This window comes from Pinus tabuliformis, chromosome 9, assembly GCF_031772625.1.
Source record: "Pinus tabuliformis cultivar Carrire ecotype Pingquan chromosome 9, CPIR1, whole genome shotgun sequence".
In the NCBI taxonomy this organism is placed as follows: Eukaryota; Viridiplantae; Streptophyta; class Pinopsida; order Pinales; family Pinaceae; genus Pinus; species Pinus tabuliformis.
The window spans coordinates 231005896-231077984 of NC_142307.1; the positions used below are offsets into that span (position 1 = coordinate 231005896).

General features: G+C 37.7%; 1 protein-coding gene across 1 annotated transcript; it reads right to left on the bottom strand.

Moving 5' to 3' along the window:
- Positions 1 to 19123: 19123 nt before the first annotated feature.
- LOC149148036 (uncharacterized) lies at positions 19124 to 34106 on the bottom strand. The gene is made up of 2 exons (XM_089442463.1): positions 33750 to 34106; positions 19124 to 20391 (listed from the first exon to the last, which is right to left on the bottom strand). The coding sequence occupies exons 1-2, from the start codon at positions 33990 to 33992 to the stop codon at positions 19243 to 19245; spliced, it is 1392 nt and encodes a 463-aa protein (XP_089298589.1). The 5' UTR covers positions 33993 to 34106; the 3' UTR covers positions 19124 to 19242.
- Positions 34107 to 72089: the final 37983 nt, after the last annotated feature.

Genomic DNA, 72089 nt, shown 5'->3' on the forward strand with positions numbered 1-72089 from the left:
ATTTCTCTTATCCCAAAGGTTGATTCCCCTCACACCTTTGATGAATTTAAACCTATTTCTTTATGAAATAGTATTTATAAAATCATTGGAAATATATTGAAGTCAGTTCTTTCTCAAAATGTTTCAAAGGAGAAATTTGCTTTATTGGAAGGCATGCAGATACTCGAGGCCATTGGGGTTGCATAGGAGGGCCTTCACAATTAAAAAACAAACAAATTAAAAAGTAATGTTGCTCAAAATAAACTTGGTTAAGGCATATGACATTGTCAATTGGATTTATATCATAATGTTAATGACTCACTTAGGTTTTGAGGTAAGATTCATCAATTGGGTCATGTCTTGTATTACATCTGTATCTTTTGTTGTGCTTATAGATAGTTTAGCTTCTTCTTTATTTCAAGATAAGCGAGGACTCTGTCAGGGATGTCCGCTTTTGTCATTATTTTTTCTTCTAGTAGCTGAAGGTTTGAGCAAATTGTTAGCTTAGGCCAAAAGGAAGGGTAATCTAAAAGGTGCTACAGTGGCTAGTGATTTAGCCATTATATGTCTTATGTTCATAGATGATATTTTATTGTTTAGTGATGGATCTAGACAAGACCTTGTATCTATCAAATTGGCCTTGTCACTTTTTGAAAAGGCTACAGGAATGATGACAAATATTCAGAAATCAACACTAACAGAAGTGGGTTGTCCAGAGAGGAGCTTACAAATTCCCAAAATATTTTTCCATTCCATACGTATAGCTTTTATGAAGGGCTTAAATATTTGGGTTTTCATCTGAAACCCAATGATTACAAAAAGGTGGATTAGCAATGGATAGTAGCAAAGATTTAAAAAATAAATAAAGGTATGGAGTTTCAAATGGCTTTCTAGGGTAGGTAGACTAGTGCTCATAAAATATGTTTTAAAAACTATCTTGATATTCTAGATGTCGTTGTCATGGATTCCAAAAGGGGTCCTAAATTTTATTTGTAATAGTTGTTGCAGATTTCTATGGTTGGGCTCAAAGGATGTCAGGGTTTTCACCTGGGTAAAATGGGAAAATTACTCCACCCAAAAATGGGCAGGCTAGGGCCTAAAAAACTTACTTTCCTTCTCAAGGGAATTGGAAGCCAAGGTTGGATGGAGACCAATATCCTCAGCTAGTTTCTGGACTAAATTTGTTTGTAGGAAGTACATTTCCCCCATTTCAATTGAATATCAGATCAAGATCCCAAATAAGCATAAGAAAAATGTTTATGTGGTCTAGAAAGTTGTAATTGATTCCTTCGATGTGATTGATAATGGGCTAGCATGGAAGGTTATCTTTGGTGAAAAATTCAAAATTGGTCAAGAACCATGGGTGGGATGTGGAGAGAATTATATATGGTCATCGAAGATGGTTGATTTCCTTAATGCAAACGGAAGGAACACTCTAAAGCAGGTGGTTGATCTGGACAATACATCAATTTGAGCACAAGGATGGTTGGATGTTAATCATTTGAACTTGTCGAATGTGTGGTTGGGTCAATGGAAGAATTTTACGAGCACCCTCAACATATCTCATGTAAGACGGAGGTATAGGGAAGACACTTTGTGTTGGGTTCACTCCCCTCATGGGGGATACACACCAAATACATGCTATTGTACATCATGGCTGATAAAGAGCCCAGAATTTTAGCTTGGTGGTGGAAGAATTTATGGAAGTTAAGTTGTCCGACAAAAACCAAACTTTTTCAGTAGTGCATGCTATAAAACAAGCTCCCAACTGGTGAAAATGTAAAAAAGAGATGCTTCATTAGGCTCACTATGTAAAAATGACGAGGAAATAATGGACCACTTATTTTTGGTATGTCCTTTTTCCGTTGTTGTTTGGAATATTGTACGTAATTCGTTGTCATTAGATTCAATGTGGTAGGGTATCTCTTGAATCAAACCTTGGAAATCCTTGTGGGAACATGCATCCCAAAAAAATCATAGAAACCTTTTGCCTATCATCAATTGGTGCAAGTGGATAGCACGAAATAATGTTATATTCGAAGAGAAAGCAACAACTTCTTAAAGAGTGGCAGCTTATATCCTAGCCACAGATGATTTGACCCTAGATGTTATCTTTGTTCATAGACCATAGAATATCTCTCTTGAAGAAGTAGATTATTCCCTAGCTTGGGCTTATTTTGATGGAGCCTCCCATGCTGGAGGCAAATGTGGGGGAGGAGCGGTCGTATATTTAAATGAAAATCAGTTCTTCAAACTATAAAGTGGGTTGGGTAGGGGCACAAATAATTACATCGAACGACTTTGTCTTAAGCTTGTGCTACTTCTTGCTACTGAAAAGGGTTGTAGGCAACTACAAATATTTGGGGATTCCTTGGTATTTATAAACTAGTTTAATGAAGTCACCAAATGTCACATGCACACACTGATACCTATTTTGGAGGAGGTCCTGCAGTTGAAAAATGGGTTTCATTAGATTTCTTGTCTTTTGTTTTTCTTTTTTATGAATGGCTATATTTATTCAAAACAACCTATTTTTTAATGCACTCTCGTGCATATACAAAATGTAATTTTCAAATCTCCTAATGAAAAATTATGATTTTTCCTAGGGAATTTTTAATTTTTATTATATATATATATATATATATATATATATATATATATATATTTTTTTATTTATTTCCTATTTCCTATTTCCTATTTCCCATTTCCTATTTATTTATTTTTATTTTTTTTATTTTTTTTTTGGTGTGATGAGTCTAAGTCATTTCCTTAATACATGCATTGATACTAAGTCTCCCATTTTTCGAATTTATAAAAAGCACATGCCTCTACATTTGCAACAATTTCCCATTCTTTTTCTTCTTCTTTAGTATACACCTTAATGATAGGTGAAAATGTATAGGAATGAAAAAATTCACATGATGATGACCAAAAGCAACAACAAAAATGTCAATTGATGAAAGTCTACATTTTCATATTTACTTTCTTGAATCAACCACAACGTCTTGTAACCTTTAGCAACTTAGCCATACTTTTGGAATCATAAATTGAACATTTAACACTCATTTTTTATTATCTATTTTTTAAATACTTTGAGGATTACTCACATTTCCTCTATAATTTTCCTCTCATCATCCTATGTAATATTCTGAAGGGAAAAAAAACCTACACAAATTTACATATACTTTGAAAAGTTTATATTAACTTCAAACATATCATGTTGCAACACATTCTCATTCTTTAGTTTTGCAATCTTTCGCATTATTTCATCTCCATTCATTCATTAATTATTTAGAGTTAACTAAGATTCAATACCACAAATTTAAAATGGCATCCTTATTCATGCTTTAATCTTCACCTTTAATATGATACGCATGACAAAATAGATCATCTTTGTTTACATCTAAATTTGATCTTCACTTTTAGAATAATGTACATCATCTATGGTGTAGTTTTTGTTTTTCAAACAATTTCAACTCTTCATTCTATAAAGTTATAAAAAGAAAGAAATTCTTATTGTTTTTCTTAAACTTAAGTATTAGAGTGTCACAATGTCTTTAGCCTATACGAAATCTTTAAACATATTTAGTAGCTAAGCAATTTCACCTAAATCCACCACCTATATAAAGTATTTTAATGCAACTTTGTGGAAGATGAAATGCTTCACATTATTTCCCATAAACCAAATAACTCAAATTTAAAAAAAAAATCCACCTATATAAAGTATTTTAATGCAACTTTGTGGAAGATGAAATGCTTCACATTATTTCCCATAAACCAAATAACTCAAATTTCAAGAAAATGGTGATAAGACCCTAAAGTAAAATGGTGTGGTATTCATAATCTTATTTTAACTAGTATAAAATCATCTCAACTTAGATTTATAAAAGTGTTTGGAATACAAAACTATTAATACTGAAAGAGCCTTGAGTTGAAATAGATCTACAACATGCCATACACATTCATGTGCACACAACTAAAAAGATTTTAAACATTAAAAGTTTTGTATCTCAATTTTTTTTTATCCCGAGTGATTATTAAGCTAAAAAAATATTATGAACACTATGATATGTGTGTGAAAAATAAAATATATAAATATAAATGTGATATATCTCATTTTTTTTTTTTAAATAATGCATCTCGTCTATAATATTTCGAGTTTTATGTTATTCAAAAACATATATATATATAATTTTTATAAATATTATATTCTATTTATAATATAAAAAAATAATAATAAAATAAAAAATTTAATTATTACATTAAATAAAGTTATACTATATTATAAATTGACCGCAAAGAAATTATAAAATATATCTCAATTCACTCCGCATAATTTATATATCAAAAACTATATATATGCTTTATTTTTAATGATCCCTACCCTTTGGGCTATATCTTTAATGCTCCCCATCCTTTGGGCGGGCGATAGAGAGTATAGCATGTTTGTTTTATTAATTATATATATAAATTAATGATTTTTATTATTTTAATAGAAGGTTTTAAAAAATTTACTTAATTTCTTTTGTTCATATTATATTTTTTAATTTAAATCTTAAATTTGAGATTGTATTTGAATTTGATTTGAATCAGGGCTTTATTTTCTAATAAAATTTGAAAACAGATTATATATCTATATTTTATGATGACATTGATTAATGTTAGAATTGAGGTTAACATTACTTCATAGCATTTTATGTTTTTGTCTTTTTCATAAAAACGTGATTTTTTTATTTTTTATTATTTTAATAGAAGGTTTTAAAAATTTTACTTAATTTCTTTTGTTCATATTATATTTTTTAATTTAAATCTTAAATTTGAGATTGTATTTGAATTTGATTTGAATCAGGGCTTTATTTTCTAATAAAATTTGAAAACAGATTATATATCTATATTTTATGATGACATTGATTAATGTTAGAATTGAGGTAAACATTACTTCATAGCATTTTATGTTTTTGTCTTTTTCATAAAAACGTGATTTTTTTATTTATTTTTTATGGTGCCAATATTACATTTAGCTATTGCAATAATGACAATGTCTAACTATGATTATTGACATGTTGACAATCTACCATAATAAATGCTCAAAACTTGTAACTAAGTTCCAAGTAACAAAGCATTTTACCTCTGTAATTAAGTAAGAGAAGAATATTAGAGAAAAGCTAATACATAAAGTTAAAAATGGCACACAAACTAATACGAGGTAAACTATCATTTCTAATGTTGATTCAATGTATTGAGTGAGAGAAAACCTCAATATGCATTTGTTGTAATAGTTTATGACATTAACAAAATATTGAAAATTATATGGCATAACAAAATATCGCAAGATTTTCAAGAAGTCCACTTGTTACCTAGTAAGTGTTGTAATAGTTCCTTCTTGTGTTGTTGAAGAGAGAGATGGTCGAAGTTGGACTTGATAGAGAGAATGTGCTTTGATGGTTCTTCAAACCAGTGTTCCATGGGGATATGGCCCTCGAGGTGGGGAGCACACTCCCTATGTTATTCATGCACCCAAGACAAGGGGACGCATGGAGAAACATTTCCTCACTTCCCCCTTTTGGGAAAACTCAGGGAAATGTAGGGGGAACGTTTCCCCAATGTGGTGGACATGTTTCTCCAAAAGGTGTGCTTGTGGGTATCTCCCTCAAAAAGGGCTAGGCATCCCCCTTGAATTTTGCTTGAAAACAACAATCTATGAGTGGAAAACCCTAATATTTAACCTTAGGGCCCTCCTAATGCTATGTAATTAATGGTAATATGGGAGTGAAAGTAAAATTAAAAGTAATTATGTAAGTAAAAGTGACATGATTCCTTCTTTATCTTTCATTTTTACACTTTAACTTAAATTTTTAACATTATCATTAATTGACTCTAGATGTTTGAGAGTACCTCATTGGACTTCATATGGAGATAGTAGAATTTTATATCCTACTCAAAATTCAGCAAACTTATAGTTTTCAAGGTTGGGGGGCTTGCAATGTTTCCATTGGATTCTAAGATGTATGAGAGCTTGGAACTAGCATTTAATCAAGAGCGCCAAGCCCTCTATGTACCTTGATGTTGGTGGCATTGATCATTGAACTCCTTTGTCTTGACCCTAATAAAATTGTACCTATCACTCAAAGAAAATATCGACTTGACCAGTTAAGTTGTTTATTGTTAGACACCTAATCCCCGTGATTAAGATTTGGATTAGTGTGTGTTATGAAAATTACTTATTAAGTCCAAGAAAACTTGGAAACCGAATCAACAATTTTCCTAATGTATTTATATGTCACTATGTGCATCGTTCTTATTATCAATAATATATAGTCGAATTCGTTTTAAATTTGTGATTCCAATAGTGGAATTAGAGCATTGGTTCAAGGAATATCAGAGTGAAGGTTAATCTGCTCTATCGAATAGAATGAGCCACTAGTTTTGTGGCCTCTGTCAATTAAGCCACTAATTTTGTGGTCTTCGTGGGTGCTCCTTATATCTCAGACTTTGGTCTGAAAACACATAGCACTTACGTGAATTTGTCGGGCAAAGAATGAGGTTTCGAGTGAATCTTGGAGTCGCAAACGTGGAGCATGTGGCGAAGAATTGTATAGAGCAAGTCGTGATATGTTACTTCTTATAAGTTATTGAGACCTCACAGGACAAGACGACGACTCTCCCTATAGTAGAGCAACAAGACCATACCACAAACTGACCACTCTTGGAGGTCAAGGCATGAGTAAATTTACAAAAGATATGTAAATTACACGCATTGTTGAATCTAAAGATCTTGAAGAACTGGAGTTGTCAAGTTGTAAGTTTAAATGCCAGTGGTCGGTCCTTCCCCTGTCAAAAGTGCCAAAACAATGGGTCAGCATGTTATTTAACCTCTAAGATATAAATCAAAGTTATACTTTGTGATGGCTGTGTGATATTAAATATTTTCCATCATTAGTTATTGTGCTAGTATGTTTTTGTTTGACATATAATCTAAGTTGGGCTCTTGAGATTGTGTTTGAAGAGCATATGAGCAACTTAAAATTCATGTAATAATTGTTTGGATATTAGGCATTTATTGGCTTATGTTAAGCGCCAGAATTTGGTCAATTAATTATAGACCACTCTAACCCTGCATGAATGGAAAAACTAATCTATGTGTTATCATATGGAAAAGTTGAGTCGCTTCTTCCTTCCTTTGTGAACAAATGAAAGAGTGATCGCCACATCAGAGGGTAAATTTATTTATGATGGTCGTCGAAGAAAATGAAAGAGTGATCGCCACAGTAAAGCATAAACTAAATTGTATTTTCCATGCCTTCGCACATTGTTTTTTTGCTATTCGAGTTGTTTCAAGTTAATGCATTGGTCGAGTTCTTTCAAATTAATACAATTGTTTTTTGTGATTTTTCCTCCATTATTTTTCCTTGTTTGAAAGAAGAAATGACTGGACTATTGGATTATGCTTAGAAATAGCGGGATTTCAGTTGTGGTGCCATGCTCCATTATTTAAATCCATAATTGCCTTCAAAATTTTGGATTGAATTCAGTGTCACCTTGTTTATAAAGAAGCCCTTACAAAAGAAATATTGCAGTAGAAGTCGACACTGACACATCTGAGAACCAAGTTAACTTTGACTCGACTTATTTATGAGGATAATTTCAACTTCCACTTACTTATTTTTTGTGACATGCAATCAATGGTATGCTCTCTGCAAAGCGTCGACGGCTGGTTGTGGATAGCAAAGTAAACAACTGGAGGGATTGAACCTTGCACCTTATGGTAGAATTTGTTCTTCACCTCTTCAGATGTGAAATCACTCGACGAGTCTCATTCAGAACAATGATAGCCGAAATACTATCATTGACCAAATAGTTGCTCAAACATATTTTTCAGAAAAAATTTGTGGAACCCACCTAGATGATACTTAGAAGCTTGGTCATGATAGAAAATTAGACCTATCTGAGGTGTTGTACCATTCAAATGTTCGAGTTGGTCGCAGAATTGTGTTGGTCTTAAAGTCTCGCTAAATGGATTATACATAATGTAGTGAATAACAATTGACCTTAACATAAATATAATACCATAGGTATCTAAGAAATCAAGTTTGTTGTGAGGCTTTCTTCATTGTTTGTTTCACAATATACTATTCATTGTGAAGTTGCAACGATCTAGTATTGGGAGTTGGGAGTTGTCCATATGTATTTACTTTTACTTTTTGAATTACATTGTAAACGAGTGCATTTGCAGTTGAAAGCGACACCCTTTTCAAAGTTGATTGTTTTCTAATGGTGAGTTAGAGAAAATGGTGAGAATTAATGATTTGGTAGAGTTATTAAATACTCTAATGATCTCTATTGTTCATAACACAATCCAAATTAACAAGGACACCCTGTCTGACATTAAAAATTGTTTGCAAAATGCACAAGAAAAGATCGAGTTTCTACAACTCGAATCTCAATTCCAGAAAGATGAACTACAACAAAAAAGACATGATTCTAAACTATCTTTTGTTCATAACAACTCCCCGTTTAGGCCTGATCAACAGTCACAGAATGATAAAAATAAGGGAGCCACTTTAGGAGCATATTTGCATAAAAATGTGAAAATTCAACCTACACTACCCAAAACCTTCATTAGACCTTGGGAAGAAATTATGCACAACAAAAATAGAACTGGTGTGGGATATAATAAGGATGTTTCTTTTCAATTTCCTGATTTTTCAAAACCTATACAATTTCATAGTATTGGGTTTTTGGGTGATGTTGTTCCACAACCACAATAAATTATAAGATGTCAACATTGTGATCGAGTTGGACATATGAAAGATCATCGTTTTGATCTTCACCCTTGTGAGCATTGTGGTAAACACACTCATCATTCAGACAGATATTCCAAAAACAAGAAACCTGCAATAAAGAAGATTCATCTTGGATGGATTGCTTCTTGGCAACGGTTGCCAATAGCCAAGAAAATATATTGATCATATCACAGAATTTGTTCACGACTTTTGAATAGTCTTGCAGTGAAGAGTACTTCATCTTCTCACCCTCTATCTGACAAGGGGGGAATTAATGGTCTGCTACCGGTTCAATGATTTATCAAGCGAACCTAAGTCAAAGATAATCAGAGTTCACTGCTACAGCCTAGAGTCTGAGTTTGCAGTCAGATTCAAGTTGTAGTCAAATCAGAGATGAATTTGTGTTCTATGAGATTTTATACTCTATGAGCATGATTGCATGTTTTTGGCATGCTGAGTTTTGGTTGGTGTCTTTTCTCCTTAAAACACCACCTACAAAAATACTTCGGTATCTACGACACCAATTTATGGTGAAGGAGCACTTCCATTAGTAGAAGATGCCATATTAGGAATTGTTCCAAGAATTGCTTTGGCATTTCCAAATTTGGTTTGTTTAGGAATTTCTATGATAGTTCCAGAGTTGGTGGTCATCTTTGAACCATCATTGGTTAAGACCTCGAGTTCTCTCATTTTTTGGTTTGTGGTCATCTTTGAAAACCATTTCTAAGAAACATACAACTCTTGGCTATGATGCATTTTTCGCTCTCATTCTTGGACTTTGATACATCCCTTCAAATTAATTGGGGAATGTTAGACACCTAATCCTCGTCATTAATATTTGGGTTAGTGTGTGTAATAGAGATTAGGTATTAGAGTCCAAGAAAACCTAGAAACCGAATCAACGGTTTTCCTATTGTATTTATATGTACATCATTCTATTTATCATTAATATACAGTTGAATTCATTTCTAATTTGTGATTCCAACATTTATATCTTATTTTAATGCTTAGACGGTGATATTAATGACAAGGAATCCCTATATATATATATATATATATATATATATATATATTGATTTTGATGATATGTAGGTATTTGTTCTAACATGATTTTTTTGGACTATAATGACCATCTAAAGTCTCTTTATTAGTGCAGTTTTGGTTCAAATATGTATTGCACTCAGTGTTATTTTAATCATATACTCCCTTGTTATATATATGAGAAACTTCCCATTTTGTGTAAATGGTTTGGATTCATATGGATGCACATGAATATTCATATATTTTTTGGTTCAGTTTTTTTTCCATTACCTAGGTTTGGGGTCAACCGACACTGATTTTGATAACATTCGTACATTGTCCATTTTTCATTTTTAGTTTTAGCTTTTGAATGATGACATTAGAGTCTTTGATTAATCACATTTTACTATTTTTGAATTTAAATCATTTCAATTTTTAATATCAACTATTTTGATTAGTACTAAAAATGAATAATGAATTTAAATCAATGTCTACAATATTTTACTATTTTTATTTAATTAAATTATTTATGATATATGAATGAATCATTTCATTATTGAAATAAATTATGTTTCCTAGGGCGCTCCAACAAGTCCTTGTTCTCGTGCCCCATCCCAAAAACTTGGTAGAACATTGCTTCAAATTATGTGAGCTGAATGTTGGGCAAAGCATGGTTATGTAAGAGCGTTGAACAAGGCTGTGAAGTTGTCATTGTCTCCAGTACTAATTTTGGTAATCATATCTCTCCTGCGCCATTCTAGTTGTTGCATATTATTGTGCTAAGCTAACTATCTACTTGACACTGGAATAGAGCATTGCCCTATCCTGCTTGTTTCTTGGGAGGCAGTTCTCGGAGCAAAATTGCCAATTCAAATAGATTATGTTTTTATAACCACATAGATTGTTTCTTCCTTCTCCTCTTCCTGGATTTGCAAGGTTGTTTCCACTGAAAAAATAACAATTAACATGGTTATAGCGAGCCTCTGTGCGAGAGTGACTAAACGACTTACTCAATGCAGTGTGAGTCTATCCCTTATGCTCCACCAAAGTTCTCTTGTTCCACCAATTTTGCGCATTGCCTCCTTGCAGAACCTTGGGTTTCCGTTCCACTCACAACCATAGATATAGAAGAGATTCTATTTCATTTTCCCTCCTCTCTGGGCTACTGGAGCACATGGGATCTACTAATTGGATGATTTATATGGTGGAAATTTATTATTCTTGACATTGTTGTCCTCTCTTGTTACTAAATTGCACATCAAGCCACCAGATCGAGTCTAACCCATGTTTCAGGGTCTCATTTGGAATAACAAGGAGAAAGGTTCTTCTCCAAACAACGAGCTTAGGATGTTCAACCAAAGGTTTCTCTCCAAACAATGAACACAGGACGTTCAACAGGGCAAACATTTCCGTAAATGGCTAGCAGCATTTGTTCACTCGTTCTGAACTTGTCTTTTTCTGGTTAATATAACTAAAGCCCAAGGTTTCAACTTTGCTTCACATCCCTATTCTTCCGCCCTTGATTTCTCATTTCCACCAAAGCGCATGCATGTATTTATAGATATGCACCGGTAGGTCAATTGTTAAAATTGGCAACTAGGGCCAAACTCCATGTGGGTCTACTTATTTATGGCAACTAATATTTTTCTTTGATTCCTCTCATTGAGAGGTGTAGGATTAATCTAAAGATCATCTGGTTCCGACATGTATTCATGGATATATGAATTTATTTGTGTTATGTGACAATTCATCAAGTTCGGCCATCAACCAAATTACCCCCATTTATCCTCAACGATGCACTATAAATAAAGGTGGCTTGCAAGTCATTTTAGACACACCTTGTGATCTCTTCCTCTCCACTTGTTTGGGTTGGTAGAAGGAGAAGTCTCTAAAAGAATATGTTTTGGGAGAAGGTCTAACGATGCCCTAGCCCTTAACACAGCGATGGAGGAGAGACCTTAACACTGTCCTGAAGGAGTCATATAGCAACAGTGGAAGAAGACACCTAGCCGCAGTCAAGGAGGGTTATATATACAGCTACAGAAAGATCTTAGCGGCAACATCTAAGGGTGCCCTAGGCCGCAGTTAACGAGGGCTTTTACACAGCAAGAGGAGGATCCATATACGTTGTATAGAGGAGGCCTTAACTAGCCCTAGATGCAGTAAAAAAGAAGACTATTCAAGCATGCCCTAGCTGTAGTCATGGAGGAGTCTTACCATAGGAAAATGATGCCTAATTTGACCTCTGATTTGGACAGGGACAACATCAAGCTTCAAGCAGATAAGTAAGCTATGAAAATCAGTGGGCTTGTATGACGTGGAGAAGAGTGTTGAAGGGTATGTGTTGAAGTCTGTCCAGCAAGGCGTGCTTGGACAGCATATGTTAGGGTTGTGTTGACAATAAATGCAAGGGCATAATTGTTGTATGTTGCAGACCTTGATTTAGAAGCTATGTACAGTCACTTGGATGGAGCAAGGGGTGTGAGATCCTGAACTTGATGAAGGCTATAAACAGTGAATTTTGTGGAAGAGAAATCACTGTGTTGAAGACCTTGGTTGGAAACCCTAAGTACAATGACCTTTGGAGCAGAAAAGGGGACTGTTAGAGGGCAGATTAATATAGGCCTATGTTCAGTGACCATGGTGGAGCTTCATCATTGATAGAAGATAGATCGATGAGCTGATCATGTAAGAGAATATGAAGGTGCGGACTTCCTCGTGAGCAGCAAAGGTTTATGCTGCTACAGGAAAACTCTGTGTTAGGCCAAACGCCATAACACCACAGTCAATATTCCATATGGGTATTTGAGGGCTCAGATCATTAGCATAATACATGGAGTTGTCATACTGTCGAAGCCATTAGAGGGTTGTATGTTGTATGTTGTTGTTGCAATATGAGATGGATAGCGCTATTGTCATGGGTTGGTATTATTGTGTTGAATATTATTCAACTAACAAGGTGCAACATAGTGATGGAATCACCTTGGAGAATCAGTTGAAGAATGAGGATTGATAAGTATGCCTTCCCCTGAGTTTAGAACTGCAATCCTTGTCATCAAATCTACAACCTCATTGTGTCATCTTCATGGTGAAGATCTTTGAAGTCTGATCTCGCATTTTGGCAAGTCAAAGTGTTTACTTCAAATGTATTTGTACTATCTCTCTCTGCTGAACTATTGAAGATCATAAGAAGATTTGATCAAGGGTTTCCCCACATTGGGGTTTGTCCCTGGCTGGCGCCACATCTTGTGTCCTTTTGTCTTGGCTTTGTTTTCTGCGATTTATGTTTATGTTCTATCTGCATTTTACTATCATGCTAAATGTGATTGTTAATCTAGAATTGATATTGAGCTAATATGGAAAATTAAAGTAAATTTGCTCTAAGCATAGAACATACCTAAAATTAACACCAATGCCAAGTTCAAACGATATGGATACTCACTGAACATGTGTTCTTGTTCGATTATCTAGTAATCAACATCTTGGGACTCGGATCAAGGCAATGCAGATCAAAAGCTAAAAATAATAATATTCATAATCAATGCAATGGGCATCTTGCAAAGTTTTTAAACATTTTCAAGATAATAAATTTTAAAAATTTAGCACGACAGATTTAAAAAGAGTAATAATGAACAGTGATAGTCTAATTTTTTATGTTTTTAGTTTTTGGTATATTTTTAGTTAAATTTGCCCAATATTTGGTAAAGATTTGTTGGAATCACAAATTTGAGCAATCAAATCTGCATAATTAAGATTTGTTGAAATCACAAATTTGAGCAACCAAATCTGCATAATTCAACTATTTCAAAAAAATTTAAGACACTAAATCCATTTATACATTCAAAAACACATTTAAAAAAATAAAAAACCACAACTACCATTCCAGTTAGACAAAACATTCTACAATATAAAACATTTTTGCCTCCTAATTGCTTATATGTCATATTTACTAATCAATCAATTTAACACTGTGAAAACATCCAACTCCATGTTTAACACTTGTGAAAGCATGAGTGTGTAACACTTGTGAAATCACGTACAACATGGACAAGATGCAGCAAACTCCATCTCTTCCCTTTCCTCATATTTACTGGTTCTTTAGATAAGTAAGTTTGTTTATTTAATGTGAATCTAGCTTGCACATTGAGCTCTATACACCTGTTTGCCTGTTTATTTAATGCTACTTCATATCACTTAGGTATACTGTTCTCCTACAATTGCTGCCTTTTCTAAGTTCTTAAGGCAAGGACTTGCTGCCTTTGCAGCTCCTCTGGTTTATCTTTTAACCATGATCACCATAGAGTAAGCAGTTGACAATGCATTTTTAACCATGATCACCCTAGAGTAAGCAGTTGACAATGCATATTTATAAAAGGATTTTAAAATTGACAATGCATATTTATAAAAGGATTTTAAAATGTATTGAGTAGTAGGATCCATAATTTAAAAAATGTTGTTCTAATTTAATTTCCACACACAACCATAACCTCAAATTTTCACTAGTTCTTTGCCACCAGTTTATTGTGAAATATTTTAGTTCACTTTGGTGTATAGTATCAGTCGTTTGCTTTTATCTAGGTGATTATCTCCTCTCGGCCTTGTCCCTTGCCTCGGCCATTGGGTAATGACGGATTAGAGTTAAGATAAACCATTTTTGCTAGCAAAATGTTTTATACCTCTATTCAATATTTTTTAATCATGTATTTTAAATTATACTTCTATTCAATATTTTTTAATCATGTATTTTAAATTATACTTCTATTCAATATTTTTTATAATGTACTTTAAAAGTTTTCTCAAGTAAATATCGACCCTTTTTTTAAGTGTTAGTTTAAGGAATAAGTTGATCATATAACAAACTTATTAATTTTTAAAAATTTGACAAAAAGTTAGGAAGTCATCTAAACATATAGCAATCTCTCTTTGCTTTTTAAATTTACTTTTGGATTTTTTTTTACTGGTTTTAAGATTAGGTAAAAGTCTAAAAACATTATTCCATCATACATAAATCTTAAACATATAGCAATCTCTCTTTGCTTTTTAAATTTACTTTTGGATTTTTTTTTACTGGTTTTAAGATTAGGTAAAAGTCTAAAAACATTATTCCATCATACATAAATCTTATCCATTATAAAATTCTGACAAAATCTTATCCATTATAAAATTCTGACAAGATATAGGTAAGAATTTTAAGTATCATCAGAATTTTATTATGAAATATTTATGTATGATGATATAATGTTTTTCAAATTTTGCCCAAATCTTGAAATGACCCAAATCTTCCAAAATTCAAATTTGAATTCTACACCAAAAGAAAACAAGAAAGTTGCTATATCTTCAGATAATGCCCTAATTTTATAAATTCAAATAATACGAATCTTAGTTAGTCGAATAAAGGAAATATACGTGAGAGAAACCAGCCTTCTCTGTAACCTAGGAAGGAAATAGAAATCTATGCAGTGGAGCAAAAGCTTTAGAGCCAAATCAGGTCAAATGGCAAGCCAAACATTAAGTATGTCTCGGACTTCCGAAATGCTTCAACATAAAACTTGCCAATCTAGAAAATCTCAAAAAAATCAGAAATATGTAAATGTCAAAAAACCCTCTCAACAGAAAATCTATGCAGTGGAGCAAAAGCTTTCGATCCAAATCAGGTAAATAGGCCAGTCAAACATTATTTGTCGGACTTCAGAAATGCTCAAGCATAAAACTTGCCAATTTAGAAAATCTCAAAAAAAAAAATGCAGAAATATGTAAATGTCAAAAAGTCCTCTCCTAATGTGTCAGAACAATCAATCTCAATTAAACCCAGTCAAACTTGCCAAGTAACTTGGTCAAGTTCATTGATTCTTGGCAAGCTTGATCCAACTAAGCAGACTTGGCTCATTTAGGAGCTTAGCGGAATAAACTCACTTTGGTATTCAGGAGACACGGTAAGTCGTGTTCCATTTTTCAAAGAAAGTTCAAGGGTATATAAAGAATGCAAGTTTTCAAAAATAAATTTGTAAAAGAAGATGACAAGAAATTGTCCACAAGTAGTCCAACTGGCTAGCTTGAGCATTTGAGTGCTTTGAGCTACCTGCAAGATCTTTTGAGGTCAATTCCCTGGGCTGGCTGCCTTTGTTTTCCTAACCAGATATCCCTACAAAGTCAGGCACCATAATCAGCACCAATGGATTTACAATTTAGACAGGTACTGTTTGTGAAATATGGGTAAGTGCCCACGAGTTTCCCTACAACATTTTTCTTTAAAAAATGAAATGGTCTTAAGTATCTATAACCCTCCCATGTGACCCTAAGCACCATTACGTATTCAATATTGCATGGGAATTCCAACTCTCAAATGGAGAAATAAACAGAGAGCAATTTAACTCACATCCATCACTGCTATCAAAGTAAAAGATGCAAATCCAGTGCCAAACACTCACCATCTATCTCAAAAATTGGAAAAATGACAATAGGAGAAATGCAACACTTTCCAATCACTCACTCTATATCCAGTGTTCCACAGGGGCACGTCCCCATGTTTCCCACGCTCCAGGGACCAGAGGCACCTTGGGAAACTTGGGGAACATTACCCAGTTTGCATTTCCCCAAAAGGGGGCATTTGGGCACCCCCTTTCCTTTAGAAGGAGGACACCTGGCCATCCCCATATTTTTTTGTCCAACAACCCTAAGCTTTACTTGGACTACAAATGAATAAAGCAAAATTTCAAATCTTATTTAGAATTTGGTAGACTTAACAGTTTTCAGGATTCCAGGATTGGTGGGATTACAGCGGTTCCACTAAATTGCACAATGATGAATGAATTTGTATGAGATGAATTGTTATTGTTAGGATTTTAGAATTATTATTTTTATTTTTATAATTTTAGAGATATAGAAGACCCATCTGCTAGGGATTCTAACACACCTCATCCCTCCTGAATTTCCTAAAATTTAAGAGTGCTCCCACACGTCCCTTGTGCATCTCCCCGCTCCTGCACTCCCATCCCGGAAACTTGGCAGAACATAGTATGTATCTTAGAAACATGGAATAATGATGATAGGAGAAACGCACAAATAACCATGCACTATAATCTAAATAAATAAACAAATCAGGTAAGACAATCATTTAATGCTTTATAAAATATGCCAATGGGGTGGGTGTTGGTTCAATGGTGAGGACGAAAAGCTTATTAATCCATTCACCAGAATTCTAATATGGGAGAAACCCCTATCTCTGCGGTGTGGTTGAATCGAGGTACAGGTTGTGGGGAAGTTTGGTAGAATAGTTATTCCAATGCTGTGGCATCTTGGCTAAAAGCAAGTCTAAATCCTTCTTGGTTGTTGAATCTTTATGTTAAAATTGGCGACTAGGGCCAAACTCCATGTGGGTCATCTTATTAATGGCAGTTGATATTTTTATTGGATCCCTCTCATTGAGAGGTGTAGGATTGATCTAAAGATCATCCGATTCCGATAAGTATTTATGAAGATATGAATTTATTTTGATTGTGGACAAATTGTTAAGTCGGCCAGCAACTTATGTAGGATCAGAAGCCCAATAGTCATGTCTATTAAACCTCTACGTTTTAGTATAAATAGAAGAGGACTTGAAGTCATTTGTCTCACACACACTCACTCTTGTGATCTCACTTCATCTTGTTTTGGGTTTGATAAAGATGAGAGATAGAGGGAGTACCCTAGGGTATACGCTGCCCTAGATCTAAATGCAATCATGGGAGAATAAACTCTACGTTGTTCAAAAAACCGGAAAATCTAGAAAAGCCGGAATTGTCGGAAAAGTCGGAATTGCTGGAAAAGTCGGAATTGCTCAAAAAGCCGGAAAAGCCGGAATTGCCGGAAAAGCCGGAATTACCGGAAAAGCCGAAATTGCCGGAAAAGCCAGAAAAGCCGAAATTGCCGGAAAAGCCAGAAAAGCCGGAATTGTCGAAAAAGCTAGAAAAGCCAAAATTGTCAGAAAAGCCGAAACTGTCGAAAAAGCCAAAAAAGCCGGAATTGCCGTAAAAGCCGGAACTGTCAGAACAGCCGGAAAAGCCGGAACTGCCGGAAAAGCCGAAACAGCCAGAACTGCCGGAACAACAGAAGCATCTGTCTCCGAAGGAGAGCAGCATGCAAGGGACAACTAACTAACATTGGGACAGTTGTATGGTACTTAACAGCAAGCTAAGGACAATAAGCATGCTAGGGACAACAAGCAAGCAAGGTGCAGCCAACACATAGGTCAGGATGGCAATATGGTGTAGTAATGGCACATAATGCAGTACAGTGATGGGTACAGTCATAATTAATGAAGTGTGATGAGATGTAGCATAATGATGATGGGTGTAGCATGGTGCAGCGCAGTGAGGTGCAGGATGATGACGAAATGCAACACATTGATAGGTGAAGGAGTCACCTTGGAGAATCAGTGGAAGCAGCATGTCTTCAATTGATCTCATGTATCATCTAATTAGAGATGATCTATGCTCTTATCTAGATAAGTTAAAGTGTTGACTTCTGTTGTAAACGTACTATCTCTCTCTCTCTGTTGAACTATTGAAGAACATATAAGAAGAATTGATCAAGGATTTCCCCACATTGAAGTTTGTCCCTAGCTAGCGCCACATCTTGTGTCCTCTTGTCTTGGCTCGTCTTTTGCAATTTATATTTATGTTCTATCTGCAGTTTACTTTAATGCTGATGTGATTGCTAATCTGGAAAAAATATTGGAAAATTAAAATAAATTGCTCTAGCAGAGAACATACCTAAGCTTAACATGGTGTCCAAGCCTACAAAAACTGACACAACTACAACAAAAAAACAAACATCAGTTGCCAGAAAAAGAAAAACAATGCTTTAGAGAATATACCGTAAATTAGACCATTTCTACAGATAATATTTGCAGAATGTGCATAGAGCATTAAATCTAATTGATTGAATCATCATTGCATTAAAATTCAATCAATCTTACTCCCAATCATAATTCAGAACTTTGGAAATTGGACATATAATTGCCCTCTAGAGAGTTACTCAATCAGCATGGAATTAATCATAAATATAATGAAAATTAAACTCTAATCTGTGCTACAAGAGCTGTTTTTCTTTTTCCATGGGGCCACAGAGTTACTGAATGCTTCATAAACAATATCCAACTCTAATCTGTGCTGCAAGAGCTGTTTTTCTTTTTCCATGGGGCCACAGAGTTACTGAATGCTTCATAAACAATATCCAATGTTGCACCACTATATGATTCTCTACTTAACCAGCAGGAAAGTCAAATTAAGCTTTAACTTGGAATTCCTAGTTTTACTATCCCAGAAGCAGATTGCCTTAAACAAAATGAAAAGAAACAAATCTTACCATGAACCATGGATAGCCAACTAGGCCGTTTAATTTAAGAGTTCCAAACTTCCAATCAATATAAAAGGTAAAATTCACACGTGCAAATGTTCAACAGGCAACACAGATTAAGCAATCATCGCTTCAAATTTGCTTTCATCCTTTCAATAGCCTGCTTCAAAGTATCCTCATCTTTGGCAAAGGTAAATCTCACCAGGTTTTTACCCTCATTTGGGTCTATGTAGAAGACACTTGTCGGTATGGCAACAACACCTACTTTTTCTATAAGATACTCACAAAATGCAATATCATTGTCAAATCCAAATGGAGTGTGATCAACCACTACAAAGTAAGTGCCTGGTGAATCATAGACCTTGAAACCCACAGTTTTCAGACCATCCACCAAAATTTTCTTCTTAGCCCTGTAGTCTTTCAATAGTTCCTCATAATAGGAGTCTGGGGCCTGTAGAGCAGCAACAGATGCCCATTGCATGGGGGTTGATGTTGAAAACGTCAGATATGAATGAGCTTGCCTCACTCCCCACGACAGGTGAGGCGGTGCAATAGCCCAACCAATCTTCCAGCCTGTTACAGAAAATGTCTTTCCCAACGAATTCATTGTGACAGTTCTCTCATACATCCCTGGAAGGGAAGCCATGGAAATGTGCTCTGCCTCAAATGCTAGCTTATCATAGACCTCATCGGTGAAGGCCAAGGCATCATTCTCAATGCAAAGGGAAGCTATAAGTTCTAGCTCCTTTCGAGAAAACATTTTTCCAGTGGGGTTGTGTGGGGTGTTGATGAGAATGGCTCGAGTGTTCTCCGAGAAGACCTCCCTCAGCTCTTTTTCTGGAACAGCAAAGTCGGGTGGCCGTAATGTGACAGTCTTAATTTTTGCATCTGACATAGATAATGTTGCCTGATATGAGTCATAGAAAGGAGAAAACATGATCACTTCATCCCCAGGATTGATTAAACCCAGCATAGTTGCAGCTATGGCTTCTGTGCAGCCAGAAGTGACTGTTACTTCCCTCTCTGGATCAACTGTCAAACCTGTGTCCTTTTTGAATCGCGCAGCCACGGCAGAATTTAGCTGTGGAACACCATAACCCCTTGCATATTGGTTTTTCCCTTCCCTTATTGCCTGAATGGCAGCCTCCTTAACAAATTCAGGGCCATCAAAGTTTGGAAAGCCTTGCCCAAGATTAATAGCCCCATGTTTCAGAGCCAGGATGCTCATCTGTGTAAAGATTGTAGTCTTGAATTTCTCCAAGCGACGGGCAACCTGCAACGAGCATTCACTCTGATAATAAGACAGATTCTCATTGAAAATAATGGATGAATTTTGATTATGCTCCCAACTGGATTGCCAATCTCGCAATACTATGCTACACTTTCAGAAAATCAACAGGGCCTTATCAAAATCACAAAAAGCAAACCCAATCGCTCTTATCAGTTAAAATATTCTCCTGTTTGTTACAAATAAAAATTTTAAAAAATAAGAATTAATGGGAAAAAAACTTATTATCATCCCCACGGCCAACTTGGCTTATTACCTGCTATTCTGAGAAGAGGCTGGCCACAAAAGGATTCTTCTATTGGCCAAAACTTCGGAAAAACAACACACGTGGTACAAGTGGAGAGATTTACACCATGCTCAAAGACTAAGTGGAGCAGAGCTGACAAACCAATCCTTCTAGAATTATGCAAAATGATCCCCAAAAGTTGTTGCTTCAAATTCCATCTTCAGGATTCGGGAATGCATTGGAGGGACTGGAAGTGGAGTAATGGGAAGTTCTTCACCTATCACACAACGAACTTATACAATAGAGCGAGACTCGAGATCCCTATCCTTAAATAAGAAGTGATGGACCGGTGACTTTAGGACCGGTTGCTAAAGAGATGCAAGACTCTCTGGAAGGCCCGGAACCTGTTTAAATACAAAGCTTTGGGCTGGTTGGTGCGCAATCAAGGTTTCTTCAATGTCAAAAAGAAGAAACAAGGGGGCATGTTTTATGGAAGTGTCCAATTGACCCTCTGGGCATGATTTCAAGCAGAATACAGTTACATGCTCACAACCTCCCTAGCTTGGAGAGGACCTCTCCTAGGGGATGCTTGGATGATCCGGGACTCCTGCAAAGAGATATTGAATATGATGCGACTGTCTGCTATTGCTTTCCTTGGGAAAAGGTGGTTCCCAGCAACCTTTCAAAGAAACAATTCCTGAATCCCACCTACAATTGGGATAATTGACTGTTCAAAAATAATCTTGCAATCCATGTCAAAGCAGGAATTGATGTGTTCCCAAAGGAGGTAGACTCCCTCCTGTAGAGAAATAGGAGAGGAGACATCGTTTTCACACACACAATGAACTGTGTTTACATACTCTATTAACATCATTTCAAATAATTCATTCAGCTTTGGTTTAAGATACATGCACTATTTTAGCATACTAACAATCTTTTGAGAAAATATCTCAACCACACAGCAAACTAGAAACCAACTAGTTGGAGACAAACTCTCATATCCAACTAGATCTAACAATCTCCCAAGGCCAAAACATTGAAACCGACTTCTTACGTAGGAAAACCCCTACCTCACAATGGCAAATAATAACAACAATCACAAATATGATCACATCAATGTTGCATGAAGCGGGGATGAGGCAGGTGTGTTTTTGGAAACAAAGTGTCATTTAAAAAAAAACTTGGAAGCGTCCTAGAAGCGTGTATTCATTGCATTTATTTTCACAAAAACATCCAAAATGCCAAATTAGTTGCAGAATATATCAAAGCTAGGTTGCACGAAACGGGGAAACGGGTACGAGTTTCCGAAAGGGGAACCGATACGAAACGCGACCTCCCCAAATTTTGGAAACGGGGAAACGCGAATATATATATATATATATATATATATATATATATATATTAGGACATTTAAGAAATATGTGCAATCATAAAGCATGTATAATACATTCTAATTTATTACATTATGATAAAATTGTCAATTATGAATGCATAAACTATAAGTCTCTAAATTTACATCACATTTACTCATGAATGATCACATAATGAAAATAGAAATATCCAAAATCAGCCACGAGAAATTTCTAATTTCTTGTCTCGTGTTTGATTGGGAGTCTCCTCCTACATAGTTGAACGACCTTAGTGCTCTTGATTAAATACAAGTTTCATACCCTAGTACCCTACATGCTCTTCATTATTGGGAGTCTCCCTTGCATAGAGGGCTTGGTTCTCTTGATTAAATACAAGTTCCATACCCTAGTACATGATAAAATCCAATGGAAACATTGCAATCCCCCCAATCTTGAAATCCTAAAAAACAGATAAGTCCGCTGGATTGTGAGTGAGATCTAAAATTCTACTTTCTCCATATGAAATCCAATGAGGGCAAAACCACTCTCAAACATCCTGAGTCATTTCATGGTAATGTTAAAAATTTAAGTAAAAGGATGAAAATGAAAAATAAAGGAGAATATCACTTTTACTTTAAGAATTTAACATTACCATGAACTACATATCAACACTAGGGCAAAAGTTCACTTTTATAACTTTAGACAGGCATCTAAAAGCAACTAGAAGTCACTAGGATAACCTAAACATAAATTAGAAAACAATTTATTTTTTTTTAACACAAGTAAAAAGTTGAAACGTGAGTCATACGGCCCTGAAACGCGTTTTAGGCCATACTGGCCACGTTTCAGTTTCGTGAAACGTGGCAGTACGGCCTGAAATGCATTCAGGGCTGTACCATATGTGTTTCAGTGTTTCGTACCTGTTTCCGTACGGAAACGCCGCCTTGCCCTATGTTTCCTGCAACATAGTATCAAAGCATGTATATTGTACACAAATCAAGATAGAAATGGCATCCACAGTACATTAATGATTAATTATTCAAGCATCAACCATCTAGAATCTAGATTCTGCTCCTCGTCTAGCCTTTGCCTCTACCTCGATTCTTTAGGGATCTTAGTCAACATTGCCCAATTTTGATCAAACTGCCTAATCCAAGCCTTAAAATATGGTAGAAAAAGCTTAACATCACTGGATCAATGATTTTGACTTGGGTGAAGGGTAAATTTTTGCTAAGGCCATGACAAAGGTGTTCTACAATCAACACCACCAACACTAAGGTACATATAGGGCTTGGTGCTCTTGATTGAATGCCAATCACATACCCTCATCTATGATATAATCTAATGAAGTGCCACAATTCCATTAATCCTGAAATCCTAAAAACTATTAAGTTTGAAGAATTTTGAATAGGATATGAAATTCTATTTTCTCCATATGAACTCTAATGAGGTTGGAACCTCTCTCAAACATCCTGAGTCATTTCAAAATCATGTTAAAAATTTAAGTAAAAGGATGAATTTCATCCTCCTACTTTAATAATTTAACATTATCATTAAAAAGGGTCTAGGGAACATCAAGGAAGCACCTTAGGAGTGTCCTGAAAGCCCCACCTTAACCACAGTTAATGAAAAATAAGAATAAAAAAAAAAATATAAAGTTGAGCCGCAGAACCACGCAGGTCTTTCCTCAAACCTTGCGGGCCAGTCCCAAAACCACTCACAAACTGTGACCGAAGAGTGCCGAAACTTGTAGTTACAAGAGGTTTCTAAACAAGAAAGGAAAATGAAACTGAATACAACCACTCAAGTAAAAACTCAAGATTTACGTGGTAAAACCCTGACAGGTGTCAAGGAAACATCCACGGGGCAAAGGATTGGAATTTCTATTCAATCAATAAATGATTCTCCATTGCAATAGTTTGGGTATTCATCAATTTTATATAAGCCTCCTCAGTTACATAACTGTTGTTTCAGTATAAAACTAACTTGTCAATAACTAATACAATTTTACCCAAATTTACATTAATTAGTTGTCAATTTCCAACAAACTCCACCTTGACAACAATTTTCCTGATCCCTTGCCCATGCCCATTATCATCTCTTCTGCAAGCCAAGAGAAGTTAAACACCATCGCAGCTTCTCTATTGTAACTGGCTTTGTGAATATGTCTGCACAATTCTCTCGTGTATGGACCTTTTGAAGAGGTACTTTTCCGCCATCGATCACATGTCTCAAAAAATGATACCTTACATCAATGTGCTTGGTTCTGTTGTGATAAGCAGGATTTGTAGCCAAGTGAATAGCACTCTGACTGTCACAAAGTACATTCACTTTCTCCTGCGTCCTTCCAATCTCATCAAGTAGACCTTTTAACTAGATTGCTTCTTCACTGGCATTTGAAGCAGCTATATATTCTGCTTCAGTAGTGGACAACGCAACTGTTTCTTGAAGCTTTGACATCCAACTAATTGCTCCACCTGCAAGAGTAAAGACATAACCTGTAGTAGATCTTCTTTTGTCCAAATCACCTGCATAATCAACATCTACATATCCATAGATTGATCCTTCACTACCATTAAAGATGATGCAATGGTCACTTGTGCCTCTTAGATATCGAAGCACCCATTTCACTACTCGCCAATGTTCTTCACCTGGATTTGCCATGAACCTGCTGACAACTCCAACTACATGTGAAATGTCAGGTCTTGTAGATACCATCGCATACATTAAGTTGCCTACAACATTTGCATATGGTACATGAGACATATACTGCTTTTCTTCATCAGTTCTAGGACTCAAAACCGAAGAAAGCTTAAAATGGGAAGCTAATGGAACATTAACAGGTTTCACATTGTTGATACAGAGCTTTTCAAGTACTTTCTCCACATACTTCTGTTGTGATAACCAAAGCTTACCATTTTTCCTGTCTCTGTGTATCTCCATGCCCAAGATATGTTTTGCTGCTCCAAGATCCTTCATATCAAACGTCCTAGAGAGCTGACCCTTTAACCTGTTGATCTCTTCCATGCTTTTGCTTGCAATAAGCATATCGTCAACAGACAAAGCTAAGATAATGAATATGCCATTGAAACTCTTGAAGTATACACAATGATCATACTCGCTTCTAATAAAGTTCTGGCTCACCATGAAGGAGTCAAACTTCTTGTACCATTCTCTGGGAGATTGCCTCAAACCATCCAATGATTTCTTGAGCTTGCAAACTAATCTTCTGCTGCGACCTTGTACAAAACCTTATGGTTGTTACATATATAACTCTTCATTCAAATTACCATGTCGAAAAGTTGTTTTAACATTTAACTGTTCTAACTCAAGGTTAAGTAATGTAGTTAGTGCCAACACAATACGAATAGAAACAAGTTTTACAACTGGTGAAAAAATCTCATGAAAGTCGATACCTTCAACCTAAGAATACCCTTTTGCTACCAGTCTCGCCTTATACCTTTCGATACTTCCATCAACTTTCCGTTTTAGTTTGAAGACCCATTTCCATCCAACAACACTTCTCCCTTCAGGAAGTTCTACAAGATCCCAAGTATTGTTCTTGGCTAAGGAATCCATTTCTTCTTCCATAGCTATTTTCCATTTTTCGCTATCCATATCATCTACTGCTTCATGATAACAAGAAGGTTCCCCATCTTCAGTAATCAAAGCAAAAGATGAAGCAGAATCTTCATACCTTTTGGGAGTTTTTCTTTCCCTTGTAGACCTTCTTGAGTGACTGGTCGTTGAACTGGTTCAGAAACTTCAACAGCTTCCTTTGTATCTTCGACACCTTTTTCTCCAGAAGTCTCTTCTTCCTTTTGACTGTCACTGAAAGGTCTAACCTCGAACTGAATTTGTTGATTTGGCGATACATGTCCCTGTTCAATTCTTTCAACATTTGATTTAAAAAGAGAAGATTCATCAAATGTTACATCTCTACTAATGACTATCTTCCACGATGTAGGATCCCACAACCTGTATCCTTTCACCGCATAGTCATACCCAACAAAGACATAACATTTCGATTTTGGATCTAATTTTGAACGTTGATTTTTAGGAATAAGAGCATAAGCATCATAGCCAAATATCCTTAAATGTGAATAATCACAAGATTGACCTGACCAAACTTCTTCAAGAATTTTACATTTACTTGCCATTAAAGGTGATCTGTTAACTAAATAACAAGCAGTGGATACTGCTTTTGCCCACAACTCCTTTTGCAGGTTAGCATTGCTGATCATGCTTCTGGCTCTTTCCATAAGAGTCTGATTCATACGTTCAGCAACACCATTTTGTTGAGGAGTATAAACAGCAGTTTTGTGTCTAACAATTCCTTCATCCTTACAGTATTGTTCAAATTCTATTGAAGTAAATTCACCACCATTGTCAGTTCTTAAACATTTAATTGATTTGCCTATTCTGTTCTCTACCATTGCTTTAAATTGTTTAAAGATATTGAATACATCAACTTTCTTTTTCAAGAGAAAGACCCAAACTTTACGAGAGAAATCATCAATAAACGTTAAAAGATATAGAATACAACAGGAGATGGTCCCCACAGATCAGAATGAATATAGTCTAAAATATCTTTACTATTATGATTTCCAGTTTTAAATCTCTGTTTACACTATTTTCCATACACACAATGTTTACAGAAATCCAACTTCAAAGATTTCAGATCAGGAAGTGATTTACGTTTCATCAGTACCTAAAGACCTTTCTCGCTCATGTGACCCAATCGTTGATGCCATAGGCGATTACCTTCTTCTTTTTCTGACACAATAGTTGCTTCACTGGCATGAGTACTTCCTTTGAGTCTGTAAAGATTTCCAACCTTTTCCGCTTTCATAACATCTAGGGCGCCTTTAGAGACTTTCAGCACTCCATTCTGACCTGTAAACTTATAACCATCCGAATCCAACACTCCCAAAGAAATCAAATTTTTCTTCAATTCAGGTACATGTCTAACACTAGTTAATGTTCTAATTGTGTTATCATACATTTTAATCCTGATATTTCCCATCCCAATAGTCTGACATGATACATTATTACCCACAAACACAGAACTACCATTTACATATTCATATGAAGTAAACCAATTTCTGTGTGGACACATGTGATGAGAAGCACCAGAGTCTAACAGCCAACTTTCTAAACCCTAAAAGACATTACATACAGGTAAAGTGTCATCTATCATACATAATTCTTCAGCAGATAAAACTTTGTCTGTCATACCTGAATCAACCTGATTTGCTTCCTTCTTCGAGTTATCAGACTCTTTTCGTTTCCAACAGTCTTTCCTAAGGTGTCCAATTTTGTTGCAATGCCAACATTTTGCCTTACACTTCTTTCCCTTTGATTTAGATCTGGAAGACCCCCTTGTTTTTTCTCCTCTTTCCTTTGACCGTCCTCTAGCTATCATGGCTTCTGGTGCAGCTGTTTCAGTACTGGATTTCCTTCGTACTTCTTCAGACAAGAGAGCTCCCACAACTGATTCAAATTTCAAAGAATCAGCGGTGCTCCAACTGATTAAATTTACGAAGTGGTCCCATGACTCGGGCAGAGAACACAACAAGGTTATAGCTTTGTCTTCCTCCTGAATTTTAACTTCCATCTAATAATTGGCATATAAGTGTATTAAAAACATTTAAATGCTCTGCAACTTTTGAACCCTCCTTCATTCGAAGACTGTACAATTGTCTTTTCAAATAAATTTTATTGGTTAACGACTTTGTCATATATAGTTTTTCCAGTTTTTCCCATAAGCCTGAAGCTATACTCTCTTCAACAATGTTGAAGAGAACTTCATCCACCAGGCATAACCTGATGGTACTGAGAGCTCGGGCATCCAAGTCCTCCCAGTCCGAATCTTTCATGCTAGCAAGTTTCTTATTTGCCCCGTCCAAAGCTTTGTGCAACCCTTGTTACACCAGCAAATCCCTAACTTTCAGTTTCCAAAGAGCAAAGTTGTTCTTGCCGGTGAATTTCTCCACCTCGAACTTTGCATTCGTCATCTTGGCCATTTCTTTCCTCCTAGGGTTTCAGTCTTTCAACTAAGGTTTCTTAAAAAAAAAAATTGATTGTCTTCTTCCAAAAAAGGGTTTTCCAATTTTTTTTTTCTACTTCAATTTTTGGAAAAATTTCACAAATTCCCCAACAAAAATTCAAAATTTTACTTTCCCAATTTTTTTTCAAATTGACTTAGAAAACCTACAACATCTTTCTGAAAATTCCTTTTGTTTAATTTCAGTTTCCTGAAAGAAAAAATCTTTGTTCTTCGATTTAAAGAAACCCTTTAACAAACCCTGAATTTATTCAACAAATTTTGCAAAAAAAAATACCCGGCCTTCCAAGATGATCAGGCAGAGGGTCCTCTTCGACGGGTAGTTTTCATGCAGCTTTCACCAGCATCTTCCTTCTTGCAAACTGGTTTACACGCATACGGCACTCTGGCTTCTTCGACCAGCACGCAGAGGCACTCTGAGTCTTCACGCAATCTTCACACCCTCAACCAACATGCAGAGAACAGCTCGACGGGTCTGGTCCAGGCATAGGCAAAGATCAGAGAGCAAGCTCTGGCTTCACACAGGCTACGCTACTTCCTCGACAGATGGCAACGGGCAGCAAATGCTACAGGCACACCAGGCACACACAGAGCAAGATGGTGGTCCACACTGGGCTCCTTGCTCCGGTTCTAGACAGGGCGTTGGTTACACGCAACTCCTCGACGGTTTGCCACATGCAGAAGACAGAAATGGGCCTCCACGTAGGTGTTGGACAGTGGCGTGCAAGAACTGAATAGGGCCTCTTCGCTCCACGCAACGACGGCTCTTCCTCTGGTCCACAACGGGCAGGTTTTCACGCAGTGTCTCAGCAATCAAGCAAAGGGTCCACGCAGTTCTCAGAGGGGCCTCTGGCTTCCTCGACGAATGTTGCTACACGCAGGCCTTGTTGCCACACGCACGCAGTTCTTCTACTCTGGCAGCAGGAGCTTCCTCGACGGATGTGGCAGCTCTGGCTTCACTGCAAACGCTTCCAAAGAAGCCACACGATCACGCAGTTTCTTTCACCACGCCTCCAAAAAAAACCACGCATGGTTTTACGCAGCCTTTTTTTTCACAAGCATTCACCTCCAAACTCAACTCAACCGCTCTGATACCATTTGTAGTTACAAGAGGTTACTAAACAAGAAAGAAAAATGAAACTGAATATAACCACACAAGTAAAAACTCAAGATTTACGTGGTAAAACCCTGACAGGGTGTCAAGGAAACATCCACGGGACAGGGGATTGGAATTTATATTCAATCAATAAATGATTCTCCATTACAATAGTTCGGGTATTCATCAGTTTTATACGAGCCTCCTCAGTTACATAGCTGATGTTTTGGTATAAAACTAACTTGTCAATAAATGATACAATTTTACCCAAATTTACATTAATTAGTTGTCAATTTCCAACAAAACCGTGATTCAGGCCTATGGAACCGTCACAATTCTGATTTTCAAAACCGCGTTTGCCCACCGTTCCACATGGGACGTGAATCCGGCTTCTAAACCGGGGGAGGGGGCCATTCCTACAACACTGTATCACACATAAAACAAGTATAAGTTATAGATTCCAACACCTACCCCTTGGAGTACATGCCCATGTATTAGCCTCCCTAACTTTCATAGGAAGAGGATCTTCATGCAACTCGTATGTCTCTCCATTGTAACTCTTATGTCTTTCTACTGTGAATCTGGAGCATATTTGAAGTAATATAAGTCGCATTTGTGGGGAAAGAAAAAGCATCTTATATTTTTCATTTACTTAAGCAAATAACATTAGTAGAAAATAGCTCTCTACAACAGAAAACAGATAGTGGAAAAAAGATATTTGATATGAGCATTTGTAAGATAGAAATTTATAGCAAAAAGGTATGTGGAATTATAATTCTGATTGAGCCGAGAGGCTTATTCTACAACCCAGTATAATGTGTAAAGAATCAGGACGTCCATCCATCATCAAAGTTGAAATTTTGCTTAAATCGGCCAAATATATAAATATATATATATACAAAACATTTAAATAATATTAGCTCATAAAAAATTTGCATGTGAAAAAATTGGATCCCTCTCAATTCATATTAGATCCATATTTAAATAGATTTATGCTGGTTTAACCTCAACACAATCAATGAGAAACAAATTCCATTACCACTTACAAATAAATACCTCTTTCCACACCTGTCATCAATATGCCTATTGCTCCCATTACAGTATAACTATCCCTTTTCAACACCTAAAAGATAGAATTAGAGATTATTTGGAAGTGCATCTTATAAATAATAACAGTAATTCTAAATCTCTGCCATTTTGACAAGTGCAATATGTCTGGACTCTGGATCCTCCTGATAAGGACAGAAAGAAAGTAATTCTGGCCAAGCATGTCAGTTGAGCTATGTTTTGGATAACAACCATAAATACCAAACATGTGAGATATTTATTTACAATTTGATCAATCAACTAAATCTTTTACCTCCAGTGAATATATTCAGATTATGAGGTCAAAGGAGTGGTTTGGTGAACAATTTGTTTCCCCAGCTGCATGGGTTCAAGTCTCTGGAAAAATGTTATAACTGATATATTTGTGGCATTTATGAAATAGTTGTATCTGGTGTAATAGTGGCAGCCAATCTTTGAAGTTACCAATCTCTCCATAAATTCATGTTCCGGTTTATATATATATAATCTAACTTACAGACGAAACAGAGTTTTTCACCTGAATCCACCAAAATAATTTCAAGAAATAATGCATTTTTTTGTTGTTGTTTAAAGTATATTTTTGAATGCATAAATGGATTCAGCACCCTGAAAAACCCCATGGGGCACTCGAATTCTATAGATTAAGCAACTTAAACTCAACTTTTTAAATTAACCAGGACAATGTCGTAAAAAAAGTCATTTCGTCTATAAATTAACCAAAAAAATGTTGTAAAAAAAGTCTTTTCGTCTATAAATTAAACTACATCTATATATACAGAACAAGTACATTATGTTAAAAAGTGACTATAATGATCACTTTTATAAATTTGAAAATGCATAAACATTAACTAACTGTAGAGTTTGTTTGTTTTAGCCGTGGACTCATTTATTCCATATTCAAAGCTTGATTTTGGGCATCAACTTAGACATGCTTTTGAAGTCAGAAGAGAGTACTCCTAAGAGAGAACAAAAAATGAATATGATATGACGGAATAGTGAGAACTTGTCAAGACTGAAACTCTTCGAAATTAACTTAGAGCAAAAGACACTGGAGATATCAAGGTTGATTTAGAGCCAATTGAATTTTAAGAAAAAAAATTCAAATATGCTGTACTATAATATTTCCAGATTGGAGGAATAATAGAGGTAGGATATTAATAATAACATTGGAATCTTTAACCAAATAATTGATACCGATGACAGATATTGATGCTGACAACAGAAAAGAAAACCCAACACCTTGTAGATGCAATTTTGAAAGTCTGAGTGGATATTGTTATCCAAGTAGTTACAACAATACATATTCCTGTATCTTAGATGGTCAACCAGGCATGCACTATTTTTAAATCGGACTCCTTGTGCAAAGGCAAGCTATCTTCGATAAAAGCGATGGTTACTAAGGAAAGCAAAATAGTAAAGTCTATTAGAAATAGCAGGTTAAATTAATCCTCTATGGGGCCTTGGTAATTCCCATTACAAGAGATACTTAGACCCACAAAAACCATGCTTGCCACTAATTTCATCACTTTATGATAAGATACAGAAGAAAAAAATCCTCTATAAGGATAGAAAAGAAATGAGGGTATATGTACAATTATGATGACAAGAATAAGATCAAATATAAGTAATTGCAATTTGCAACTATTGAAAGAATGCATCTTTATCTCGTATGAAAACTGGAGATTTGAAAATAATGCAATACTTATAAGCATATGGTGTAGGTGTTTAGTGGATTCGTAAAAGTTTAAGGATAACAACACAAGATTTCCATATCGGCATGGCTGCAATATATGGTACTGAAACACCTAAATTGCAGTGATTGTAACATTGATCTTGGGACAAACTTCATCCTGGAGCTAACCTATAGAAAGAAAATAAACAGATTACAGTTAAAGGGGATCAATGATCTTGTATATGTTTAAAATTCATTAGAGTTGCTTAGTTGCAACATTCCAAAGGATCCTTCTAATATTATAGTCATCCATATACTGAAAACTTTGGAATGACAACTTCGGTGACCAAGTCTGCTTTATGGCCTTCATTGAAACCTCCAGAAGCCTAAAACCAAGATCTTCTTGGCAATTCAAAAGGCAGAACAGTGGTCTTTCAAAGTACATCTCTTCCAGCTTAGCTGATCGTAGCTCTTGCAGATATAATAAAAGAGCAAAATAGGTGCAGAAAATTGTAATCAACCATATGCTGAAAACTTTGGAATGACCACTTAGATGTTGGGAAAGAGATTGCCCAAGTCTGTTTTATAGCCTTCATTGTAGCCTTCAGAAGAGTAAAACCAAGAGCTTCCCAGCATTGCGAAAAGTAGAACCTTTCCAGTTTAGGTGATTGTAGCTGTTGTAAATAGAATAACTGTGCAAAATAAGTGCAAAAGTTTAAATTGTTTTGCAAAATCTAGGGTTTGTACTTCAAAATATAGTGTAACAATACTCATGCACATTGACATAGCACCATGATGAATTGTTATTCAACAATTGGATCACTTAAAGTTCAGTTCAAGCTCATGAAAGCATTGAGGTTAATTTTGTCTTGCATCGGCAGCCCCACATACATGCATTGAACCTTATCACAAATGCACACCAGATATCTGTGCAACTTTCAGAACAACAAGGACTAAATTAACAAAGGTGGTTTTCTGATAATTGCATTACTATCCGATGGCTGATTTATTTATATAGTGAAAGAGAAGCAATGGAATATAAGAGATATCTGATATAAAGTTGCGGTCAAAAGCATTTGATGCATTTGAAACTCAATTCAATAAGCAGATTTGTCTTCTCTCAGGATGTGCGGAGGTTGAGAAGGCTTGACTAATGGGATTTTACCATTCAAAAGAGTGTTCCAGAGGCACATTCAACTTTTTGGAGATTATTCAGAGAAATCCCCGGGTCATTCGGATGTGCACAATCTCATTTCAAGTGACCTATCAACATTCCCCTCGCCCCAACCCCTTTTCAAATACATTTCAGGTTCTCCCTAGACCTCTTGTGAGAACTTCCCCTTTCGACTACACCATGTTAAAACATGGCCACCAAGCTCTAAGAGAAAAGAACTTAAACACTCAATTCTTTTAGTATTTTGTAAAACAGAGTAATCCATATCCAGCTATCAAGAAATGCAGCCACTTAGCTGGTTGAAGGGGTAACCATAGTAAGCTCATACAAGATAGCTAGTTGAAGGGGTAACCATAGTAAGCTCATACAAGATAGCTAGTTGAAGGGCCAACCATGATAAATCCATATAACACAGAATCAACAACATTAAACGCATATGATCTGTGTATATGATTTCCTTACTAAATAAGGGAAAACAGAAAAAATAACAGGAGATCAATCTCAACCATACTTAATCCAAAAACTCCTAGCTAAATACGCTCAAAATTTGACATATAATCCTTCCATAACCCACGAATTATTTAGACCAATTAATGAAGCTGTTGGAACCCACTTGAAAATTAATCAAAACTAGCACTGCAAATCCAACCCAGAAACACACGCATCAAAATACCTGCAATGGAGGGGGCTCTTGGGCCTTGACTGCCGCTTGCTCGCTGCTAGCAGTAGATACAGAAGAAGCCATGATTGTGCGAACCCAAGGTTTGTTCAGTCTGCAGATGTGTGGCTTGTGTTTGAGGCCTTCATAGAGTGCCAAGGGCGGAGAAGGGATAATAGACTCCTTAAGTGCAACCCCCCTGGACGGCATCTGTCCAACTCTGAATCCTTTTAACAGGAACTTCGGCAAGATGGTCATGGAATACTAGGAATAATGAGGCATAGAATTAGACCAAAGTTTTTCGGATCTTCCAGATTTGCCTAGGCCTCGGTCTTCGAGATTTTTGGGTTTTTATTAAAGAGGGGAAAAAGTTTATATTATTTGGGTTCTGAGTTTACATTTTTGAGACAATCTCTAAGCTCATTTTGAGTTTTTTTTTGGTAAAAAATAAAGTATGTCTCATGAATTGGTCATGACGTTATTTACGAAGCAATCAAAAATACTATTTTATTTTTTAAAGAAGGGAAAAAGTTTATATTATTTAGGTTCTGTCTCATGAATTGGTCATGACGTTATTTACGAAGCAATCAAAAATACTATTTTATTTTTTAAAGAAGGGAAAAAGTTTATATTATTTAGGTTCTGAGATCACATTTTTGAGACAATCTCTAAGGTCATTTTGGGTTTTTTTTTTTTTTTAACATTATTTACGAATTATCAAGATACTAATTTAATGGTAAAAATAATAATGTGTAATTTTTTTTAAAATAAAATTTTACTATTATATAACATATTAATCATCAAAAATATTTTAGGTGGTTGGGAGAATTTAATAATAATTTTTTTACCTGATTTGATTTGAGTGGCATCATAACTCATGACTATGTTGTAATATGTTGAAAATGTACGATCCATAAATTAAGCTGAAGCTGGTTTCCTCGAAGGTTTCAAAATATTGAACTCGATCTAATAAAATATTAATCATCGAAAACTAGCTACTTAAACATATTAACTAAATAATTTTTGTGATTAATAATGGGAAAATAATTAGATAATTTTTGTAGTAAATAATTAGTAAAAATAATATTATGTAATATTTTTTTGAAAAATGAAATTTCATTATTATACAAAATATTAATCATCGAGAACTAGCTACCTAAGAACTATTAACTAAATAATTTTTATGCTTAATAATTAGATAATTTTTGTAAATAATTGGAATTAGATCATTTTTGTAAATAATTGGAAAATAAGTAAAGACAAAATTTTATAATGCCTATTTATCTTAAAGCTTAAAAATCTAGATTAATTTTATTACTTCATGTAAAATGTTTGATAATATCTTTAATGATTTTATATAATGTTTATACAATTTTAGAAATTTTTAAGGTAAAATAATTTCATTTATAAAATTTGGTTCAATTAAATTTAGAAAAAATAGAAATTATCCAATATATTTTGGCAAATGAGCTTATTTACAAATATTGGTTCCTAAAAGTTTCTCTATTAATAATTAGAATATTTTAATATAGTTTTTTTCAAATAGGAGGGGCTAGTTCCCAGAAGAAGCGATATGGGGTCCTTTTTTTTATACATTATACATATCAGACTAGCTGACATCCATCACATCTGAGCTGTCACATCCAGAATACATTCGCACCCCACCGCTATACCATGCATTTGTGTTCATATTTTAATATAGTGAATTGTATTGTAATTATAAAATAAATAGTATAGATTTACATTAGAATAATATTGTCATCCATGAGATTTTGAATAGATAATCTGGTGTGTTATTAAGACACTTCTGTATTTTGAAATTTTAATATTTATTTAAAATTAGTTAATTTGAACAAACTTGCTGGATACCAGCAGCGGATGGTGCAAAATTTTGAAAGTGGTTAGGACCAGGGATAGAATATGATCAAGGGAGGTAAAAGCGACATGACAAGAAGAGCAATCAGTGAGCAAAATTATTAACATATGATTGAGGGAAAGCCAACTGAGAACAAGCGACAGGTGAGAAAAACCAGATTATTTGAATTCAATATGATACGTGGCGTTTTTATTTTAATCGGACTTGAAACTTTTGAAATGAAATTTAAGAATAATAATTAATTAATATATTTTTCATAAATTGACTGTGTTTTATAATAAATAATTAGTATGATTAAAAAAATAAAAATATATTTTTATTAAAATTATATATATATATTTTTAAAAGGGAAATTTGAAATTAATGTTTTTAATTAAAGATAATTAGTTTAGGTTCATATTAATTTTGGAATTACTATGGGTTAAGATGGAATGAAATTATTTTAACGTTTACGAGGCTAAAAATAGCCTATGGGACAGATTGCTTCTCCATCTTGTTCTTGTATTAGTTCTTTTTATGTGAAGTCTTGTAATAAACGCTTCTAGCTTCTTGACAAACCCCTCGCTGAATAGATTATCTCAAGAGCTAGCTACCAGAATATCTGCATAACTTTCCCTGTTGTCTTTGAAGGCCTCGCATTCTAAAATGAAATGTTTTTTTGTTTCCACTTATCCAGAAGAGCAAAAAATACATATTCTTTCCTCTCACACTTCTTTTGGCCTTTTCCAACGCCTTGTTTCACAAGGGAGTTGATGAGAATTAGTCCTTAATTGAGCAATAAGTTTTTTGGCTCTCCAAAAAATATTGGCCCCTATGTACACTTTTTGTTGATGATTATGAGTGGGTTAAACTCTTCAATATAGTACTTATTTCTCCCTAGCTCCTTCTCCCAAGTACGTTTGTGGAACTTATCCATAACAAAAGTTTTTATCTCTTGATTGTTTGTGGAACACATGCTCAAGCAAATGCCCCATTTACTAAACCATTTGTTATTTTGTCGCATCCAAGTCTTCTTTCTTTTGCACAATATGTCATTAAACACAACCTTAGGCCATTTACACTCTTCCATTTGCTCATTTTTTTTAAATACCTTATGACTCACACCATTGCAATTACTTCAATAGGAGCAGCCCATGTTTCACTTAACAAGATAGCATAAGGAAATGCACTTTTAATTTTGAATTTGTTTGTAATCAAATGCTTCTAAATTTTCTCAATTTGTTTCCATTGCATCTCAGATGTACCACAAGCCCACAGTTCACAACCATAGAGAATCGCTTGAATCACTAAAAGCCCCAAAATAGTTAAAGTGGTTTTCTAGTCTCATAACTCTGCCTCTCTACACCTGTTTTGAAAAGCAAAAAATGCTTTCCAACCCCCCAAAGTTCTCTTCTTTCTACAGCCATCCCAACCTAGATTTATGTTGAAGTCAATTCTGAGGTATTTGTAATATGCAACTTCTTCCAGAATGTTGCCTTCAAAGTAGAACTTATGTTGGTTATGCTTTCTTTCGTTAGAGAAAACCACTACTTTCGTTTTGCTAATATTGACTTGCATCCCCACCTTTCTACAAAAATGCTCAAGAGAAAGTAAGTGCTCTTGCAAACCAAGAGCAAATTTAGCAATCAAAATAAGGTAATATGCGTACAAAAGAAGCCTTATAACGACCTTGCCCAAATGGATAACATCACCCCCTTGCGAATTTAGCCCCTCTTCAAGCTTGTCGATATATAAACAAAAAAGGGTAGGAGACAATGGTCAACCTTTCTTGACCTCGATATCGCTTCTAAAACTTTCAGAAATGCTTGTTGAAGTTCGAATTTTGACTTTCACCTCTTCATACAGCCTATGCATAGCTGCTCTCAAATGCCTGGGAACCCCGAGTTCCTCCATTCTATGCCAAACCTTATCCCTAGGAACTATGTGAAAGGCTTTTATGAAATAAACAAAGGAACAAAAGGCTTCTTCCTTTTTCTCCCAAAAATTTTCAATGATGTGCCTTAAAGTTATACCATGATCAACTATGGAATGTTTAGGTCTAAAACATGTTTTCCCTTTAGCACGTTTACCTCTTTCTTTTGCCCACTTGCTGATTTTTTTTTCTAACATGCTTCCAAATAACTTTGCAAACAAAGGGTTTATTATTATGGTCCTATGAATGGAGGGATGGATCTACCGAACCCCAAGAGGGATCAAATCTTGATATGCAAACCTCCCTCTCTGTGCTTGGTAGTTCCAGAGTTAATATGGATCTAGGTTGGTTTAATTTATCCTTTTAAATAGGCTACATTCACATGAATACCATGGGGCAATATTATGGGTTCTCAATACGTGGGTCTAATATCATGGTCTAGTTTTATTTTTATTTTTATATGGTTATATTTTTATTTTTTATTTTAATTTTATTTTGACCAAGTTAAAATGTTTACATTACATTAATCGTTTTATTTAATTTTATTGTTAAATTTAAATTTATTTTTATTTTTATGTAATTTGACTTAGCCAAAATGTTAAACATTACATTACAACATCGCTACCATACTGGGCTAGAGAGCGTCTCTAGGCGCAATAACTTCAATCCTAGCCTCAAAACACCCAACTATTTTAATAATGAAAAGGAAATTGAATTGTTTCTTGACATGTTTTTTCATTAGCCTTTTTTAGGTTCCCCTTATATCTTGGTTTCCAAGTCTCTTCCAATCCACACAAATTATGAGAGGTTATGAGTTTAAATCCACAAGTAGTTATCATGAATATATTGTATGTACCATATATCCATCTTAACTTCAGATCTACCAAGCGTGGAAGAGATCAAATCTCTTTTCACTCTAAAAGATGTTTGCATATCAATAGATTTGATCCCTCTCAGTGCTTGGTAGATCCGAGTTAAGATAGATATATGTCGGTTTAATTTCTCTCTTCAAATGGGCTACATTCCACAAAATACCATGGGTCAATACCAAGAGTTCTCAATACCATATATCATTCTTATTTTTATTATTATTTTATTTTTATAGGGTTGTTTTTACATTTATTTTTATTTTTTACTTTATTTTAACCCATGTAAAATGTTTACATTACATATATTTTTTTATTTAATTTAATTTAATTGAAATTTTATTTTTATGTAATTTGACTTAGTCAAAATGTTAAACATTACATTATGGCATCTCTACGATACTAGGCTGGAGAGCACGTCTTGGCGCAATCAAAAGGTATGTGACTTAATCAATCAATTATGATATTTTAAAATTGAGTGATAAGCACAAAAGTAATTGGCCTCTTTAGTTGTAACATATTAGACTTTAATCTCTTAGATATATTGTATTGTAATTAATTATGTTAGTGATGCTTACATGGACAAGTAAATGTAAATGCGATAAAAGAACTGAAATGATTGTTATTATATTTTAGTAACAACTAATGAAGAGGTGGAGTCTTGACATGGGCCATGAGTGGGAGGGAAGCCATCAAGAGAGATTTGGGGAAGTTCTTATATGACCATGAATCAATTGTTCTAATTTCTAAGCAAGTGGTTAAGCTACCTAACTACCAACAGTTATGAAAAGAATGGGGGAAGTGGTATTGCATTGCTCAAGGGGTATGGGCCATGTACCCATTTTGGAGAATTTTGAATTAACCACACGTCCCAAGGGAAGGGACCCTAATTCTTGTGATAAACAGTGTGTGATTGAGGAAAGCAATGGTGGGGGTGCAAGAGCAAATAAAGCACTAGCAAGAATATACAAGCTAGATGAACAAAGAAACTCTCATGGGGGTGTGAGAGCAGAGAAAAGCAAAGCGATAGAGAGGAGGCTCTTGTGTGCATAGGAAATCCTATGCATGACGTAGCAACTTGTGCATGATTTTAGTTCTACTGGTTTGGTGAGCAAAGCCAATAACAGATTCCTTAACCTGAGCTAGAAGGAAGCTCAAATTGCTAAGGGATTTGTTTGAATTGTGCATACAACATAGAAGGGAAGCACTAAGGGACTACTGATTTGGAGAAGGACTCCTTTGTGATGTGCATGCCCATAGTGGCCACATCATGAATGAGAACAAGCCTTGACTTAACAGGTTGAAAGACCTCATACTAACTTCTATGCATATAAAGGAGAATGGCCTTAATTTCGACACCACTAAGAGCCTAGCAGAGAAACCACCAACAATAGTTGGGTAGGCTTTGGGCTTAGCGTGACTTCAGGAGGAACTAGTGAACTTGGTTTGATGAAGGAGAGTGGCCTTCATGACTCCATCCTGTAATGTTGAGTGAGAACTACCCTCATGGCTTCTTGGTTTGGCTCGGAGTGCCCAACTGCAAGAAACAATATAGTGTAGTTGAGTCTATGGTGGGTTGGAACATGGCTCACCCTTCATCAGTTCTAGACAACATTTTATCTTGATCAGATAAGTATCCTTGTGGATGTTATACTTTTAATATAAATCATGTTTAATGAGATGGAAATGATGTTATTAAGTTGTGTATATTTATGTATTTTCTCTATTAATGGGCATTATGTTCTACAAGTTGCATATTTATGATATTAAGTGGTAAATGTGACTGTGATGGTTGGTAAGTTATGAAAGAATCTTAGTGAATCGTAATCAAAAGCATGGTCTCCTTTACATAAGCTAGAGAACCTTTGAGCCTATTGTGGTGACCAAAGATTCTTTGAGAATATGAACTTAGATGTAGGATTAAAAGTCGTATTCATAAAATGGAGACTCAATGAAAGAAGTCTTCACAGAACATATGAGGCAAAGTGTTATGGATTTCTCTGAAGAACCCTTGAACTAGTTGGAATGAAAAGGTTTGGTGGCCCAGGCTGGGGTAGCAAGTGAAAAATAGCCTTGAAGTTGCCTAGTTACTGGTAGTGAATTGGGTGTCTTCATGGGTAGTGAGGACCTTGTAGCCTTAGAAGTATTTGGGGAGGTCCATTGCTTTGTCAAACCTCTTTGAGTCCCTAGGACAAGTTGAGGAGTTCACTCTGGAGGCTTGTTGTTCCTTGGAAAATTTGGGAATTGATCTCTTTTCTTATGAGAAGCTTGACTTTAGAAATTTGGGGATTGTATCTTTTAGTGTCATAGTTTTGGAAACTCGAGGTGTGGAGGCATTAGCCCCACCCCCTAGTCATATGGTCCAATAGGGGTTTGTGACCAAATGCTTAGCAAAAAGGGGCTTAATCTTTAAGGACGGGTTGATGGGATTTTAGGATATTGGGTGTTGGACACCAACAATTAAATGACGAAACCCCATTTCAAACTCTAAATCTAGATAGATATTTGATATGTTTGTCACTAAACAAAGATTGTTTTGTCATTTATTTTCCGTTATTGATTTGAGCAAGAAGTTGGGAAGCTTAGTGTAAGTTTTAGAATTCTAGTGATTGGAGGCCTTAGCCCAAGCCACTGGATATATGGTTCGGTGAGGGAGTTGTGACCAAGAGCTTAGCTCAAAGGTTTCGTAGTCTAACAGACAATATATTAGTTGTCAACATATCAAGTTATCAACATTGGGTGATACTCCAATCAATGCCCAATGTGAACTCTTGATACAAACAAACCTTGATGAATGTTTATCATCTAACATAGAACTTCTCATCATCATGATGAAAATTTATTAGTGATTGGGATGTCGAGTAATGCAACATGAAACTACTAATGCAACCTCCAATACTAATGGAACTCGAAATGTCAATAGATAGATGGCCAGGTTTGTCAGTTGAAAATATGTTATCGGCTTATCAAGCCATCAAATGTTGATCAAGAGGTCAAGACACCAGCTATCGATGTTTCCTCCTGATACTAGTGAAACCCAATAAGGTGTGGACATAGAAAGTTTGGGCAACAGGCAAGTCTAGGTGATGTGTCATGATGAGACTGCATGAAGGTGGGTCTTGATGACATGCCATGCTAATCTATTGCTAATGTGGCATATTGACATGACAAGATGACATGGATTAGAGAGCACAACGATGTTGAGGTGGCAACAAAGGTAGAGGTGATGTGGATTTCATGATATTGGGCTATCAGTTGTCAAGATTCTGGAAATTGATTCTACGAGATCAGGGAACGAATGTGTATGTTATAATCCATACTCTCGATACTAACATATCCCAACATATTTGTTGACTATTGAAGAAAATTCCATTATCATCTTTCGGTTGATCGAGTATCGGGAGGTTAGGATACCATCTATGGGGGCTTCCTCCCAATACCAATAGGCCTCAATAAGGTTCATGATGTAAACTGGACAAGTTGATGTGGCAGTTGACATGGCCTTAAATGATGGTGACACATGAGAAAAAGTACCACCACATGTCTACCAAGTGGCATAGTATGGATGTTGACGTGGCATTTGGATGACAAATATTCAAATGGCCATAAATTTGTGTCTAGAGCATATATTTGGAAGCATTTTATATTGAATTTTTTTTATGGGTAAAAGACAATGGTGGTCTCAAAAATAAATTTTGAGGTGGTTGAAAGAAGAGGAATTTTAATAACTCCACTTCCTTAAGGTGAGTTAGGAGGTTGGGTTTAGATATCATGTAACTTTAATTAGGGTTTGAGGGGTTTGTTATGTTATAGATGGGACACTCAGACTAAATGGGTGCAAGAGAGATAAAACTATCAGAGTTATGGTTCAATACTAGGCTTGGAGGGCTAGAGATACACCAAAGATGCATCTAGAGTGAGGCAGAGAACTTACTGGATTATGTTTCATAGCATAAGTGTTGCCTAAGGTGACCTTGGAGAAGTCTAGTTGCTTGGATTTTAGCAATTGTGTAAATGAAAGAGTCTGTTATAGGAGAAGAGAGTCATGCTTGAAAAAGTTGTGCCTTGGGGATGGTTGGCTTCAAAATTCTATCTCATGCGAATGATGTTCATTTGGGAATCACCAAGGTATAATTAAATATGGAAATTGTAACAAATGCACTTGCATATATGTTAGATGCATATGGATATGTGTATGAAGGCAATTGGAATGCCATGATTTAAGAAAATGTTGGAGAGCATTGCTAGAGGGAATGGAGTGGCAATGGCCCTACCTGAATATTATTAGATGATTTCATAATTAGATGGATGATGTGGTTGTAATGAATGCATGTAAATGCCTAAGTGTTGAAGTTGATTATGTTCGGGATGAGAAAAGTCCTTGCACGTTATGTGTAAAGGGACAAACCTAAGTTAAAAAGGCCCTAGTTTTGATTCTAAGATAAGTGTCCTAGATGGCTAAAGGCATGGTTCCCTAAGGAAACATGATAAGAATGTTCTAGAGCATAGAATATGGATGTGGTTAATGCATTCCTAGAAAGGAATGTGCATACTTGTATTGGTTGAAATGCATTAGGATAAATGCATGGATCAACTAAGTTGTTAAGCAAGCAAAGAGTTTCATGATAGGTTTTGGGGTAGATTTAACACTGCCTGGGTTGCCTTAGTGAGAGGTTGTGCAACACATGGTGCTTATGGATAAAAATGTGAAAGCGAAATCTTTATTAGGAAAGACAATTATAATGTTGCTTATGGAATGAGTAAGCAAGGAAGTAGACCCTTGCAAATCAGACGTGTCTAAGACCTAAGTGAAAGAATCATGTGTAAGGTAAGACACATGAGTATGCTTGTGTATGAGCATCTGAAGGCATGCAAACCATACTTGAGAGCACCCTTGAGTACCTTGTATCATGTAGGGTATGGATGTATGGTAATGTTTTGAATATTGTTGTGAGTATGGAGCAAGAGGTAAGTTTGTTGGAAGCTAGGTCGAGTTGTGGTATGTTGACCATAAATGAGGATGTATACCTACTGAATATGACAATATCCTTAAATAAATTTGGTACAAGTACTCACTTGTAAGCTGAGTGAGGGTGATGTGTATATCAAATTTCCTCATGGAAGATGAAAGGTTATTAGTGGGCGTGCCTATGCAGATTTTCCATTAGAGTTGTTACACAGTAATTTGTCACCATTGGTCATCGTCCCTATCGCCCCGTTTCCGTACATTGGAGGACGCATTCCGGGACCTGTGAGCAGTGACATAACCCAAAAACACTTGCATTATGTTCCCCTGAGTATGTACTTCATGTTCCCTGAAGACACCTTCTGCAAATTATCCCTGAAAAGTACTCTTTTTCCATTGGCGCAGGTCCACAGTATCTTACCCGCGCCAATCACTGAGATCCTCAAAAGAGGGCGCGACCATTGGCACTCTGTCACAGAACAACACCCGCACCAGCCCAGTTTGGTAATGATTTTTGACAAACGCATGCCCATATGTTTTTTCCCTTCAGATCACGAAGTCTTTTGAGGGTAAAATCCACCGGATAGAGGTTGAGAGTCATCATCTATCCTCATCATCTATCCTTTCAGAGATAATGCCAATCCACAATGGGTGTCCTGGTTCATCGAATCTTTCTCCCTTCTCCATCTATAAATATCTGTCCTCATGCATTAGACAAGCTAGTTTTTGAGGAATGCTAGTTGTGGTTACGCTTGTCGTGAGTGATAGTGAAGCATAGAGAGGTTATGCTGTCGGAGAAGAGGTATACTGCAAGACACACATAGCTGCTCGCCCAGCCAGAGGAGAGGTTCAACGTCAGAACCTTGGTTGTAACTTTTCCCGTCTATTATTCATTAATGAACGACTGCTGTTATGGTTCCAATCTCATTGTCTATTATAATGATGTTTGATTTATTTCCTTTCTGACTAAAATATAGTTGTGCCTTGGTGGATTTTATGCTTGTATCTATTTCTTCCTTTGCATATGCAGGTATCCGCTTGCAAGGATCGCAAGGATTGTGACCTGCTTGAGCGAGGGAGCGGGAATACCAACTCTGCTTCGACTATAGCGTTGGATTCCAGGTTGGTCTTCTTAATTCACTTTTAGTGTACAACTAGGAACTTGCGTGGCAACGTGAATCGATTGTGGCTAGTTCTTTTTTAGGCTAGTGGGATCACCTCTGTCCGCAGAGGGGATTTACCTATCCAACAATTTGGCGACTCCACTGGGGAGAAGCTATTTGGAGTTTGTCTTGCATGTTAATTTTCTCTTGCTTGCTTGAGTGAATGAGCTTTCTGGGTCAGTTTTGAGATTGTTATTTACTGTTTGATCCATCTGAACACTGTCGGCCCGACCTGGGGTCGTGTTATTTATTTTTTAAGCCGACAAGCTTTGTTGGCACGTTTTTTATTCTGACAGTCGCGCCAGTTGGCGCATGTTGCCCAACAGCAACCCGCTCCAATCTTTTGGTAGCGCAAGTTGCAGGCTGACAGTCGCGCCAGCCCTGTGAATTTTGCCTGTGTGTTGATTGGAAGCTCTTTCAACTCAGATTTTTATCTTTTTATATCTCTTATAGCCTCTGGAAGTGTGTTGAACCTCTGTTTGACTGGTTTTGCCTTTATCCTTCAGTTGTTTGCTTATTTCTATTGATTTTCGTCCCAGCCCTAGAACATCTAGTGGCTTCGCATGTCTAGCCTTCTGTGGGAAGTTTCAGTCTTTTGATTTTCCAATCAACTTGTTGGTTGTGTTCCGCACCTATCCAGTGGTTTGTTAAAGCTTGGTCTTCTATGCTTTGAGTGATTCACTTATAGCTTGTTTGAATTTTGTTGGACTTCATTTGAACTTAGATTACATGGTTCATTGAAAGTGTTTGTGTTTTTCCTTGCTTGCACAGTTCATTTTGATGTTTCAGAATTGGTTCTATTTCATTGAGTGAACTTGGTTTGTTTATACTAGTGAATATCTCTTAAGATTTGTTTAAATGCATTAGGCCATCTTAAAAGAAAGAAAAACAAAAGATCTTTTGCATCATATTAGTTAGCGTTTATTGTTATTTGTTGCTATTAAAAAGAAAAGAAAAAATTTTCATTTCTTGTTATTAGCCGCATTAGGATCTTTGTTGTTTGCTGAGTGATCATTTTGTTTGTGTAAAGATCTCAACCCTCCTGTAGATAGAATTCATTGAATGAAATGATATAGTTTTTGCATGTAGTTTGCATTTAAGAAGTTTTTGAGATATCACATACGGTAGGACAAAAGAACTGAAACATAATTGAAGATAAACTTTAAAATAAACTGAATGAACATAACAACGCATTGGAACCTAACGCAAACATTCTAGAGGTCTAGGTTAGAGACGTGTTCCGGCGTCTTTAAACCTGGTAGCTTACCGTCGAGTGGTTGGGTGATTCCTCCACGGTGAAACGATAGGTGCCAGTACGGACTGTGCTCCCACGTACTGTCGCGTATACATTGGGAGACCCCTATAGGATTAAAACCTTTTATCCATAGGAAGCTGAGTCTGCCGCCTTACAAGTCGTAATGCACTGAACACAACATTCGGGAAGATTGACTGTCGTATGGGAAGTCCTTGGTTTTCATCTGATTGCCAAGGTGTATAAGCAGTTTTACGGATTGTTTGGTAAACCTCTTGCCTAGTTCTCCAGAGCAGTCACTTTTGATCCTTTTCGGACTCTCTAAAAGAAAAGGTGCCAGTGAGCTTCTTGTCACTTCGTGCTCATTAAATATTCGAAGGAGACTAGAGTCATCTTTTGTCCTTTTCTCGACTCTTAAAACATGAAAAGGTCAAGTTGTGTCTTTGCGTCCTAAAATTTATTTGGCCACGATAACATTTACACAATTAGATTTTTTTTGCGTTAGTTTGAGTAGGAGTTGTCTCGGTATATTCCTTAGGTTTGTGAAGTTTCATCCTGGCGGAATTACCAATTTCATCTTCTGTCGCGATACCGGTTGTGAGTCTTCCTGTGGTTCCAAGTATACAACCACTTAGTTCTCGTGCCCCAGGTGACGAGACTTACCAGTTTCATTGGAACCCTACGTGGGAACCTTCTGAGGACAGTGTCCCTTTTTGGGACTATACTTCTCCTCGTGTGTCAGTCCCACCTTTTTCCTCTGACATGGATGATTTGTCCCCTACAACGACTGATGAGTCCGTTGCGACGAGCGGTGAAATTCCCACCGCAACGGACCCTATACATGTTAGTAGTACTCCCACTACTACAAATTTACCACCAGGCTATAAAGCTTTAAGGGATACTATGCCCTCTGGAACTCCTTTCACGGGTTCCATTTGGTCACCACACACTTTTCCTACTACGGAGCCTTTTACTCTGCAAAGTCGCAGTCCATCTGTTACCTCAGTCACAACCGCTCCAACGGTTTGTGCAGCCTCTTCGACTCCTATTTTTAGTCGTCCCTCGGCTTCTTTGTTCGGAGTCTTTGATCCCATGACAAATGTCCCAATACAGGGGCCATACGATCCGTATTTGTTGTCTCAACCGGTTGTTGAGGTATCAGTCCCATTGTCAATTGATTGGACCTCCACCTCTTTTCATGGTGGTCAAGTTTCATCTGCGCAGTCTCCAAGACAACCCCCTCAAGACCAACAAGGACAATCCTTTCATGGAAACCCTTTTGCTGCTGGTGGTCCCTTTTTCTCTTCTTATATGCAACCTTCTGGTAACTCAGGTCAGTCGTCTGTTCAACAAGCCCAACCTGGTACCCAGCAAGGTTATCCTGCTGGACAAATTGGTCAACAAACTGTTAACCCAAACCAACCCAATGTCCAGTACGCTTCAATACCTGGACCAGCTGTTCAACCACTTGGTCAGCCTACTGTCCAGTATTCTCAACCCTCTGGGCAAGCTGGTCAGCCCCAAACACAGTTGGGCCAACCAACTGCCCAGCCCTCTCAGCCATCTAGTCTGTTAGGACAACCTTCAGCTGCGCAACAACAGCTCCAATCCCAGCAGGTAGGCCAACCTCAGTATCAGCAGGTACAACCTTCTGGACAGGTAGGCCAACCTCAGTATCAACAAGGTTATCCTTCTGGCCAGATAGCCCAACCTACAGGACAGCCTACTGGCGCTGCTCAATCCGGTCTGTGGCCCCAAGCAGGACCCCAAAACCCATCTGGTCTTCAAATGCAGGTTGGAGCTTAATCACAAACTTTTTATCAAACCCAGCCTGGTGTTGAAACTCAATTTGGAGCCCCACCACTGTATGGCTACCAGAAAACTCAAGGGCAACCTTTGTTCGCCCCGTACCAGAACTACCAACAACTGCAGGCGAATCCTTCGCAGACTTATCAACAGCCATATGGCGCATCTGCAGCATCGTTTGGTAATCCTTATGCTGGGGGGAAAAATACAAATCCCTATGGCCAATACACTATGGGGCCAAATCCGTCCGGACAAAACCCATGGGGGCAACCACCACCTGGTTGGAACCCTGGTGCTCCATCCTACCAGCAGCCCCAGATGTCTTTCAATCCTCAATTACCATTCTTAGCGACTTTAGAATTACCGGATGTGTCCAAATTGACCAATGATCCTATTCTTCATAATCCTTATTGGCCTCCGGTTCCAACCAAAATTCCTGGTGACTGTCCGAAATTCGATGGTAAAGCTAATGAAGATCCACAAGCCCATGTCATGACTTATCACTTGTGGTGTTCATCCAATTCATGGCTTGATGATTCAATTCGGCTTCGCCTTTTTCAAAGGACTCTCACTGGCTCTGCCGCTAAGTGGTATATCGAACTTAATCGCGGGTCCTTTCAGGATTTCAATTCTTTGGCTATGGCATTTCTCACTCATTTCCAGTTACCCATTCGATATGAAACGGGTACACACCTCCTCACATCCTTACGACAAACAACGGCTACACATATCTCTGATCATATTCATGAATGGAGACGGCGTAGACGTATGATCAAATTTTGGATTCCCGACCAGCTTCTTACCGATTGGTTTACGACTTCGTTCGTTCCTCCGATAGCCCGGGATATCGCCATGGGGGCGTGTGTCACTGAAGAGCAAGCTATTGCGCATGCTCAGTACCTTGATTTAGTTTATTCTCAATCAGGTACATTATATGATTATTTGCCTGATGCCCCAAGACCAGGAACGTCTAAAGCCCCGCCAACACCAACTGTTGACGGTATCATTGGTTCGGTTAGTTCATCCTCAAAGAAAAATCCCGCGAACCCTGGGAAGCAAAAATTGATTGCTTCGAATGAACAACCTTCCCAGGTACCACCTGTTTCAAATGTTACTTCCGAGGTTAATGCCATCCAATCCAATACGGCAAACAAGGCCTCGAAAGAGAAGAAGAAAGGGAAAGCCAAAAATAAACCAGAGCAACCCAAACAGGAAGCCACTAAACCTCCAACCGAGGACGACGTTAAACACAAACCCAAGTATCCTTGTCTTATCTGTGATGAGGATCACTATACCAAGGACTGCCCGAGGCGGTCCGAAGTTAGTCGTTTGTTGAAAGGCGCCCCTGTGACTCCTGCGGTGCTCAAAGAGCCCTTTCCCACTCAACAAACTCAAAAAACTCAAATGGTGGCTGACCCTTCTCAGCCTCCCTCTTCCTTTGGTTCTCAAGTGTTTATGGCTGGTACGGTACCTATCAATATCAGTACTCGAACGAAAGATTATCCGCCATCTGCCGGGAAGGAGCCTGAGATTCCCTCTAGTGCTCCTCCGTTCAGTTCAGGTCCACTCCACATTGAGAGACCTACCACTGAGACGCCTCTTCGACCCCCTCCAAAAGGAGTACTCCGGAAATCCTCTTACAACCCGAATGCTCGTGCTGCACAGCACTACAATATCGTTGAGGACTTAGCACAGACTCCGTCGGCTATGTCCGCTTTAGAAGTTCTCCAGAGTTTCCCTTCTCAGAGGAAGTCCTTGCTATCTGCCATTGGTGGCATAGACCCGGCTGATTCGGATTTAATCACTTTTGACTTAGAATGCCATACTCAGAGACTGCCTCCCCAAATCGCCTTCCTAATACAGGTTATTATTGATTCCAAGACGATTCATCGTACAGTCATTGATGAAGGTGCCTCAACTTGCATCATGTCTGTTGCCTGTTGGAAAGCTATTGGATCTCCAACGCTGAGCCAGTCTCCTACTACCTTGGAAGCTTTTGATGGAAGAGCATCCCATCCTTACGGTATACTCCAACGTTTACCCATCTCTTTGGAAGGGAAGACGGTCGAGATGGAAGTTGAAGTCGTTGATGCTACTCTAACCTACAACCTCCTTCTCGGACGTAGCTGGATATATGCGATGCAAGCTGTTGCTTCATCTTTCTTTCGTATCATTCGTTTCCCTCATCAAGGGAAGATCGTTACCGTTGACCAGCTATCCTTCTTTGCTTCTTCTTCCGAAGGCACCATCCCGTTTGTGGAGCATACCTCCAAATTATTTGAGAGTCTGGGAGCTGGACTTTTCAAAGATCTCGCTCTTATGGGTGTTTTTCCGCTCCCTCCTCCAAATATCACCTCTGTCAATATGATCACTACTGGTTCTGACCCGTGGATCATACCTCCCACAGACCAAGTAGATTCCTGGGGCGATCGGATGCCATTGAGTCCTGCCGAGCTTAATTATGTTGAAATCATTGCTGCCTCGGCTCCCTCTTCTACGCTTACTCCATCCTCAGGGCTTCTAGACGAGGCTTCTTCGGATTCCTTAAGAGAAACATTCCTCTCCGACGAAGCCATTATTGAGACCATGTCTCTAGAGGAACCTCCTTGGTATGATTCTCACCATCGTTCCTCATTTCTACCTGCCCAGCAGAATTTTCTGACATGCCTCGAGCGGTTTGCTCCTTGTCTCCCATCACAAATCCTTCAAACGCCTATTCAGATTGATCAGGTGTTTTCTGAAGGGAATATGGCGAACATTACGCAAACCCAACCCATCGACATCTCTGTCAAACCAGGGATTGTCGAGCATCTTCACATTGGAGTCACTTGTACTCCAGAGGAGATTCAACTTTATTCCAAATTTTTTCGCGAATTTCGTGATGTCTTCGCATGGTCCTATGAAGAAATGCCCGACATTGATCCTAGTATAGTGGTGCATGAGATAATCACGTACCCAGGTGCTAAGCCTGTTCGTCAATGTTTACGCCCTGTACACCCCCGAAAGGCTGCAACGATTAAGGCTGAGGTAGAGAAGCTTCTTAACGCCGGTTTTATTTATCCTATTCCTCTCACGGATTGGGTTTCTAATATTGTACCTGTAACCAAAAAACAGGGTACAATCCGGGTTTGTGTCGATTATCGTGATATAAACAGAGCCTGTCCTAAAGATAATTTTCCCACACCATTCATTGATCAAATTATTGACGAGTGTGCCGGCAGTGAAATGTATTCTTTTATGGACGGTTTCTCTAGTTATAACCAGATCAATATTGTTCCCGCTGATCAACACAAAACTGCCTTTATTTGCCCATGGGGGACTTTTGCCTATAAGAAGCTCCCTTTCGGTCTCAAAAATGCCGGTGCTACCTTCCAGCATGCAATGTCTTATGCATTTCATGACATTCGACATATTGTACAGCCTTACCTGGATGATCTTCCTGCTCATTCAGCCAAACGTCAGGACCACCCTACACACCTTCGCGAAATCTTTCTTCGCTGTCGATACTATAGAATTAGGCTTAATCCTCACAAATGTGTCTTCTGCATTGAATCTGGCCGACTTCTCGGGTTTGTTGTTTCCCGAGAGGGAATCCGTTTGGATCCCCTTAAAGTCGAGGCCATAGTGAATCTTCCTCCCCCTGCTTCTTTACAGCAATTGCAAAGATTGCAGGGTAAAGCAAATTTTTTACGTCGTTTCGTTCCAAACTATGCCGAGGTAGCCAAAGGTTTTACACGGTTATTAAAACGCGATGTCCCTTTTCATTGGGATACCATTGCTCAGGAATCTTTTGAGCGTCTCAAGGGTCTCCTTGTCTTTGCTCCATTACTCCGTCCTCCGAATTATTATCGCGATTACACGTTGTATTTGGCCGCCGCCGACACTACTATCGACATGGTTCTTGTTCAAGCTAACGATGATGGCACTGAACACGTTATTTATTATCTCAGCCGCAACCTTCTAGATACGGAAACTCGATATGCTTATGTCGAGAAGTTGGCTTTAGCCGTCGTTTGTGCTGTCCAACGTTTCCGTCATTATATCCTGCTGCGAACAACTACCGTGATTTCTGATTGCAACCCCATGACGTATATATTGTCACGCCAGTTGTTGGGGGGCAAATACTCAAAGTGGATTGTTATCCTACAAGAGTTTGACTTTGAATTTACCACTGCCAAGTCTAAGAAATCCCTTGTGTTTGCTGAGTTAATTTGCTCTTTTCCATCTTCTTCCTCGACCTCGCATATAGAGGATCAAATTCCGGATGAGACCCTGTTCCTCATTAGCACCCTCGATCCATGGTACGGAGATGTAATCACATATCTGCAAATGTCCTCCTTTCGCCCGGGTGTGTCTAAAGACGCTCGGCGAAGGATTCGTCATCAATCTCAACCATACCGTATCATTGGAGATACATTGTATCGTCTCGGCGCCAACTCTGTTCTCCGCCGTTGTCTTACTCTCGATGAAGCTGAGCGGGTCTTAAATGACTGCCACTCCGGTGCCTGTGGCGGACATATGTCCGGATATGCTACTGCCCAAAAAATCCTTCGTGCGGGCTACTTTTGGCCCTCTATCTTCAAGGATTGCATCCTTGCCGTTCGCTCTTGTCATGAGTGCCAAATATACCAGCGCAAAATGCGAGCGCCTCCTGCTCCATTGCACCCTGTTGTCTCCGTCGGTCCTTTTGCAAAGTGGGGCATTGATTACATGACCTGTAACCCTCGCTCGGCCGGGGGGCATGGGTTTATCATCGTTTCCGTCGATTATTTTACTAAATGGGTCGAGGCGATGCCTACATTAACTGAAGACGGTCACACAGCGGTGCAATTTTTATTCAATCATGTTATTTCGCGATTCGGCGTCCCTCAAGCCATTGTCACTGATCACGGAAAGCATTTTCGTAATCATATGATGTCGGAATTAACAACCCAGCTAGGCTTACAACACGATAGTTCAACTCCATACTACCCTTAGTCCAATGGTCAAGTTGAAGCGGTCAATAAGATATTGGTTACAATGCTTCAGCGTATCGTTGGCGTACATAAGTCCAACTGGAATTTGATGTTGTTCCCTGCCTTGTGGGCCTACCGAACCTCTGTGAAGGATGCTACTGGTTTCACTCCATTTCAATTAGTTTATGGACTAGAGGCTACCCTTCCAATTGAATGTAAGATCCCTTCATTGAAATTAGCTGTCGAGCTACTTCCCAACACCACTCCATTAGAAGAACGCCTTCTTTATTTAGAACGGCTAGATGAGACTTGTCGCCTGGCCTCTTTGGCCATTGAAACGCAGAAGAAGCGAGTCAAGACTCACTTTGATCAGACCGTCCGTCCACGTTCTTTCGTTGAGGGAGACTTAGTCCTACTCTATGATCAGGTAAAAGATAAGCTAGGAGCAGGAAAGCTCGAGTCTATGTGGCTAGGCCCTTACATTGTCAAGAAAGTTCTGCAGAAAGGGGCCTACGAGCTGATTGATTATGAAGGGAACCCTCTTGGCAAGCCCCGAAATGGGCTTTATTTGAAAAAGTACTATGCATGATGCTAGTACATTTTGTTGTGTACATACATGTACTTTAGTGTGTTGTGTGTGTGTGTCAGTTTTAAAGGCATAGCAACCACTTATTGTGTTTTTCGCTTCCTGTGCAGATGTCGGATGCACCTTATGTTGGTTTCGCTGATGGTGCCTGCCGCAGTACTCGCGATTTGTCTTCTGCGGCATGGCTGATCTACGATCCTCATGGCGAGCTAGTAGATTGTCAATGTGTGTGTTTAGGTCGTACTACTAACAATGTCGCCGAATACTGTGCTGTAATCGAGCTACTGGCTAAAGCAATTAATTTCGGCATTCGTGCATTGGTAGTGAACCTGGACTCCCAACTTGTTGTCCACCAGCTCAACGGGCAATATTCCGTCAGAAATCATCATATTCTAAGGTTGTATTTACGTGTAAGATTGTTAGAAAGGCATTTTGATTTTATCACATATCAACATGTTCCAAGACAATTAAACACATTATCTGATGCATTGGCCAATCATGTATTAGATAGACATTTTCATAATTTGTAATCAAAACAGTATATAAGCAAGCACATGAAAACACAATAATGAACCATAGGCATATGTATATATATACGTGTGTGTCATACTGTTTGCGCCACGCGCATTACATAATCCAAAAAATAATACATGTCCAAAACTCATACAGCCGCTGATAGCATGTTCCTCAAAAACATCCAAAAATGAAACCTAGGCGTCTAAGCACGGTGATGCTCATGATAGCATGTCACCGCCCGCACCAAACGTCTCAACAGACGATGGACGCGAGTAGATACTCCCACCGTGTGCCTCTGATACGCTCTAGGCACGTCGGTCAATCTGCCATAATCTGGAATTCCTCGAGTAAGTGCCTCAAGGTTCTAAACTAGATCGTCATCACCCTCTACCTGAGGGTCTGCTGCAGGTTGTGCTCTCCGTACGTTATGAGGCAAGTCAGCTGGTCGCTCTGCACCAACATCTGCATACATATAGATGCTGTAAGAAACAGGCATGTATTATACAAAAAAACTGAAATACATAAAAAACGTTAAAAACACAAAGAGTTCTTACCTAGCTCCTCGTCCCACTCCTCTCCTGCAGGCAATGGGAGATCCAGATCTCTAGTGAAATCAGTGCCCGCATAGGGCCAGTCCTCCACGACGATCATCTGGTGTCGGAGCCAAATGAAGAACTCGGGCCTCCAGGCCATCTGCTGGCCCCCACCTCCTATGGGCATAAGTGGTGCCCATCGAGCCAACCTCGGCTCCCGTGGCACTGGATCTGCCACTATACCTCCCGAGATCCGGAATATCGGTAGCCGCTCCAGGAAAAACGATACTATGATGGATCCATATCCAAACTGCTTATTGCCATCACACTTACACTTGGTAAGTTGCCTCTTTATGTTTGTTGTCACTGTCGCTGCCCAGTCAAACAGTGTAGGGTGCAGACACTCAGTCGCCAGCAGCAGGTGGTTCTTGCTGGCCTCGTGGGGTGCCTGTACCCCAGCCGTCCGGGTGATAGTAAATAGTACCACTCGTAGCACCAGATCCGCAATAGTGACAATATCTACCTTGGCGATGTTGGATCCAAACTGGGCCCCAGGTCAAACCCTTTCCATTACCTCACCCATCTTTTCCCCAGAAGGCCTGCTACCGGTCAAGATGGGCCGTGCACCCCGCCGAGATAGTCCAGTAATAAAATAGACATCAGAGACATCCAACTCCAATGTCTGGTCCTTCAGGCGGAATACCTGATCCTCCGTGTCCCAAGCATCCACAATGAACCTCAGTAACTCAGGCTGTGCACGTAAGTACGAGGTAAGAAAGAATTTTTTCAAGCCGCAATCTCGCAAAGCATCCATGCATGCATCATCTTCCAATGCCATGGCATCTATGGCCTCATGTTCCCTTTCTCTCCATTCTATAGCCATTCTGACCAATCCCTGCAACCAAAAAGCCGAAGATGTCATCATTATATCAATGGTTAAACCAAAAATCAAGGAAAATTGCAGGTTAAACGGTCAAAATCATGTAAAAAATTGGTTCGCGCAATTGGCGCGACTCCTTTTAGGAAAATTGCCCATTGGCGCGAACCCGCGCGGGAAACTCGCGCCAATGGGCGCAACCCTAGTTTTTACAATCCCCCTTGCAGAGGATCATTCTGTGGATGGAACACCGAAGAAATGGAATAAAAATGGAGCTAAGGATGAGGCCTCTTACCTGCTTCAGACGGCGGCTCGAATGGTCTCCTGGATTGATCGCAATCAGCACTTGAAATTTGCACCCAAAACCCTCCAATGGTAAACTCACAAGGTAAAAAGTGAAAAGTAATTTTATTTTTTACCATTTCACTATTTATAGCTTCTTTTGGCTTAAAAATACATTAAAATAATGTTTTTTTGGATATTTTTATGTCAAAGTGGGTTTTACGCTGTTTTTTGAATGATGACAGGGTTTGGTGCAACTCAAGCAACGTAACGAGCTCATTTTCCCACTTTTTCAGGCTCAGTAAAACAAATGAAAAGGTTACTCTAAGGTCCGCTTTTAGCTCTTTTTCTGACCGTTTAAAGAGAAAAGATTGCCGAGTTACTCCTCTTGACTCGTTAAACGTTAATAAGGGGCGGTCGTTTTAAGTTCTTTTTGTCGACCGTTAAAACATAAAAAGATTACCGGGTTTTGTCATTTCAAACTCGTTAATGGTCATGAAACGACGTGGTTTTGACCGCTTTTTTACTTTTTCAGGTCGAAATCACTAGTTATGAAAAGTACTCCTCGATCGTAATGGTCGGGCGGTTCTTTCGAGCATTGTTTTATACTTTTTCGGGCTCGGGAGACACAACTTTACGAAAAAGGACACCCCTGGAGTTTCCTTTTCTGTTGTCTTTTCAAACTCTCTAAACATGAAAAGACGTCGAGTTCTTCCTTTGTCAGACTTGTTAAAACCTGATGACATCGGATTTTGTCGAAATGACACACCACAAGCATATGCTATCCCCATCAAGCTTGTTAAAAATAAATGGGGTACTCGCCAGAAATGGTGGGGGAAAAGAAAATTTTGGAACCATAATTATTATCGTGTCGGCAGTATGTCGCTCTTGAACATGGCACTTGTCTGCTTTCGTGTCTGGGTGGGGATATCTCATCTCATTTTTCACTGGCCTCCATGGATTTGGGTAATCCTATTTGACCTCTCATCTGCTCATTGCCTCGTCATCATGACCTCTGATCCATTGATGTCAAATACTGCCAATTCCACTATCGTGCCGCCGATATGTTCAAGAGAAGTTGACCTCTGAAAAGAAACAACCGCCATCTGATAGTTCATATAATCTTGATTCACAAACATTATCTCTTTGTCTCGTGTCGATGATGTGGGAAACATTATGGCCCACCTTCGATCAAGGTCACTTCCTGTCGACTTCAGCTCATTATCCAGGAAGCTGATCTAGAGACTCCCTTCCAGTGCCTTGGAGCCTGCATGCCTCAATGGCAGGTTCTTCGTATTCGACGTGAGGTTTTCATCATTGGCCTCCGATCGAATGATTCTACGGGTGTTCGACGCCAGCTCATTAATTCGCACGCCATAGATTGTACCTATAGTACCTTGAGGGCCATTGTCACTATTGGTGGTACCTCTCGCGTCTGTTAACAGTTTCCACTATTGACTGGTAATCAGACGATGTTCATGCATGTTCGACTTCAACTCATATATTCGCATGCTTGAACTTGTACTCTTGTTCGGGTCGAGATGGAGCGCAAGACCCTGGATTGTGTCTGTTGTAATCCAGGCGTGATTCTTTATACATGACTCATTTCCTTGGATGGTTGCGACTATGCCTGAGTCTATTCATCGATCCTAACCAGATGGTTGCGTCCATACTATGGATCTAGATTATTTATGTACTCTCTTATGGATGGCTGCGATCATACCATGTACATCATGTAATTGAACTATCAGTCTTGTTTCTCAATGCAGATCCTCGGCGGCAGCTATATGTGTTCTTGTGTGTTCTTATAAAGCATTTCACCCCTCTCTCCCTCTCGGACCTCATGCTTTAGGGGGCATCTGTTACACAGTAATTTGTCACCATTGGTCACCGTCCCTATCGCCCCGTTTCCGTACATTGGAGGACGCATTCCAGGACCTGTGAGCAGTGACATAACCCAAAAACACTTGCATTATGTTCCCCTGAGTATGTACTTCATGTTCCCTGAAGACACCTTCTGCAAATTATCCCTGAAAAGTACTCTTTTTCCATTGGCGCAGGTCCACAGTATCTTACCCGCGCCAATCACTGAGATCCTCAAAAGAGGGCGCGACCATTGGCGCTCTGTCACAGAACAACACCCGCGCCAGCCCAGTTTGGTAATGATTTTTGACAAACGCATGCCCATATGTTTTTTCCCTTCAGATCACGAAGTCTTTTGAGGGTAAAATCCACCGGATAGAGGTCGAGAGTCATCATCTATCCTCATCATCTATCCTTTCAGAGATAATGCCAATCCACAATGGGTGTCCTGGTTCATCGAATCTTTCTCCCTTCTCCATCTATAAATATCTATCCTCATGCATTAGACAAGCTAGTTTTTGAGGAATGCTAGTTGTGGTTACACTTGTCGTGAGTGATAGTGAAGCATAGAGAGGTTATGCTGCCGGAGAAGAGGTATACTGCAAGACACACATAGCTGCTCGCCCAGCCAGAGGAGAGGTTCAACGTCAGAACCTTGGTTGTAACTTTTCCCGTCTATTATTCATTAATGAACGACTGCTTTTATGGTTCCAATCTCATTGTCTATTATAATGATGTTTGATTTATTTCCTTTCTGACTGAAATATAGTTGTGCCTTGGTGGATTTGATGCTTGTATATGTTTCTTCCTTTGCATGTGCAGGTGTCCATTTGCAAGGATCGCAAGGATTGTGACCTGCTAGAGCGAGGGAGCGGGAATACGAACTCTGCTTCGACTATAGCGTTGGATTCCAAGTTGGTCTTCTTAATTCACTTTTAGTGTACAACTAGGAACTTGCGTGGCAGCGTGAATCGATTGTGGCTAGTTCTGTTTTAGGCTAGTGGGATCACCTCTGTCCGCAGAGGGGATTTACCTATCCAACAAGAGTAATGGCAAGGATTTTGAGGATGCTTTGATCTTCAAATGGAGAAACCCCATGACAAGATAGCGAGGCTCGCTATCCAAAATATAATGGAAGTATATTAAAGACAAGTTAGTGTTTTCCTTGAGATGTGAATAATAACTTGGAGTATGTTGACACGGGCATTATACGCCTAAGTCAACAAAGGAGGAGTGGCCCAAATCGAGGCTCTTTAGTAGCCCAATTCATTAAGTATAGCTACCCTCAGCGGGTTTTAAGGCTTCGTTATCCTTGGATCATTTCTTCTTACAAAAGATTGAATCTAGGATGAACCTAAACCTAACTCTAAACCTACGTTATACTATGTTATACTATGCTAAGTAATGATTAAATAATAAACTAAGATCCTACTTTTAATTAGACTACAAAGAATAAGTTAGCATAAAGCTTTCAACCTAAACTAATTTAAGTCAAAGGGTGGAAGTCAAAATGCAATATACGAGAACAATTCTAATTTATAAATTGCATTTAGAAATTACAGTTAGAAATAAAATACAAGATTTATGTCACGAGATCAAACTATTATATAACATATACAAAAGTATGTTACACAAGTGAAAAAGAAGACCATATCAAAATGAAACTGGTACAAAATAAGAATGATATGAAAATAAACCCAAAAAATTGTTCCAAAAATACAAAATAAAATGCAATTTCTATAATGCAATTATTTATTAAATAATTCTCAATATGAATAAAGAATGAAACAATAATTGTTAACATACAAGTACTTGCTTTCATTAATAAATAGAGCACAACCATGATTATTTGAATATTTCACATTCAGAATGTATATATGCGATGCAAACTAATATATATTATATGTATTTCTTGGCCAAGTAGAATGCAGAGAAACTGTAATTGAATGTTTTACAGATTCACAGACTTCTATCTTTTGACTTATGGACTCAACCAATAAACCATTGGATAGAGTAAATGATAGAACCTACCAATCAGTCACAAAATTGCATTAATTCAATCTATTATATAAGAAAGATATTAGATAGATTTAAACATCTAGGACCCACCCAGAGATACTCAAACCTTGTTTCTGTTTAGATGGATAAGACTCTCAGGACACCAGTCACTGGAGAGTTTTATCAATCTAGTTTTAACAATAACAAGATTGAAATAATACTTAAATTAACAAATAAATGCAATAATCAATAATCTTTTGTTCAAGAGATCAAATCATTGAGCAAAGGAAATTTCTATCTTCTAAAAACTCAGAAATCAAATTACAGAGAAATAAAGAAGATATCAGAGAGACTGTGAAACATAAGGATGCAATTAATTAACTGAATCCAACCAAGTCAATTCATTGTATAAAATAATATATTCCACAGTGATACATTCAACAAAATTTCTTTGCCTACGAGTTTCCCCTTTCAGATCCTTTATACAATTGGATCGAGGAGTTTATATAACCAAAAGGCCCTCGGCCTTACAATAAAAAATAACAATAAAATTTTCTTTAAGCCATTTGGTTTACAAAAAATATAAAGAAATTTATCAAGTTCAGGCCTTCTTGTTCTATGATCCAATTAACATAAGACGTGGTAGGCATAATCCCATATTGGGTTATGAGTGAACACTTGTTGATAGAAGCATCCTGCATCTTATTGTCCCATAAAGTTGTGTTGCCAACGTTGAAGATTTGTTGTAAAAACATGTGTAAATTAGATAAGATAAGAATAAAACTGAAATGGGCTGCTACATAATCTAAATTTTTGTAGCGGCCTTTTTATTAAAATAGAAAAATGAATTAAAAAAAATATATTGCCTACATCTATTTTTCAAACAAATTGACTATTTTCCGTTTCTAGGTCCCTCTAACTTGGAGGAGATGGTGATCTTTAGGTTTAGATAATTGATCACAATAGGAGAGTGTTTATACCTAGTCTTAGCTTCAACAGAAGATGATTTATGTTCATTTAACTTCTCTTTTCTCTAGATTGAAACCCTAAACTATTCATTCTCATAAACTAATTGGTTAATTCTATGTTCGAGTTGAGGATCAATGAGAAAATATTGTTGCTTCTAGCACATGTTTGCAATCAAATCATCTAAGTGAGGCTTTTCAGAGGAAGCATCACCACTATTATTATCATGACTTGGATGTGGATCCTAAGACTGCAGCTTATTTATTTTTAATGAAGGTTCGAGACTTTTTTCCAAGTCAACCAAAAGAATGGTTTCAAGAGTATCTTTATGACCATTTCTTTGAGCCCTAGCTATTTTTCTTTGTTAGCATTTTATTTTTGTTATGCCCTAAGTCTGACTAGTTTCCTATTTGTTTGTAGGGTGAATAGGTTGTGTATCAAACTGAGGAGATTCAACCATGGAATTGGAACTAAGAGCTTTTGCTAAGCTCCTGGTAACTCAGAGGGAAGTCAATATTTTGGAAACTTTATATTGGTTTTCCTCTGAAGAGGCTAACCCTGTCATTTGATCAAAAACCTCAGATTCATCATGTTGAAACTCCTTGACCATAGGTAGAGTTGCATCATTCAAAGAAGGTTCGAGAGGAGTAGTGGCAGAGGACTAAACTGGATCAAATGGTGGGGTTTTCCATAGCCATTACGAGTAAGAAATAGATCCCAATGATCACCAATCTGAGCTAAGTGATATCTAACTAACATACAAATTAACCCGTGATGGCAAAGAGATTAGTTAGGGTTTCTATGCTTGGCTTGGTAATATTTTTACATCCTTGTTAAACTTTTGAGAAGAAAATAAGGCAAATTAATTTTTTAGCCTAAAAAGGCCATCAAGAGTTGAATCTGATACATGACCCTCTGAGGTGGTATATCTACAAATTAAATGTGATAGGTTATGTCATTTTGGTTTAAGAAACAAAATTTACATACCTTTAACGGAGTATTCACAATTTTTATTCATAAGCAATTTCTTCCATGGGATGTTTTTTACTGTAACTTTTTTGGACCAACACTTGCCTTCCAAAATATTCCTTCCTCCCCTCCTTCTTCCCCTCCTCTCCTTCCTTTCCCCTCTATTCCCTCCCCTTCCTCCCCCATACTCTCTCATATCCCTCCTCATCTCCTTCCTTTCCCCTCTATTCGCTCCCCTTCCTCTCGCATCCTCTCTCATAGCACTCCTCCTCCTTCTTTTGACTCAATAATCACTCGAACCCTTTCTAAATATATTCTCTCCTCCATCGACCACCTTAAAAGGGCTGGAACGAAATCCAACAAAGAAATCAGAGATGAAGTTGCGGACAAGGAAATGGCATTGGGCACCCAACAACCATTGGACACTTTCTTAGAAAAAAGCAAGGAAAAAAATGCTCACCTCAATAGAGGGAAAGGTCCCTCTACCCACAACCCAAAGTGACAATGAATTTAGCCTCTTGGAATTGCAGAGGAATGGGAAGTGTGCTAAAATTTAAGGCAATGAAAGACTTAATAGCATTAGAGAAACCTGATATTTTTATGATCCATGAGACAAAGATAAGTGAAAAGGAAATGGAAATAATGACCCAAAAAATAAAAAAGCTATGAAGAAACATCAATTCCAGTGATCTGAGCTTCACGAGGAATATGTACATTATGGAAAACAAAGAATTGGGAGTTGACTCAACAACAAAAAAGAGCTGCATTGGATAAAAAGAGACTTGAAAAATAAAAAGTCAAAAGAGATATATTGCATTATTAATATTTATGCCCCTGCCCATTATAGGGATAAGGAATCTTGCTAGAGTACTTTAAAAAATTATCTTTTGCAGGTTGAAAAAAATGGCATAATTTTAGGAGGAGATTTCAACTTGGTATTGAGCGCAGAGGAAAAGTTTGGAGGGAAATATCATGTTGATCCATCAAGGAAAATGGTAGAAGCAATTATGGAAACATGCAATTTAATGGACATGCCCCTTAGCAATGGGAAGTATACATGGAGCAACAAAATAATTGGTAAAAATAGTATAAAGGAAGGTTGGACAGATTTCTAATTTGAGACAAAATCGCCACCTCCTTCAGTGATATAAAATCAAAAATCATCCACAACATAGCATCGGATCACAAACTGTTGGAAATAATACTGAGAGGGGGGGTGAATCAGTATTATCAGATCAATAAAACCTTTTCAATTTCATACTCAGAAACATATACGCGACTTCAGTTAAGTGAACCCGCGTGTACACGCGACTGTGTCTAAAGCAACTAGCGTATATGCAGATATCTTATGATTCAGTTAATCTTATCTTCAGTAAATGCATCAGAACATTATTAAGCAATTTAGCAGTAAACAGGTGCAGTATAACAGAACAGAACATCACACAAGAGCCACACACATGAACACCATGATATAAGGTGGAAACCCAATGTGGGTGAAAACCACCTGCTGCAATTCGTCTCTTTCTTCTTTAATGAGAAACTTCTTTTTCAATATACTGGTGCAGTCCTTTACCAGTATGCAGGCTACAACCTGCAGAGGGCTACAACCCTCTCTCGTTTTCCAACTACTTTTGGAAGGGAGCTACAACCCCCTCAGCTCTTGTACTAGCTGATCCATTTACTAGTACGTAGGTGCTGACCCTACAACCTTCAGGGACCACGTTTCATCAATTTTCAGACTGGATCCAAGAGTACAAAGCAAACATTACCGCAATACAATCATCAACTTATACTTGCATCATAATTCATTAAACAACCCAATACCGAATCACTGAAACCCTGTCATCAAGAACACAGAACCCAAACCAGAATCTAGAACTCTGCAACAACCACCAGAATCAGCAACAACCTGAAATATCAACCCTTATCATGCATACGCTACTTCACTGTACCAAAACCGCGTGTATACGCGCTTTCTCCAAAGGCAACCCGCGTGCAGATCTAGAAATGATTACTTCTGCCTTTGCTGTCAGATCCGACCCTTACCAAGCGTCCCGAACAGATAACCAGCAATACCAGATCCTCTCACTGCGTCAGCCACTCACAATCCATACATCTTTGCCTAGTGATCTTCTCCTTATATAGCCTTAGGCCTTGTTCAATACCAAGAGCCAAAACCATAGAAACACAATACCATCAACCTCGAAACTAGGGATCAACACGTCCGTCGAGACATTATGGTCCAAAAACCATAGGCACAACTTCCAAGGTCTAACTACCACGGACCAAAGGTACTTTTCACATGTACGCGCTTTTACTGAAGCCAACCTGCGTGTACACGCGGATTCTCCTTGCTGAACCTGCGTATATCTCTTTCTTGTCCTGCTGTACTGAGATCTGTCCTCTGATCAAGTTGCCATCACCTGTACCAACCTCTGAGCACCTGTACCAACCTCTGAGTGAGTTGCCATCAAGGACAACACTTGAAACATAATGCCAACACAAACCAGTGGTGCTTTCATTAGGGAAGCTGGGGAACCTTGGGCCAGTCCCTTTCAGATACAGCCCCACCTGGAATGACAATGAAGAAGTCAAAAAGATTATTGCAAAGGTATGGGAAAATCAAATTATTGGCTCCCCAAGCTATGTCTAGGAATCTAAACTTAAAGTCCCAAAGAAAGAGTTGAAACGTTGGGCAAAGAACAAACAATTAATAACACAAAAAAGGAAGCTAGAAATAACAAAACAATTTGAGAGAATTCAAGAGGAAAAAGAACAGCAAGAGGAATCTCAGGAGAGTTTATGGTAGGAAAAGCCAAAGTATTGGGAATTGTATAGGCAAAATAGAATGGAAGAAGAGGAGTGGCGATTAAAATCTCAAAGTCTATGGTTCAAAGCAGGAGGCAAGAATACAACTTTCTTCCACAATACTGCTAGGATAAGGAGAATTCAAAATCAAATAGACATCATTAAGGATAATGAAGGTAAATAAGTGAGAGGGCAAGAGGAAATAAATAAGGAGGCTTTTAATTATTACAAAAATATGTTAACATCCTCAACATCAAATAATGAGTATGAAGAATTTCTACAACACATCCTAAAAAAAATCGGTGATGGAGAAAACAATGAATTCACCAAAGAAGTAGAAGAAAAGAAAGTTGTTGTTGTACTTTGGGATTTACATCCAGATAAGGCCCCAGGCCCGGATGGGTTTCCAATCTCTTTCTATAAAAATAACTGGAGCATCATCAAAAAAGATTTTATAAGAATGATCCGAATTTTTTTTGGGAAATACAAGGTAAGAGGATTTACAAACTCCTCCTTTCTCACCCTAGTTCCAAAAGAGTTGAATGCAAATTCAATTAGTAGGTTCAGGCCTATTTCTCTGTGTAACTCCTCCTACAAAATTATTACAAAGATTCTAGAAAATAGAATAAGAGTAGTGCTTCCAGTAATAATCTCAAAAAACCAAGGGGGATTTCTCCCAAGGAGACAAATTCTTGACAATATTCTAATAATACAGGAAGCATTGCATTATAGCCTTTTAAAAGGGGAAAAATGAATGATTGTCAAGCTTGACATGGAAAATTCTTTTGATAGGGTCAATCTAGATTTCCTTTCGATGTTCTACAGAAATTTGGATTCCCTAAAAAGGCAATAGACATAATAAAAGATTGCATTGTGGGACTTGGATTGCTTCCTTGGTCAATGGAAGACTAAGCGAATTCTTCCAAAGCTCAAGGGGGCTTCGACAAGGCTGCCCTCTTTCCCCTTTTCTATATATCATCATGGCGGACTCTCTGAGTCGAAATCTAGAGAAATGTAGACAAGATCGGGCTATCACAAGACTTTCAATCTCTCCATAAGTAAAAAGCATAAATCACTCTCTATTCGCAGATGATACTTTGGTTATGGGAGGGGCCTCTTGCATTATAGAAAGAAGAATAAAAAAGGTGCTCAACAACTTTATGGAAGCCTCTGGAGGACTTCTAAATAATCAAAAATGCAGAATTTTCAGTTGGAATACTCCTCTTCGCTCTCTCCAAAAAATATCACAAATTTTGGAAATTCTTTTTCAATAAAAATGGAGCCATTTCCATTATCTTGGTCTCCCAATCTCCAAAGAAAATCTGAAGACTGAGATATGGAACAAGTACATAGAGAAAATGAAAAAAAAGGTGCAGAATTGGGGAATGAACTGGCTCAACATGGTAGGAAGGGTGGTCTTAATCAAGGCATTACTCACAACTCTCCCAATATACCAGTTTGCAACAATACTAGCTCCGACAAGTATTCATAAACAAATCGAGCTAGTAATCAGGGGGTTCCTATGGAAAGGAGGCAAAGTAGAAATAAATAAGCTCAGCCTGGTGAAATGGGATCAAGTAAGACAACCATATGAGAAAGGAGGTATGGCTATAAGACTTCCTGGGATAATGAATTTGGCACTGGGAGCAAAATAACATGGAGATTTATAACTGAAGAGAGTAGTTGGTGGAAGAAAATCCTAGAAGCAAAATACATGGACCATAATATAATACTTTTACTTGATAAAGGTTACCCAATAAGGCCTTGCTCCCAGTTCTAGAGTTTGATTAAAAAGACCCTTTCCCTCATCAAAGAAAATTCCTCCAATATCCCTGGGAATGGTAAATTTACCAAAATATGGGAGGACAGAATAATGGGAAATCCGCCTATAGCCTTTCAAGAAAATATTTATGATCTGAGAAGGTGGATGAAAACAAAAGGGATCAGTACTTTGGATGACATCTCTCTTTGGAGAGGTGGAGACTGGGATGATTAGAGGATTCACAACCTTCCCCAAGGCTTGGTGCCTCAATGGAGGACTTTAATTCTTCATCTTAAGGGCGCAACACCAATGAGCCAGGACACACAAGATTCTCTCAGATGGGATCCTGATGGAGGGGATTACTCAGTCATCTAGATATGCCACTATACATCAGCAAGTAAATCGAGATTGGGATCACTAGAGGGATGCATGGAAAATTGAAACCCTGCCAAAAATCAAAGTGTTTATGTGGACTCTCCTCAAAGAAAAAATTCTAACAGGTGATAATATTAAAAAGAAAGGTTATGAAGGCCCTTCTCATTGTACAATGTGCCAGATGTGTGTATAAAGCATCCAACATATCTTTGTGGAGTGTTCTTTTGCAAGAGACTAATGGTTATTGTTAGTAAGACCCCTGGAGGTTTTCTCTCAGCAATCTCTGCCTCTACATGAGCTTCAATCAACTTGGAAAAAAAAGTATACATATACTTTTAAAAATAAAGAAACAATTAAAATATATTGGATGAGTTTGCCCTCATTTATGTGTTGGCAAATCCAGTTAGCAATAAATCAGAGGATTTTCAAAGATCGCCCTCCAAGTACCAGGACAGTTATGGCAAAAACCTGGAGCATGACAATAGAGTTTATCAATTCCAAAGGAGCTAAAACAATAGATGTTAATCAAATTCAACATGAAGAAAGAACCTGGATTGAATTTGTATTGAGTAGGCAACACAAAATAAACATCAGCAAAACTCCTATCAGCACTCAGAACTAGAAGATCAGACTCAAAAAAGAGGAATTTAAAAAATGGTCAGAAAATTTAAAAAGACCTTGTTTATTGTTTGATGGGGCTTTTAAATCTAACCTAGGCAAGGCCAGAGTAGGAGGACTCCTTTTTGAACTAGGAGGAATAAATCCCATCACTTATGAATGGGATTAGGGGAATTATCCAACAACAGAGAAGAAGAATATGGTCTCCTTTTGGGATCTGAAATATTAAGGCAACGAGGTATGAAGAATCCAGTCATAATGTGGGACTCTGCAATAATTATTCATTCGATGGTGGAGAGAAGAAGTCTCAAGAATAAGGCTCTGAGCCAAATAACAAAAAGGGTGGAAAAAAATTTGCAATATCTCAGAGAAGTCACTTTTAATCATATCCTAAGAGAAAATAATTATACTACTGATAAGTAGGCTAATCTTGCAGTTTCTCGTCCTATGGGAGAATCCAAAATAGATAATGAGACTGCTCAAAAACCTATTCCATGGGACCTCAAGCCACCATATGTAGAGAATCGCAATCAAGTCAAGGACAATAGGGTGGGCAATAGTCGTTTCAGCTCGAAAAGCAAGAACTCAAAATCATAGAAAAATCAGGAAAATCTCCATGGGCAGTCAGCAAAGTTAGATTACGACTCCCAAGTAAATAGTAGCTACGCAAGCTTCCCATGATATTCTTACGATCATTATCTTGAAGTGGCCCTCAACACAGCTATATATTCATCCCCTCCCTTAGATCGATATTAACTCATCGCTCCATCTCCTCATAGTTGGTTTCTTGTCCCGGGAGTTCATTATCTATGTCCTCCTCTTTTATCCTCCTTATCTTAATAGTTTCTTTCAACTTTTCTATTTTAGCGACTGCACTCCTTTGGTGTATGCGCTCATCCTCTTTGCCTTCGTTGGGCTGTGCTCCCCCTCACAACCCTTGTGGCTGAATTTCAATATTGATTCTTGGCTTAGTCCATTGCTTTTGAGGAGAGTCATTTTAATCTTCAAAGTTCGGTATCCCTCTCATTGGAAGTTGTCGGTCTTTGTAGGCCTTTCTTGTGGAAGTATTCGTTCCTTCTCTTTGCTACTTCTTGCCCCTTTTTTTCCCTTTTGGAGAGTTCGCCTTCAATCCTCAGTAAATAATTAAGGGTAGCAGAAATGAAAAGATCGATGATAAAAGAGTAGAATGAACCATTAATGATAAGAGCTAAGCCATCATATCCTATGGCACTCATCAGCACACACAACCTGCTTACCAATGACCCTCAGATTTCCCCTAGGTATCTAGCCAATCAGGCACAAGCCATTGCACACTTTGACGATATTCTTAGGCTACTTGGGGATGACTGTGTGCATGCATGCATGAGAAGATGGAACACCCTACCCCACAACTTGTAGATCAGGGAATACCATTCCCCCATGAGGCTAAAGGAGGCATTGAAAAGAGTGCCAATGTACAAGTGCTCCATGCAAAGGCTGAAGGTCAACTAGATTGGCCTCAAACTAAGTCCTCCACTCTTATTAGGCATGCTGGAAGGCAGGAGAGAAGAAGAAGAGGAGGAGCAGTGGAAGGACATAGATAGAAAGGCAAGATTTTATGGCAAACATGAGCAGACCACATAAAAAGCTTGGGATGCTAGGGAGGCCACCAGGGCCATAAAAGATGGGGAGATTGACTAGGTTGCTCAGAGGTTGAGCAACGCCTTCAATAGGGGGGTGATGATGAGCCTCATAAATGGGTAATTATATGGGCTCATTTTACCTCCTAAACTAGTCAAATCAACCATTCTCTTAGCTTATTGTATGATTTTCTAATTATATTTATGCTTATAGAGTGAGTTGAGTTAGTTATTATGCCATGTGGTCTAACATGTATTTAATGCATATTATTGATGGATTTTGAGGTCGAAGTCAAGGATTTAATGGCCAAACCGAAACAATAACTCGAAGTAGACAGAGGAGAGGACTTATAGGAGGGAATCCCCCTCATTTATGCTCCTCACTTCGAATTCCCCTTCATTGAGCTTGAAGTACAAGCAGCCGAATCATGCACTAGAAGGCAGCTGAGCAAGTGGAAGATGATTGAGAGTTATCTTGAGTTTTGGGAGCCAAGCCTCCCTAATTTGAAGGAAGTTGTTGGTAGCTTCAGATGTATAAGTAGAGAGGCCCAGGGCCTCACTAGGGTCGGATTTTTTTGCTTATGTAAACTTTGCTCAAATTTTGAGCTTATTATTTTTGTGACAGTTTCATGTAATCTTGCTATTTTTTGATAATGAAGATGGAATCCTTTTTGAACTAGCACTAAGTTACCTCAGAGGGCTGAAGCTCTTGGGTTAGGGCCCAATCCAAGCATCCAAGCTTCTCTTCACTTGTATTTGTATGCTTTACTTCAATTGGTAGATTAATTTGATGTTAGATGTAATTTTCTTATGGTTAAGAATAGGTTGCTTTTGATGATTTGGTAGCTTGCTTCCATTTATGCTTTCTATAGCAAGTTAAGCAATGATCAGAAAAGATTCAAAAGCAAGCAATGGTGCCTTGGCCTCTCTTCCTCCCTCTGGGACCATGATTTGAGGCAAAGACTCTCTTACTGCCCCAAAAACACAGATTTTCCTCATTCATAGGACTTCTAGTGTTTGCATCTCTCTAGTAGATTGATAGTCCAATTTTGCTTTGCTTTAGATCTCCTTTATCATGTTCACTTCCTGATTTGCAATAGTCCTCTTTCATTCTTTCCTTTCTTACAACATTTCCTAGCATTTCCTTCTATACATCATAGTTTAGGCCATTTTAATGCAAAACTCTGTTTTTCATTAGATGCACTCATTTCAGTTGTTGCTTGATTTCCTTGGTTGAATGTCAGTTTCTGTGTAGCAGATCTCTTCCAGCAGTAGGCCAGCTTACCAGAAATCACACCCTTCATCTGATCCATGCCCTACAGGTCCCCCAAACCTCACCTCAATTCTTCCCTAGTTTCCTACACTTTTCATAGAACTTTTTCCTCTCTCCTTGAGCAAACCCAATCATCTCTCTCTCTCCTGGTGGTTCATGGTAGACCTTAAGTGCCCTAACACCTCATACCAACCTTCATCCACATTTTCCACCCACTCTCACACCCTCAAAACAACAGAAATTTCTCTCGGCCTCCTCCTGTAGGCCTCCTGTAGTTTCCCTATTTTCCTCCTGTAGTTTTCCTGTGTCCTCCTATAGTTTTTCCTGTAGGCTATATTTTGAAGGCCGAGAGTGGGAAAAGCCTCTAGAATTCCACCTAAGACCTCCTAGAACCCATCCACACCATCTTACATCCTCCCAAGCTCCAAAACCGCCCTCTAACGCCACCTGTTCACTGCCACACTCACACACAATAAATTAGATGCATGTCAAATTCACATAAAAACACATAAAAATCCAAAAATATGTTTTTTGCTTATTTACTTCTAGAAATAGCATGGTTAGATGTTGTTTACTTTCTTGAGTAGGTAATAGCATTTCTTTCATGGTTTTCATAGTGTTTTTGGCAAAAGTAGAATTAGCTTTTTAATTAGGGTTTACTAGGTTTTGCTTTACATTCCAGTCTTTTTCCTTTCTGCAGTTAGAGTAGCATTTGTAGAGAAATATTTCTTTCCTTCATCACACTTAGAGCTTCTTTTGAAGTCTATAGAAGTTGGCTTGAGCTCCTAGTGATCTTGCGCCAGCTGACCAAGTGACAACTTGCAGTGAGCATTAGTACTTGTGCATACAACACCGACGCTTCCAAGTTTGTTATGAACTACCGGGTTGATAAAAGTAAAGTTGGCAGCCCAGGAGTTGCAGCATTCTTGCTGCAATACTGGTGCTCACCAGACATGTGGTGGATTCTTTGCATACCTTGTAGCTCAAAGGTTTGTGATGCTATGTCACTTAATTGTGTGGTTAGCGGAACATTGACTTGTTGATGTAACATAGTCATACACCCTATTTACTTAGTTTGTATACCATTGTCTAAAAAGAGCCCAATTTTTTTCTACAACCAACAATATTTATCTTTTCCCTCAAGTATGTAAAGTCAAATATTTTAGTTATTAACCTCCAATAAATTTAGTTCATAACTAAGCTATTGAACCTATTGATTTTTTTTAGCCTATGTGGCTTCTACGTTGATTTCACTAAGCAACATCATTTTCTATATTTTGTGCTTGTTGGAGTGAAGAAGGGTAAGGAAGGCTCACTCTAGTAACATATCATTAGGTATTATGTGCACAAAAGTGAGAAGTTATCCCTAATAAGGAAGGTTATCCCAAGTGATCATTTTGATTCTTAGTATTACTCATTATATTGATTTGAATGGACTTCAGTTGATTATACACAATGTTATGATTATGACGTGAGTTGTCAATATGACAATTAATAAATTCATGAACAAATTTTTGTGCATTTTGTAGGCAATAAATAAACTCCAAATTTCATTAACAAATATGTCTACCATTTTGGATAAATAGTCTTGCAAGTTGAAGAATATTAAGAAAAGAAGAAGGAAGATAAGAGAAGGAGGAAAAATGGAGAGGGGGAAGAGGAGTTCGAGCAAGAAGAGGAGGGAAGGTCTGGTGAGGTGGTGGAAGAATAAGAGAAGCTTTTTGAGGGTGGTAGGGAAGGGAAGGGGAGGGGAGGGGAGGAAAAGAAAGTCGGGAAGGGGAAGAAGAAGAGGAAGATGGAGGAAAAAAATTAGAAACAAGAGAGGAAGAGGAGGATGTAGGGGAGAAGGGGGGGGGGGGGGGGGGGGGGATAGGAAGGGTAAGATAGACAATGTGCAAACTAAAATGAAGAAGTAAAAATAAAGGGAGAGGGAGTGTAATATGAAGAATAGGAATATAAACCTTAAACTCTTGTTTAATTTGTAATATAATTTCTTAAATCCCATGGAAAAATGCATCCCATATATTCAATTCAAAATATAAACCCTCTTGTAGATTCCGAATCCCAAATTTGAAATGAATTCTGTAAATTTTTAAAATGGGGAAATGAGAAACAATTATACCATTTATTATGATGCAAATCCAATATATCTAATTAAAGGTCCTAAAATCTCCCATAGATGCTCTCATTGAATGCATCACAAACCCATCCCATATCCAACAAGTTTTTCCCTATAATATCAAGAGAAAACCAAATGAAAGGAACCTTGGGTTTTCACTCTATTTATAAAATGTAGAGGCAATATGGTACAAAAATTAATTTTTGTGTTGCTCCTTTTCACATTGATGGTTTTTTGTGTTTCTTACTTACATTATGATACACATGTGACACAATATTGATTGTGACACAATTGAGATCCACACTAAAGAAGATGTGTCTTGAATAGCCTTGACATGACTCTCTAACACAGTTGTGGATTTAGAGCCTTTTATTATAGTGTTGTCAATAAAAGTA

Excerpts from the sequence above, each read along its gene's own strand:
- LOC149148036 (XM_089442463.1), bottom strand. The coding sequence starts at position 33,992 with ATGACCATCTTGCCGAAGTTCCTGTTAAAAGGATTCAGAGTTGGACAG. Across the intron at positions 20,392-33,749 it reads AAGAGCCCCCTCCATTGCAG|GTTGCCCGTCGCTTGGAGAA; the intron begins GTATTTTGATGC and ends TGCTCGTTGCAG.